The sequence below is a fragment of the Triticum aestivum genome, chromosome 5D, assembly GCF_018294505.1.
Source record: "Triticum aestivum cultivar Chinese Spring chromosome 5D, IWGSC CS RefSeq v2.1, whole genome shotgun sequence".
Lineage (NCBI taxonomy): Eukaryota > Viridiplantae > Streptophyta > Magnoliopsida > Poales > Poaceae > Triticum > Triticum aestivum.
The window spans coordinates 483,308,497-483,380,585 of record NC_057808.1 but is presented as its reverse complement, the minus strand read 5'-3'; the positions used below and the strand labels follow the sequence as shown (position 1 = coordinate 483,380,585).

The 72,089-nt window shown below is 45.9% G+C and overlaps 2 protein-coding genes and 1 pseudogene across 3 annotated transcripts; 1 reads left to right on the top strand and 2 right to left on the bottom strand.

Moving 5' to 3' along the window:
- Positions 1–9,121: 9,121 nt before the first annotated feature.
- Positions 9,122–10,547, bottom strand: LOC123125621 (serpin-Z2A). The gene is made up of 2 exons (XM_044546093.1): positions 10,119–10,547; positions 9,122–10,006 (listed from the first exon to the last, which is right to left on the bottom strand). The coding sequence occupies exons 1-2, from the start codon at positions 10,545–10,547 to the stop codon at positions 9,197–9,199; spliced, it is 1,239 nt and encodes a 412-aa protein (XP_044402028.1). The 3' UTR covers positions 9,122–9,196.
- Positions 10,548–57,136: 46,589 nt separating this feature from the next.
- Positions 57,137–58,435, bottom strand: LOC123125620 (serpin-Z2A-like; annotated as a pseudogene).
- A 3,229-nt stretch (positions 58,436–61,664) lies between these two features.
- On the top strand, positions 61,665–66,994 carry LOC123123004 (DNA-directed RNA polymerase III subunit RPC8). 2 transcript variants are annotated; one of them, XM_044543400.1, is made up of 8 exons: positions 61,665–62,019; positions 63,129–63,287; positions 63,409–63,504; positions 64,164–64,251; positions 64,831–64,894; positions 66,212–66,281; positions 66,383–66,472; positions 66,618–66,994. In XM_044543400.1, the coding sequence occupies exons 2-8, from the start codon at positions 63,177–63,179 to the stop codon at positions 66,723–66,725; spliced, it is 627 nt and encodes a 208-aa protein (XP_044399335.1). In that variant the 5' UTR covers positions 61,665–62,019; positions 63,129–63,176; the 3' UTR covers positions 66,726–66,994. The 2 variants fall into 2 exon arrangements, with proteins under 2 accessions (XP_044399335.1, XP_044399336.1); XM_044543401.1 differs by having other exon boundaries at positions 63,096–63,287.
- Positions 66,995–72,089: the final 5,095 nt, after the last annotated feature.

Here is a 72,089-nt window from a genome sequence, read left to right as displayed (position 1 = left end):
CGAGACTCCTCGTCATGTCCCCGATCTCATCCGGGACTCCGAACTCCTTCGGTACATCAACATACATAAACTCATAATAAAACTGTCATCGTAGCTTTAAGCGTGCGGACCCTACGGGTTCGAGAACTATGTAGACATGACCGAGACACGTCTCCGGTCAATAACCAATAGCGGGACCTGGATGCCCATATTGGCTCCCCCATATTCTACGAAGATCTTTATCGGTCAGACCGCATAACAACATACGTTGTTCCCTTTGTCATCAGTATGTTACTTGCCCGAGATTCGATCGTCGGTATCTCGATACCTAGTTCAATCTCGTTACCGGCAAGTCTCTTTACTCGTTCCGTAACACATCATCCCGCAACTAACTTATTAGTCACAATGCTTGCAAGGCTTATAGTGATGTGCATTACCGAGTGGGCCCAGAGATACCTCTCCGACAATCGGAGTGACAAATCCTAATCTCAAAATACGCCAACCCAACAAGTACCTTTGGAGACACCTGTAGAGCACCTTTATAATCACCCATTTACGTTGTGACGTTTGGTAGCACACAAAGTGTTCCTCTGTTAAACGGGAGTTGCATAATCTCATAGTCAGAGGAACATGTATAAGTCATGAAGAAAGCAATAGCAACATACTAAACGATCGGGTGCTAAGCTAACGGAATGGGTCAAGTCAATCACGTCATTCTCCTAATGAGGTGAGCTCGTTAATCAAATGACAACTTATGTCTATGGCTAGGAAACATAACCATCTTTGATTAACGAGCTAGTCAAGTAGAGGCATACTAGTGACACTCTGTTTGTCTATGTATTCACACATGTATTATGTTTCCGGTTAATACAATTCTAGCATGAATAATAAACATTTATCATGATATAAGGAAATAAATAATAACTTTATTATTGCCTCTAGGGCATATTTCCTTTAAAAAGGGGTGGCATTACACCGCGGAGGCATGTTCGGTTGTGCTGCGCAGCTTCACGGACACGCGTATCGCGGTCCGGCTTACATCAACGCGCCGGCCGACTTGCCCGTTCACCACCTTACAACGCCACGGACGACTCGCCCGTACGCCCTCGCCGCCGGTTCATGCGTCCGCGCCAGTTTACAAACGCGGAGGACAACTTGCTCTTTCGCACCGGCTTACAACGCCGCGGCCGGCTCATCAGTCTGCTCCCGCGGCCGGCTCATCAGTCTGCTCCCGCGGCCGGCTCGGCCGTGATTGGTTTCAGCTTCACCGTGATGATCATCAACTCCGCGGTGGATAATTTCTGGCCTGACATATCAGGTGAAATCAATTCCGTAAATTTTTATATATTATGTATTGTTTTCTTTAAAAAGAGCAATTACTCTGGCTTGCGAGGTTTTTGATACAGGACAATTGTTCACTACATCAACACAACGTGGTTGACTCGCCCATCCGCACGGCTTACCGCGCCGGCGATCAATTCGCCCGTCCGGACCGGCTTACAACACCACGGCCGGCTCATCTGTTTGTGCCGCCTCTGATGCAACGGTCATCTTTACCATCCGTCCCTCGCGGGTTGGTCTATATAAACATACCAGGACGCACTTGTCTGGATGAGTTGTTTATTGATTATGAGCAAGTCACTACTTGGGAAGCCCGGTTTTCTTCCAACAAACTAGCGGCAAATTATCATATATTATCAGCCGTCGTCTGCACTGGATGGTTCAATGGGTAGGCGCACGAGTCGCCGCCACTACAGTTTGGTTAACTTCGAACAACCAGTTGGAAGGAGCCATTGGCCGAGTTGTTGACACGGCTCATATGGGATCATTTATAACCCGCCGCAGTCACTTCAACCTTCTGTGGGTTCACATCGCGCTATCAATGCGCTGATGATATACACCTTCTGCTCTGGTAAAATATGGAGAATCTCAAGCCAACTCCTCGAATCGTCTTGAGACTCGGGGGCTACAATGACATGACGCGGCGAAATTGGCCGGTGTTAGTAAATTCAAGAACTCCGGGTCATTGAAGGGAAGGTAACCCGGTTTCGGAGGCTACCGCTATATTGGTAAAAAATTTAAAAGGCCGGCAGAAAATTTCCGGTTTAAAAAGAAGGATTCCGGTTTAAAATCCGGTTCAAGAGACATCTCTCTCCAACAAAACACTGAAGCTCATAATATCCGGTTTAAAAACCGGTTCAAGGGAAATTTGTTTACCACAAGGCTTTGAAGCTCTCAAATCCGGTTCAAATCCGGCTCAAGGTAAATTTATTTCTCACAAAGTTTTGAAGCTTTCACATCCGGTGTAAACTTCCGGTTCAAAAAGAATTAATCTCTCGCAAGATCGAGTTCTCGAAAAAATTAAAGGTTGCCAAAGAACTTGCTGCCATGATGCGCGGTTCAAACTTGGGTATCCTGCTTTACGGCTTATCTTATTATGATCACTTGGGGGCTTCCTGCTCATCGAGTATAGCTATCAGTACCCTTTTGATCGGCGCAATGCCAAAACTTATATGGTCACTTGGGGGCTTCCAGTTCAAACATAGGTCGTATTCGAACCAAAGAGAACATAGTTGTCGATACCCTTTTGATCGGCACACTGCCGAGCTCATTGGGGAGTTTCTTGGTCATATTTGAACCATAGCTCAACCCCCTTTGGGAACCGACGTGGATCGTATTCGAATCAGCGTCGTTAAACAACTCTCAAGGTCATTTGGGGGCTTCCTGTTCAAACATAGGTCGTATTCGAACCAAAGAGAACAAAGCTGTCGGTACCCTCTTGATCGGCAACGCCAAAGCCACTGGGGGCTATATGATCGTATTCAAATCTTAGCTTAACCCCTGTGGGACGGTTTTCTGATCGTATTCGAATCAGAAGCCTCAAAATTTTTGAAGTCTCTTTTTGCAAACAATTTTTGGATTTTATTTGAAGATTTTTGCTCATATCTGAAGTGTATATGAGTGGTTTCTATTTAAACCCGTCTTGATTTTCGATGATAAGTCGCCGGCTTATGACAATCATCATCTATTTGGAAGCGTTGGCTTCTAAAGATTGGGTTATCACCCTTACTGCACAGGTCATGTAAACCGGCAGTACAAATTCAATATCACAGTGGTTATATGTGAGATATTATGACCCACCCTGCGGTAAACCGCCAAGGGTTCTTGTGATCTACTTGTGTGCAGGGTAAGACTACATTTGAGTGGTTACCCGCCCTGGCTCTTGACGTTAAGTCGCCAGGGCATATGTTGTTTAAACTCTGCAGAATTTACAGAGCTATGACTTACATAAATGATTAAATTCAAGCCCATCATCATAGATTGAAATTGGTGTCTCAAAAGGGTTATCAATTCTTGATTTTCTCAAAGGCTATAAGCCGCCGGGTTGTACAAATTCCGGCTTACAATGGAGGCGTATTAAATCGCCATCGGCCAAGAGCCGCCGGGTATTTGAACTCCGGATTGACTTATCAACAGATGAGGTATTCAAAGTCGCTTTGGCGCAATGGCTATTATTTCATCAATGGATATGATTTATTCTACAATGGAAGGAATAGTCCTGAGTCGCTGCAGGCTTACGACCCGGCACTTGGGGGCTACATTATTCAATTTGATATTACATCGAATATGCAAGTCCCATGTCACTGCCAGCATGTACCATGGCACTTGGGGGCTAATGCAAAGTCATTTTTTGCTCAACTTATTGAAGACCCAACTCATCACATTCTAAATGAGCCGGCCCTTGGGGGCTACCAATTGGTCCTGTCAAAAGTTCAAGACAATTCTAGGATGACCTGGCTACACTACTATGACTATAGCCGACTCATGGGGGCTACACAACTGGATTTTATTTAAGGCCATGATGATAAGTCCCGGCTTATTCATGCTGGTTAAACCGGCCCTTGGGGGCTACAGGTAATATGGATATAAGGGAGAAATATCTTCAAATTCTCAGTTTTGAGTAAATTAGATTGACCTGGTGTCTGCAAAAATTATAAACCGGCGTCGGCGACAATTATGACTTGGCATCATCTATTTATAACCCGGAAATTTTGGTACTCATAAACCGGCAAGTTTTATATCTTTAAGCCGGCTGAATATAAGTTGAATATTTGAAGACCAATATTTTTGTCAAGTCAGAGCATTGAAAGCCGACTCAAGTGGATTATCTCTTACAATATTTCTCAACAAGAGACCAAAGTCAGCAAATTGACTCTAAAGCTGGCCTGTTGACCCAGATTTTTCAAAGGAAGTATCTGGATTTTTTGCATTGGCAAAATTTGAACATATCTGCTAAAGATATTTGCTATGAGATTATGGATACATATCAAGAAGGAAGATGACAAGGACTTAAGGATGATCAAGTGCCGGCTTACAAAGAATATTTAACCCGGAACACAACCTGTTAAAATTGTTCTTGTGTTTATATTGCAGATTAGTTTAACATGGATAAATCCAAATTAAACTGGGGGCTAATGTCGGGGATATACCCCGCGGGATGACCCGGCCGGAAGTATGACCCGGCCGGACTTGGCGCTTCACCGTGACCCGCCGGAGGACTGGCGACTCACGGGTCTGGCGGCTCACTGTCAGACGACTCACGAGCCTGACGACTCACGGATGACCCCGACGGCGGGTCAGATAGAAGACTAGGCCCAAGGCCCAGAAGGCCGGCTCATGTGATGGTGGGCCGGCTTAAAAGGAAAGGGATGACGAATATTTCCTTTACGCGGAAGCAAGACCCGGACTTGTATTCAACTTGTAAGAAAAGATAGACTAGTCCTAGTCCTAGTAGGACTCCACATGTAACCCACCCCTTTAAATTTATATAAGGAGGGGCAGGGCACCCCAAAGAGGGACAAGAAATAAGAAATAATCTCTAGGGCTAACACCGAGAGCCGGAGCCGGCGACTCTTCCGTGATCATAATGAGACCTAGCCTCAAACAACACGTAGGGTTGTTACCGGATGATGTTTCCCGGGGCCCGAAGCTGTCTAAACCCTTGTCTTGTGTGTTGATCCGCCTTGCGTCTCTTATCCCAACTAACCCCTTCAAGCTACCGCATAGATGCGTTGGCCTCACGACTAAGTCCTCACACTAGGACATCTGCCGTGACAATTCCACGACAGGCGGTGAGGATGATCGAGCTGCCGTGGGACTTGATCGACGAGGTGGAGCCACCTGCCACTAGAATGACGCCTATGCTGGCCGCCTCGGGCGCCGGGGAGCTGGGCGTGGTCGTGTCGGAGGCGCAGGCGATATCGATGTGGGCGTTGTCGTCGGAGGGGACGTGGCGCCGGCGGGTGCTGGTGGACATGGTTGACTGGGGTGTTGGGCACAGCCCGATTCGCTTCCATGGATTCGGGGAGAGGAGCGGCACGCTGGTCTTGTCCGTGAGCGCAGTTGGGCTCGTCCAGCTCAACGTGGTGACTGGACAGGCCCGCGTCCTGCGCCACGGGAGACATACATCCCCGCATGTGTGCGTGCACGACATTAATCTGGACTCCATGCTCCAGGCTATGAAGCCATTGTTAAGCTGACTAGCTGCTTCTTAGGCCAACTGCAATGCATGGAGGGATCAATCCCAAGCGCACATTTTGTACGCTCAGCTCATCAGAGGCACCAAAGAATATGTTCCCCTACACTTAAGTGCGTGGAATTAGTGTTATTAATTAGCTTTTCCATATACAAACTTACATATTACATATTTTAGATCATTTGGAAGATATGCAATAATTTGGCAAAACATATATCGAACATGCATCCATGTGTGTGCGCGCGCGTGTGTGTTTTTGGTAAATTCTCAATGACCATGTCTCTTTCTGCCGGCGACGCACCGCCTCCAGCTATGCCTATTTATGGTTTACGTGATCGCCCGCAGATTGTTGATTCCAAATGGCAGCATGCGGTGATAGAGGAGATTGCTGCTCTTGAGCGTACCGACATGCGGGTCTCGTTTCTATTCCTTTCCGTGTTCGTCTCATCACTTGTAAGTGGGTCTATGAGGTTAACACTCGCTTATTTGGTTCTTTTGAGTGCTACAAAGCTTATCTCATTGGCCGTTGCTTTCAGTAGGAGCATGGTTGTGACTATGATGAGACATTTGCTCTTCGTACCAACTAACACGTGATGAATGTTTCAATACGGTGATCTTTGCCTCAGACTATCTGTCTTAGGTGCAACGACTAAACTCTTTTGTTCGTGATAGCTCGTCCTTGGGATTTGTGGTGGTGCACATCAAGCAATGTTGCTTCGGGCTTTTCTTCTGTGATCTTTGAGCATGTGCATCGGCAATTTAATGTTTCGGCTCATGTTCTAACCAAGTCATTTATGAACTTTAGTCGTCTTTCTGTTTTTCATTCAACTTTGGAGTGTTTCCGTGGGATTCTTTGTAATGTTGCTGCTTCATAAATAAAGTGCTGATGTTCTCTAGAAAAAAGTAAGGCTTAGAATTTAGCTAATTGTAACTCTTAGTTACTTGAGTTGGAAAAATTATCAAGCCTAATGGCAACGGGGGGGACTACAATAGAAACACAACTCTTATGGTTCAGAAGTACCCCCCCCCCCCCTCCTAAATATATGACGTTTTGGTAGTTAAAATTAAACTACCAAAATGTCATATATTTGGGAACGGAGGGAGTAGAAAACTTAGCGCGTGGGAGATGCCCCCCCCCCCAACGCACCCCCGCGTGCGCAGTTCTTCAACATTTTCACAGTGTTTGTTCTCCCTTATCAACCTTGACAACGGGTTCTGTTTTTATATGAACATTTATGATGAAAAAGGTATGATTATAACAGAATAAGTTGGACTAATATCTGGATTGTCTAAAGTGAACGAAAAAAAAAACTTCGTAGTAGCTAGATCCATGGTGCCAATTTGAGAGTGCTTTTTTTTGCGGGTAAAGAGTGCTGAAACAAATAGGGCCTATGTCATGTGAGATTTCTGTCTAAGCTGTTAGAGTTGTGTCGAATATTGTGTACAAGGTAGGTTACAGTTGGACTTGTAGTTGTACTGTGTTTAGATAGGATACAGAGACGTGTCCAAGTAGGACACTTGTTTCCTAGGCCTCTTATATATAGCGGGGGTAGACACACGATGTAACCTATGCCAACATAATAGCACCGGAATGCAGGGGAAGCCGGTGGCATGTGCTGGCGTCCAGGGCGACCGGATGCGGTATTGTAACGGTGTCATGGGGAGGAGCGCCCATAGTCAGGCCCCGGGGATGTAGCCATATCAGTGAACCTCGTTAACAAATCTCGGTGTCGTGCTCATGTGATTGCTTGGTCCTCGGATGACCAACGGAATTAACAAATCTCGGTGTCGTGCTCATGTGATTGCTTGGTCCTCGGATGATCAACGGTATGCCTCAGGTTTATTCTAACAAGTGGTATCAGAGCAAGGTTCGAAGGAGGTTGCTGATTGTTGATCTAGAGGAAGTATCAAGTTTGAGATGCAGCCAGTTGCGGCATGGTTCTCGACGAGATTGGAAAAACAGTAATCACAAAAGGCAGCAGATCAATCGGCATAGAGGAATTATCATGTGATGGATGGAAATTCGCGGAAGATGATCTGGGAGCTGGGTCGGACTAGACAGTCTGATGGATCGATGCAAGTCGGTTGGAACAGAAGACGGTGGTGGGATCGGCGACAGCGACATATGAGTGTGATGCTGATGGTGACGACTTCTGGGCGTGGAAACACGTGGCGTAGGCCTGAGGGCTTGTGTGGCTTCGACAAGACTATGGCGCGAGGCTGATTCAAGGTGATGTACACACGGAGCTTGAAGTCGACGAGGCGTGGGGGTGGACTGGTCATCTACCATGAAGTCATGTTGAAGGTGGAGCTGGATTGAGGGGCTACGGTGTAAGGATCCAGGGAATCAAAGCCTATTCAGCAAGGGGGAAAAGCGAGTGACACGTAATTCGGACTGGAGCCCAGTGGTCTGATGGAAGCATGAAACTCGTCATCGGTCGGTGATGATCGGTGGTACTCTGCAGTGGGGGTTGAGTGGTGTGGGTTCGCGACCCTTGAGACTCGACCGGGACAGCGGAGGCTCGACGCGGTCATAGCGGCGAGGCGTGCGGTTAGCACGGGACATGGAGACGGGCCAGGGCTCTGGTGGTCATACATGTGGTGAGGCAACTGCGAATTTGACTCGGGATGACTATAAGCAATGGTGAAATTCCTTCAAATTTCAGACAGACGGTCAAGAAAGAAGCGGTGATGTTAAGTTCAGGTAACTCTTACGTGTGACGCCCAATATGTGAGTTGTTTATTTTCACGCAGGTCAGTGATCAGTATGTGATGGCGTTGGACTGATACTCTGAAAGTTGGGAGCACAAACTAGAGTAACAAGGAACTTAATTTTGCTTGAGTGTTGACTATGGTCAAGAAAAGAAGGGACTACAAGTTGCAGGTGGAGTCACATGAAGTCTTTGGAGTAGCAGCGGTACTCACGGGATAAGCTCAAGTCCAATGTACATGGAAGTTTGATGCATTGACGAATTCAAGGTGGTAGAGAATATTCGCCAAGGTGGAGTTTGTTAGAGTTGTGTCGAATATTGTGTACAAGGTAGGTTACAGTTGGACTTGTAGTTGTATTGTGTTTAGATATGATACGGAGACGTGTCCAAGTAGGACACTTGTATCCTAGACCTCTCATATATAGCGGGGGTAGACACACGATGTAACCTATGCCAACATAATAGCACCGGAACGCAGGGGAAGCCGGCGGCATGTACCGGCGTCCAGGGCGACCGGGTGCGGTATTGTAACAGTGTCACGGGGAGGAGCGCCCATAGTCAGGCCCCGGAGATGTAGCCATATCAGTGAACCTTGTTAACAAATCTCGGTGTCGTGCTCATGTGATTGCTTGGTCCTCGGATGACCAACGGTATGCCTAAGGTTTATTCTAACATAAGCATGAAACCAGACAACTAACTACAATGACCTTTTTCCATCAGAAAATTCCATATCAGCAAACACATACTAGTATTCGATAAAGAATGCTAGAAGATATCCCTGTTTTTCGTAAGAACATTTATTTTGCAAATATTATGATCAAAATAGTATGATCATATATCTGAATATTTATGTTGAAAATCTTGTTGAAAAAAGTTGTCTTGTCTAAAATGAACGGAAAAAAACTGCGTAGTAGATCTATGGTGCCAATTCAAAAGTGCTCATGTATCTATCTTCAACACATGATAGCTTTTACTCGGTTTCAGAAGGGTCGAGGACGTGGCCGGCGAAGACCACCGAACGGGAAACCTCCTCCACTATATAGAAGGCAAATGGATGGTCGGCGACGAAATCAACGGGCTCGGAGGCGCATAAAAATACCAAGGTCATGGCGGTGGATGCAGCCGCCTCGGTGCCTTCCTCGTTCACTTCCACAACCGCCCTGTGGAACACATCGTCTACCCGCAGCCGCACAGTGTTTCCACTTGAGTCCTCCTCCACCATGTCAGACAGATCGGCCCCCTCGCTGAACGCCGCCCGGAGCCCCAAGCCCTTGAGAACTTTCTTCATGCTGCAGAAGAAGGACAGCTTGAACTTGGGTAGCCGGAGCTTCACCTCACTTGACCAATTGGGCAGGTTGTCGAACAGGAACCCTGGCGTGCCAGACGCCATCTTGTCTGCAAGGCTACGCAGCCCGTCTCGTGCCGTCGGGAGGAAGATGCACATCGAGTACCGCGCACCGCCGCCGCTCTTGGCCGCCTTCTTGTACGGGAGCTTGAGCACCTTGAACCCGTCACGGTCGGCCACGAAGTACTTGTCGCGGCTGCTTCCCTCCATGAATGGCACCTGGACGGTGCTGCCGTCGAGGCGGTGGAACGTGTGGTCTCTGGTGCGGCTCTTGCTGAAGGCGTTGTCCCACTTGCCCTTGAAGTAGATGGCATTGGTGAGCACGAGCCTGGTGTCGCGGTGCACTGAGCCCCGTGGTAGGACGGAGGTAATTATAATGAGCTTCTTCGTGGCCTTGGCGACCCACCTGTTGATCTCCTTCCTCGCATCCTCCGGCTGCATGCATCAGGAGACAGATCGACCAGGGTTGAAAGTTGAAACATGAAATTTGGAAGCCACAAACATATGATACAGATCGATGGCATCGCCGAAGAAGTATTGTCCTGACCTTCCTCACAAAGTCGACGGCGCGTGCGTCCGCCTTGTAGTACTTGACGGCGGCCTTCCGGTAGGCCGGCTTCAGCGGCAGATCTTTGTGGCACCACACGCTGCACGCGGATGTAATGACCAGCGGACCGGACGGATCATCGGCGGCGAGGGCGTGCTTGGACACTAGTCGCATGACCCCCGCGACCTCGTCCCGCGACGTCGCGCCGAGCACGGCGAGGATCTCGTCCAGGGTGTCGCCCCGAGCGCCGGCCGCCAGGAGGCCCAAGGCGGTGTAGATGGACAGCGGCGAGAACATGATGTTCTGGTCCTCGTGCTCCTTGCTGTCCGAGAACTTGTTGGAGAGGCGGAGGGCGAGCGCCGCTAGGCCGCCGGAGTCGGCAGATGTCCTGCGAGCCTTCTTGCTTGGGCGCCCCGCCGCCTTCTCCATGGTGCCCTAGCGATAGCTTGCCTAGGGCTGGGCGTTCGGTTCCCCCGAACCGTTCGGGTCGGTGCTTCGGTCTTTCAAAAATTTCGGTTGTCCAAAATCGCTGACCGATCGGTCAATGGAAAGAGCACAAACCGATGAATGACCGCACTAAGATTTCGGTCCGGTCATCGGTTCTGACCGAACATTTAATAATGGCAGGAATCGTTGCACACTTGCACTTGCACATCGATCAGCCCTGAACATTTAATAATGGCAGGAATCGCTGCACACCGAACAACCTTGATTATTTAATAAGTGCAGGAAACGCTACACGATTCTCCAGTTCCTTCTTGCCAAAACTAAATCCATTTCCCATCTTTGCTTAACAATCAGGAAGAGCAAACAAGTGACCAAATATAACAGCACGCTGCAGACGTAGCACAGATATGACATGATCATATAATTACCATCCAATAGTAGTTTAGCAAACACACGAATTGAGTCTCAAAACAGGACACAACTGGTAAATTTTGACTGGCACACACACTTAGTTCTCAAGACTTAAATTTAGAACCTAAATTAAACGCAACAGGCAGCGTACAGTAGCAGTATAGCTACAATTTTCGAACTTCTAAACTTCAAGCTTTATTTCGTCTGCTCCAGCGGCTAGCAGTAGTTTATTCAGAACCGCAACCAACCAAAAAGAATATCGGGAATATGAACAATAATTCAGTTGAGTAGTCCATAGATAGAAACATAAATATATTACGATATCGATCTGAATTGAAGCAGCAACACGAATTCTTATAGCTCAGAAGTGGAAGCTCACCAATCCTTAAGTAGGCTTTGCGGTGGTGGGAGGCTTGGCATTGCTTTGGAGCTTCACTTTCTCCTTATATTCCGCAATTAACTCTGAAAACAACAATGGTGGAAGCAAGCATTATATAACAGCAAATGAACACATATTACATAATGCAAGATTAATTAAATCAGGTTACCTTGTTCAAGCTTGGTCAATTCTTCAGTGTTCTCTACTATGCTGACATGAGTACCATATCGAAGCCAATCCTGAGTGCACACAAGGGCTTCAACCATGAATGGAGTCAGAGAAGATCTGAATTCATCGAGAATACGCCCACCAGTAGAGAACGCAGACTCGGATGCAACAGTCGAGATGGGGACTGCCAAAACATCCCGTGCCAAGCATGCCAATATAGGAAACCTAGATGAGTTAACCTTCCACCAATCTAATATGTCAAATTTTGGGCCATCATCTTCAGGCTCCTCAGCAAGAAACTTGTCCAGCTCAGACTTGCTGCTGCTGCTACCACCACTGTTCAGCCTCATTTTTTTGGCAATCACGGATCTCATCATGCTTGCACGCCCTCCAGTTGATTCAACTTCCTGAGAAGCACTACTTAGAGGTGATGCAACATTTGGAGCATACATCATCCTATATTCCTCGAACAAATCTCGAAGACACGTACTGACTGCAGCCCACACCTTAGGCCCTTTCTCCTCTCCATACACTTCTAAAATGGCAAATTGTGTGTATTCTGTAAGCTTGTACCTGCGATACAACAAGAAAGTTAAACTTTAATTTGTGTTGTGGCGACATAAGAAAGCATTGCCTAATGAAGAATGGTAGATTATAATACTTGTAATTTTTTTACCTTGGATCAAGTGCCGTTGCAATGAAAATCAGCAAGTTGAAGTTCTCCTTTTCCTTCCCCTTTTTGCTGGTATCGAGCTCATGCCAATTTCCCCAATATTTATCAGACTTATCCTTCATCCTCTCTGCCATTGCAATTTGCAAACCATCCCCACTTTCCATCCAACTTTTCACTAACATATTCACCTCACCAATCTCATGGAAAAAGCTATTAGCAGTCACATACAATGAGGCAGAAACACGAGTTGTTAGATCCGCAAAATGAGCAAGAAATTCTGCCATCTTCTTGACATTCTCCCAGTCCTGCTCATCTGGAACTCCAACACCCTTCTCCTTACCTTTATCAGTAAGTAGATCAATTGCAAAGTAAGGATCTTCATCTGCATACCTTGCAAAAACTTTCTCATAGCTAACAGCAGCCTTCAACATATAGTACGTCGAGTTCCACCTAGTGCTCACATCAAGAATCAAGAAGGCCTTGGTGTTAACCTTCTCAAGGTCTGCACATTCTTTGAACTTAGTCAACCTACTTGGGCTATTTCTGACATATCTAACAGCTGCACGCACACGCTTGATTGAAGTATCAACTTCTTTTAGACCATCTGTAACTATTAAGTTGACAATGTGGGCAGCACACCTCATGTGGAGAAACTTGCCTCCAGCTATGCAAGTCTTAGCTTTATTCAGTTCCTTTTTCATGTAACCAATACCACCATCATTGTTACTAGCATTATCAATAGTAATGGTCATGACCTTCTCTATCCCCCAATCGATCAAAGTTTTCTGCAAGTGTTTCCCAATATCATCTCCTTTATGACCCTTAACCTTGAAAAAGCTAATGACTTTCTTGTGGAGTTTCCATTCCTTACAAATGAAGTGGGCAGTAACAGTCATGTAGCTATCTTTTTGTTGAGAAGTCCAACCATCAGTTGTGAGACACACTCTTTCACATTGTTCTTTAAAGAAAATTTTCAGTTTAGCCTTTTGTTCAAAATATGCGCGAACAACATCCCTAGTGCATGTTCTCCTAGATGGAACTGAGAAACGTGGGCAAGCTTTAGACATGAACTTTTTAAACCCAGATTTTTCACCAAATGCAAATGGGAGCTCATCTTCAATTATCATTTCAGCAAAAGCGGCCCTAATAGCATCAGGATCAAATTTCCAAGAATGTACACTATCACCCTGATTAACTTGCAGCACAGCTTGCTTATCATCACCAATATTCCTATGAGGATTACGCTTGCAAATATTAAAATGTTTGCGCAAAGCTGATGTACCATTGATGACGGGATGAGCGTTGATGTCAATCTTGCAGTAGTTGCATTTTCCCTTCTGCAATACACCATTAATAATGACCTTTTCAAAGTGGTTCCACATCTCTGATCTCGAAGCCATCTGCCTTCGCCCATCTTTCTTTTCAACCTCAACAACTTCAGCTTTCCCATCATCCCTCTTCTCTGTTTGTGCTGCTTGCACCTCACCATCGATACCACTGCCACTAGCCTTCGCCTTGTCCAGAGATACTGTACAACCAACTGTCATAGTGGAAGTGGGCGCAGAAGCGTCTGCCATAATGATCTCATGAGGCTCGGAGGACATCTACAATCAAACAAAGTTGCATCAATCAACAACGATTCCCTCATGAAAATATTGAAGCGGGTGGCAGTAAGCAGTAATGGTCACAAGAATTTTGTGTTCTTTAATTAATAAAATAAAATCTACATGTGATTTGTACTCCGTATTTATTACATGAATCACAACAGCAAGGTCCTATTAATACAGTGAATACAAATTCATGGCATGCTAGTTCTGTAGTTGATATATAACTAAGAAATCTCTCATCAGTTTACCAAGATGGAAATAATTATTACATGAATCACAACAGCAAGGTCCTATTAATACAGTGAATACAAATACATGGCATGCTAGTTCTGTAGTTGATATCTAACTAAGAAATCTCTCATCAGTTTACCAAGATGGAAATAATAACCGTTGAAGATCTTAACAGATGAGTGAAACCAGACTGTGTGCACTCCTCTGCTTTTTCTGAACCGTTGCTCTGTTTTTCTCCCTTGACCAACCAGTTCATGTGTGTGTGTGTGTGTGTCACCATCGGCAAGTTAGTGATTGGAAGGGACAAAGGCAACACAACCAACTTGATAAACAACAACTAGTTCTTGCTGTCAGTATCAAAGACAACTAGGAATGTGAACTACGTACATAAGATCCCTGTAGTTTTAGTTTTGGCTGCAAGGCTTTCACACTCGTACAAAATTCCGAAGATCAGATACAGAAAAGTTCAGCCAAATATGCAACAAAATGACCTGACGTGAATGGTATCAGCTATGTATTGTTTTCTAAGAGAACTACGCAATCAGATTGATGAAGCTTGAATCAATTAAATCAGGAAACAGATATTACAGTGGGTAATAGGGTCGTTGTTGTTCAGGTGCGGTGAATCAGGAGGACGGCCGCGCAGCAAACTCTGCTGCCGGCGGTGTTCCTATGGATCCCTCGCCGGCGAACCTACTAGGGTTCGGAGATCCTCTTCTCCGGTGAGTAAATCACTAACGGGGCGGCCGCCACATCCTTTATATACCACGACGGGAACGATGGGAAGGGCCGGAAATTTGGGGATGCGATGCGATGGGAATTGGGATGGGGATTGGGAAGCGAGGAGGCGAAGAATCAAACAGCAAAGCTCACGGCGGCGGCAACGGGATAGATTGAGCAGACTTGCCTACTTGAGGAAATTAGGAGGTAAGAGACTAAGAGTAGACCGTAGGACTTAGGATAGGAATTAGGTGTAGGGCGTCGGTGCTTTGGTCTGTTCAGTGGACCGAGGGTACAGACTGAATTCACCAAACTTAATTCGGTTTTCTAGAATTGCTAACCGAGCTTTGTACCGAAGGTTTCGGTTTCGGTCAGTTCGGCTTCGGTCCAAGTTAAATCGGTTCGGTAAATCGGTTTTCGGGTTATATGCCCACCCCTAAGCTTGCCTAGTCAAAAGAGGCGGCGCAAGGTGTTCACCTCTTTTTATAGAGAGTTTGTTAGTTTTAATTCGCCAGGAAACATAAATAAAGGCAGTGCTTATGTATGCGTGGCATGTGCATGCAAATACTCCATTACTAACATTTTATTTTAGGTACGTATCTTCTATCGTATTAAGATTGGACATTTTTATTCGAGAGACGGGAAATAATGGACTAATAATCGTGAAAATTCTACACGCACGGATCTTTACGGGGTTGCAACGGACCCCTTCCATCTTATTATTAAATCCCCCCCCCCCCCGGATTTTCATGGCTTCACCTCTCCTTTCCAATCACATTTCCACATGTAACATGCCATGTAAACGTCGGTGAAATATTTCCGTGTGTGTAGCAAAGCTCCAATAATCGCATAGTATATCTTTCTATATATAGTAGTTTGAGTTTCTCTTTTTTTGCAGTTTTGGTAAATCTCACATAGATCATTTTAGTCATTGCTAAAGCACAACACGAGTCAAAAATCCAGTCTTTTGTGCACATCTAAAGCACTACATAATCAAAAGACTGATTTTTTCGTGCAAACTCATTAATCAACTAGTAATATTGTAATTTCACTACCAACATGGATACTTTTATTTCGTTGTAACACAATAGCATGTTCATCCACGACACACAACTTGTCCCACTTGATCCAGTTGCATGCCCATCTTTGATACACAACTTATCTTTGACCATGACCATCCTTGACACGCAACTTATCCCCGGTCCGATCTAGTTTTATGTCAACCCTCGAAATGCAACTTATCCTGACCCGACGCAGTTGCATGTCCATCGTCGACACACAAATTATTCCAGACCCGACCTAGTTGTATGTTCACTCTCGTCACGAAACTTGCCCGACTTCCTACCCACTAGGCCGACCCAGTTGCATCTCCACCTTCGAAATGTGACTCGTCCTGAACCAGTTGCATGCTCACTCTCGATTCAAAAATTCAAACGACCAAGTTACATATCCACCGTCGATACGCAAGTCACCTGGACCCAACCACGTGGCCACTCTTGACTCAATAACTCAAATGACACGGTTGCATGTCCATCGTCGACACACAACTCACCCTGGCCTGGTTGGATGTCCATCCTTGACCTGAAACTTAATCGATCCTGTTGCATCTCCACCCTCAAAACACAACTCGCGCCCGACCCAGTTGCATGTCCACTCTCGGCTCCAAAACTCAAATGACCTAGTCGCATGTCCACCCTCGATACTCAACTTGCCCCAACTCAGTTGCATGTTCACCATTGACCCGAAACTCAACCGACCCAGTTGCATGTCCACCACCGAGACGCGACTCGCCCCGACCTAGTTGCATGTCCGCCCTTAACCTAAACTTAAACGACCCACTTGCATGTTTACCTTCGAGAACTCGCCCCAACCCAGTTACGTGTCCATCCTCAACCCACAACTCACCTCTCAACCCAGTGGTATGTCCACTCGTGACACACAACTTTTTGTTACCCGGCCTACTTTCATGTCCACCCTGCACACATAACCCGTCCATCCCAGTTGCATGTCCACCCTTGCCACGCAAATTTACGCCCGACGTTAGCAACATGATAAGTTGTAGATTGGAAAAATATGGTTTCGGAAATTTCTTGTGGCCCTATCGGAATTGCACCTATGGTTGGTTCTTTCTTTTATGCGGTAGGACCATTTGCAATAGAATCCTCAAGCACGCCGTTTGTTCGCGGTGTGATTCGTGCACCTCAAATCAAATCTCAGCAGACAACCTTTAGCAAAAGAAAAAGAGGTATTGGAGATTATGAACCAACATGTGATTGGATGGCTAGAGGGACAGTGGTATCCCCAGCCCATCAGTGTTCAAGTCCTGGTGTCGCATTATTCCTGGATTTATTTCAGGATTTCCGGTGATGTGCTTTCGATGGGAGGAGACGTTCCCATCAACGACGAGGCGCCTACGGTGGCTTCGTAAATCTCAAGATGATATGCCAGCTCAGTCTCTCGAAGGTGCTCATAGGGGTACGTTGTGCGTGTGTGCGTTCATAGGGGTGAGTGTATGCGCGTTTGTATGAGCGCTTGTGTGTGTACTATGTTAAAAAACACATGTATAGCTGGTTTCTCTAAAAAAACATGTATAGCTGGTTGCATCATGAACCATAAACAAATACTAGTTGCAACTACATGTTTCCATCCCATTGAATTCATCTGAATCATCGAAACGGGAGGAATGAGAAAGGGAGGTTGTGCATGTAGCGCTTTACGAAATAGAGATGGTACCGAGTTAGGGTGACAAGAGAACACTGCTAAATTAGTAGTACTACTCTATAGTGGAACGAACCTCCAATGGTACATGGTTTTGTCTTTTTTCCCCGAAACCTAAAACACCCACAGGCGTCGGTGGGGCGAGTGGAAGTTGGCAGAGCTCGTCAAGCGGATCGGCGGGACACTTCCATTCGAGGGAAAGATGGCTTTGTTCGACCAAGGAAAAACAATGGCGGATCCTGACTCGCTCGAAAACGCTAGGGCTCATCTGGAGGAGGCCCTTGGGAAGCTCGGCATAACGGATTAGGAGGCTACGCCGTTGGTCATTTGACAGGAAGGCGTGCCGGCGAAGTGGCTGTTGGTAGGAAAGGTATTGTACTGTACCGCAAGTTGTTTCACATTCAGACCATCGCCAACGCTCTACGGCAGGCATGGGGAATCCCAGAGGGCTTCAATTCCGATGCAAGTGGGAAAACATGTTCATGGCTGAATTTGAATCGAAGTGACTATGATCGGATCTGTATATGATCCCCATGGCACGTGAGTAAGCACGCGGTGATCTTAGCCTAATTTGAGGACCACGTGCGGCCAGACAAGGTGAAATTTACAGGCTACAGTTGTGGGCTAGGGTGCTGAACTTGCCATACAACCTGCGTGACGACGCATGAGATAAGGTGATTGAAGAACAAACACTAATAGAAAAAGGGCCATTTGTCCCGGTTCATAAGGCCCATCTATCCCGGTTGGGGAATCAGGACTAAAGGATCGTTACTAATGCCTAGGCCTTTAGTCCCGGTTCTTATACTAACCGGGACAGATGGGCCTCCACGTGGCCGGTGCTGCGAGCTCAGGCAGGAGGCCTTTTAGTCCCGGTTGGTGGCACCAACCGGGACCAATAGGAATCCACGCGTCAGCTATTCAGGAGCTAGGGTTTTTGTTTTTTTCTGAAAGGGGGGTTGGATTTGGGGGTTTTGTATGGTTAATTAAGGTGTTTCATATATTGTGTTAGGTAGCTAATTAATTAATAGAGAGAAGTGTCCTCTCTTATCTCCGTGCTTGGTCGATGCTACGTACTATACATAGAGAGGCCCTCGACACGCTAGCTAGTAAGAAAATGAAGGAAACCATTAAGTACAGAAGTTTGTCATGCATATTGAGAGAAGTGATCGACCTCTCCTTCTCCGAGAGATTGGTCGAACAACAAGTTTTCGTATTATCTATCCGACGCTACTGGCTACATACATATACAATATGTAAGATCTCTTACAATCCCCTAGCATTTGAACTCAACTTCCACATGGTATTCTCCGGCTTTATTGATGACGTGGTCAAGAAAGAATCCCGCCAATTCCTCTTGAATTGCTTTCATGCGATCTTGTGGTAGGAGTTCATTCCGCATCTGCCACGTCTAATTTGAAGAAGGGGGGTTAATACATATATATGAATGAAACTCAACAGAAATGATGGTGTAATAAAATGAAATTGTGAATATTATTGCTTACGCACTTCATATTGTCTTTTAGAGTAGCCCCGCTTATTTTTCAAAGTCGCGTTGTAGATGAACTCGCACACGTAGTATCCATAGTAATCAATCCCTTGTTCCTGCCACAAGCACTTTACGAGAAATAGAGGTCAATCAAACTGATAATAAAGCATTATAAATGGCATTGATGAAAGTAGCTAGAATCAACGGGAGATGCGCGCAACTAGCTAGCTAGTAGTACTTACTTTCGGGTATGTATATCGCAGCTCCTTCGCCAGTCCCGGAGCTTCTGCGGTGAACTGTTTCCAAACCCTGCAAGACAAAGAAAATAATTATTACTTGAGATATCAGGAAATGAACAAAAAGTTGCCGATATGGTGCGATAATGATCGATTGAACTTACTTGTTGAGAATTTTAGTCATGTCCGCATAGGTCTCGGGATCTTTTCGTCTCGAGTCTAAGACGGTTACTAGTCCCCGCTCAAGCTTAATCTCCAGGAGAATATAGTGGAAGCTGCGCACGCATGCATAACTCATCAATTACATTACTATAACCTCGCTCGAGTAATAAGGGAAACCGAATATGCACACGACAGTAACACTCACTTGAAGTTGTAAGGAAAGAGTATTAAATCTTTGTTTTGATTTATTAACAATGATTTGAGCAAGTTGGCCTCGGCCTCTTCGGCGCTCTTTTTAACCTGAAATTCATCTATGAGATTTGTGTTAATGAACCCAATATCATACATTTCTGCTTTTCTGCACTCGACGATCTTCAGTCTGCATAATATAGTGAGGATAATTATAAATACATGCAATGAAAGAGCTGAGCTATAAATAGAGACTTAATGACAGAAGTAGTAGTTACAGACAGTAGCAAGTGACCGTTAGTTTATCGAGGGCCTTTTGATTGAAGAACTGGAAGAACTCCTCAAATGGAACATGCAACAGATCAATTCCAAGGAGGTCGTGCTCCTCTTTAACTCTCAGATACAAAGTATTCATCCCCCCAGACTCTCTGCAGGTTTTCATGTACCAATTATGGAATCTTTGCATCATCGTTGTTAGAGATTTTTCATCTTTGACGAGAGGCTTCCCGTACTCGTATCTGTGTTCGTCCACCTCCAAGAAATCATAATGTACATTGTCGGGTAGGTAATCTCCAAGATTGCTATAACCGGGCACCATCCCCGAAGCATTAGCGACGATGTCGCTAGACACATTGAGCGGGGGGCACGATTGGTTCGCTTGTTCGTCGAGTTGGGCAATTTTTTTCCCAGCTGCTCGTCGTTCTTTTAACCTTTGTTCACTTACAGTACTTCCCGACCGCTCCGCTTCGAGATATGCCTTTTCAGTAATGCACTCATAGTTGGTTTTCGGCGGAGACTTTGGTGGTTTCCTCAGGGCATCGATAGTGCGCTTTGCTTTCACCGGATCTACCTTCTCCTCCGGAGGTGGATGTCTCTCTGCTTTCGCCCCTTCAAAGAAGTCCTTCACTTCTTTTTGCACGATCTTCTTGTTTTCTTCCACGGTCATCTCGTACGGTAACTTCTCTAGAGGCTTGAGAGGTGGACCATATCTGTATTGCCTTCCGCCTCTGGCTGTACTGCTAGACGCCGGAGCAGACGGAGCGGCTGCGGCTGTCTTCTTTCGTGCTTGCTTACGAGGCGGAGGAGAAGGACTACAACGCGCCGGAGCAGGCGGGGCGGCGGCGGGTCTCTTCCGCCCTTGCTGGCGAGGCGGAGAAGGAGGAGGCTGGTGTTCGAAATATGCCTTAGAGGCAATAATAAATTGGTTATTATTATATTTCCTTGTTCATGATAATCGTTTATTATCCATGCTAGAATTGTATTGATAGGAAACTCAGATACATGTGTGGATACATAATACCATGTCCCTAGTAAGCCTCTAGTTGACTAGCTCGTTGATCAATAGATGGTTACGGTTTCCTGACCATGGACATTGGATGTCGTTGATAACGGGATCACATCATTAGGAGAATGATGTGATGGACAAGACCCAATCCTAAGCCTAGCACAAGATCGTGTAGTTCGTTTGCTAAGAGCTTTTCTAATGTCAAGTATCATTTCCTTAGACCATGAGATTGTGCAACTCCCGGATACCGTAGGAATGCTTTGGGTGTACAAAACGTCACAACGTAACTGGGTGACTATAAAGGTGCACTACAGGTATCTCCGAAAGTGTCTGTTGGGTTGGCACGAATCGAGACTGGGATTTGTCACTCCGTGTAAACGGAGAGGTATCTCTGGGCCCACTCGGTAGGACATCATCATAATGTGCACAATGTGACCAAGGAGTTGATCACGGGATGATGTGAGTTACGGAACGAGTAAAGAGACTTGCCGGTAACGAGATTGAACAAGGTATCGGGATACCGACGATCGAATCTCGGGCAAGTAACATACCGATAGACAAAGGGAATTGTATACGGGATTGATTGAATCCCCGACATCGTGGTTCATCCGATGAGATCATCGTGGAACATGTGGGAGCCAACATGGGTATCCAGACCCCGCTGTTGGTTATTGACCGGAGAACGTCTCGGTCATGTCTGCATGGTTCCCGAACCCGTAGGGTCTACACACTTAAGGTTCGATGACGCTAGGGTTATAGGGAATAGATATACGCGGTTACCGAATGTTGTTCGGAGTCCCGGATGAGATCCCGGACATCACGAGGAGTTCTGGAATGGTCCGGAGGTAAAGATTTATATATGGGAAGTCCTGTTTTGGTCACCGGAAAAGTTTCGGGTGATATCGGTAATGTACCGGGACCACCGGGAGGGTCCCGAGGGTCCACCAAGTGGGGCCACCAGCCCCAGAAGGCTGCGTGGGCCAAGTGTGGGAGGGGACCAGCCCCAGGTGGGCTGGTGCGCCCCCCCCCCACCAAGGCCCAAGGTGCATGGGAGAGTGGGAGGGGGCAAACCCTAGGTCCAGATGGGCCTTAAGGCCCACCCTAGTGGCGCCCCCCCTCTCCTCCCCTTGGCCGCACCCTAGATGGGTTTGGGGGCTGTCGCCACCCCTGGGGAGGGAACCCTAGATGGGGGCGCAGCCCCTCCCCTTCCCCTATATATACTTGAGGTATTTGGGGCTGCCATACACACGAGATGGTCTCTCTCTTGGCGCAGCCCTACCTCTCTCCCTCCTCCTCTCCCGCGGTGCTTGGCGAAGCCCTGCAGGATTGCCACGCTCCTCCACCACCACCACACCGTCGTGCTGCTGCTGGACGGAGTCTTCCCCAACCTCTCCCTCTCTCCTTGCTGGATCAAGGCGTGGGAGACGTCATCGGGCTGCACGTGTGTTGAACGCGGAGGCGCCGTGGTTCGGCGCTTAGATCGGATTCGGCCGTGATCTGAATCGCAACGAGTACGACTACCTCATCCGCGTTCTTGCAACGCTTCTGCATCGCGATCTACAATGGTATGTAGATGCACTCCCCTTCCCCTCGTTGCTAGATTACTCCATAGATTGATCTTGGTGATGCGTAGAAAATTTTGTATTTCCGCTACGTTCCCCAACAGTGGCATCATGAGCTAGGTCTATGCGTAGTTTCTATGCACGAGTAGAACACAAAGCAGTTGTGGGCGTTGATGTTGCCAATTCTTCTTGCCGCTACTAGTCTTATCTTGTTTCGGCGGCATTGTGGGATGAAGCGGCCCGGACCGACCTTACACGTACGCTTACGTGAGACAGGTTCCACCGACTGACATGCATTAGTTGCATAAGGTGGCTAGCGGGTGTCTGTCTCTCCCACTTTAGTCGGAACGGATTCGATGAAAAGGGTCCTTATGAAGGGTAAATAGAAATTGGCATATCACGTTGTGGTTTTACGTAGGTAAGAAACGTTCTTGCTAGAAACCTATACAAGCCACGTAAAAACTTGCAACAACAATTAGAGGACGTCTAACTTGTTTTTGCAGCATGTGCTATGTGATGTGATATGGCCAGAAGATGTGATGAATGATATATGTGATCTATGAGATTGATCATATTCTTGTAATAGGAATCACGACTTGCATGTCGATGAGTATGACAACCGGCAGGAGCCATAGGAGTTGTCTTTATTTTTGTATGACCTGCGTGTCATTGAATAACGCCATGTAAATTACTTTACTTTATTGCTAAACGCGTTAGCCATAGAAGTAGAAGTAATCGTTGGCATGACAACTTAATGAAGACACAATGATGGAGATCATGATGATGGAGATCATGGTGTCATGCCGGTGACGAAGATGATCATGGTGCCCCGAAGATGGAGATCAAAGGAGCAAAATGATATTGGCCATATCATGTCACTATTTGATTGCATGTGATGTTTATCATGTTTTGCATCTTATTTGCTTAGAACGACGGTAGCATAAATAAGATGATCCCTCACTAAAATTTCAAGAGACGTGTTCCCCCTAACTGTGCACCGTTGCGAAGGTTCGTTGTTTCGAAGCACCACGTGATGATCGGGTGTGATAGATTCTAACGTTCGAATACAACGGGTGTTGACGAGCCTAGCATGTACAGACATGGCCTCGGAACACATGCGAAACACTTAGGTTGACTTGACGAGCCTAGCATGTACAGACATGGCCTCGGAACACAAGAGACCGAAAGGTCGAACATGAGTCGTATAGTAGATACGATCAACATGGAGATGTTCACCGATGATGACTAGTCCGTCTCACGTGATGATCGGACACGGCCTAGTTTGACTCGGATCATGTATCACTTAGATGACTAGAGGGATGTCTATCTGAGTGGGAGTTCATTAATCAGATGAACTTAATTATCATGAACATAGTCAAAAGGTCTTTGCAAATTATGTCATACGCTTTAGTTCTACTGTTTAAGATATGTTCCTAGAGAAAATTTAGTTGAAAGTTGGTAGTAGCAATTATGCGGACTGGGTCCGTAAACTGAGGACTGTCCTCATTGCTGCACAGAAGGCTTATGTCCTTAATGCACCGCTCGGTGTGCTGAACCTCAGCGTCGTCTGTAGATGTTGCGAAACATCTGACATACACGTTTTGATGACTACGTGATAGTTCAGTGCGTAATGCTAACGGTTTAGAATTGTGGCACCAAAGACGGTTTTGAAACGTCGCAGAACATATGAGATGTCCCGAAGACTGAAATTGGGATTTCAGACTAGTGCCCACGTCAAGAGGTATGAGACCTCTGACAAGTTTCTTAAGCCTGCAAACTAAGGGAGAAAAGCTCAATCGTTGAGCATGTGCTCAGATTGTCTTTGTACAACAATCGCTTGAATCGAGTGGGAGTTAGACTTCTAGATGAGATAGTGATGGTTCTCCATAGTCACTGCCACCAAGCTATTAGAGCTTCGTGATGAACTATAACATATCAGGGATAGATATGATGATCCTTGAGCAACTCGCGATGTTTGACACCGCGAAAGTAGAAATCAAGAAGGAGCATCAATTGTTGATGGTTAGTAAAACCACTAGTTTCTAGAAGGGCAAGGGCAAAAGGGATACTTCATGAAACAGCAAGTCATTTGCTGCTCTAGTGAAGAATCCCAAGGTTGAACCCAAACCCGAGACTAAGTGCTTCTGTAATGAGGGGAACGGTCACTGAAGCAGTACTACCCTAGATACTTGGTAGATGAGAAGGCAGGCAAGGTCGACAGAAGTATATTGGATATATGTTATATGAATGTGTACTTTACTAGTACTCCTAGCAGCACCAGGGTATTAGATACCGGTTCGGTTGCTAAGTGTTAGTAACTCGAAATAAAAGCTGCGGAATAAACGGAGACTAGCTAAAGGTGAGATGACGATATGTGTTGGAAGTGTTTCCAAGGTTGATGTGATCAAGCATCGCATGCTCCCTCTACCATCGAGATTTGGTGTTTGCGTTGAGCATGATAGGATTATGTTTATCGCAATACGGTTATTCATTTAAGGAGAATAATGGTTACTCTGTTTATTTGAATAATACCTTCAATGGTCTTGCACCTAAAATGAATCTCGATCGCAGTGATACACATGTTTGTGCCAAAAGATATAAAATAGTAATGATAGTACCACATACTTGTGGCACTGCCATTTGAGTCATATTGGTATAGAACGCATGAAGAAGCTCCATGTAGATGGATCTTTCGAATCACTCGTTTTTGAAAAGATTGAGACATGCGAACCATGTCTATTGGTATATATGCATGAAGAAACTCCATGCAGATGGATCGTTTGGACTCACTTGATTATTGAATCACTTGAGACATGCAAAGCATACCACATGGGCAAGATGACTGAAAGGCCTCGTTTTCAATAAGATGGAACAAGAGAGCAACTTGTTGGAAGTAATACATTTTGATGTATGCAGTCCAATGAGTGCTGAGGCATGCAGTGGATATCGTTATGTTCTTACTTCACAGATGATTTGAGTAGATGCTGAGTGTATTTACTTGATGAAACACAAGTCTGAATTATTGAAAGGTTCAAGTAATTTCAGAGTGAAGTTGAAGATCGTCGTGACAAGAGGATAAAATGTCTGTGATATGATCATAGAGATGAGTATCTGAGTTACGAGTTTGGCACACAATTAAGACATTGTGGAAAGTGTTTCACAATTAATACCGCCTGGAACACCATAGTGTGATGGTGTGTCCGAACATCATAACTGCACCCTATTGGATATGGTGCATACCATGATGTCTCTTATCGAATTACCACTATCGTTTATGGGTTAGGCATTAGAGACAACCGCATTCACTTTAAAAGGGGCACCACGCAATTCCGTTGAGACGACACCGTTTAGAGAAACCTAAGTTGTCGTTTCTTAAAAGTTTGGGGCTGCGATGCTTATGTGAAAAAGTTTCAGGCTGATAAGCTCGAACCCAAAGCGGATAAATGCGTCTTCATAGAATACCCAAAAAAGTTGGGTATACCTCCTATTTCAGATCTGGAAGCAAAAGTAATTGCTTCTAGAAACAGTTCCTTTCTCGAGGAAAAGTTTCTCTCGAAAGAATTGAGTGGGAGGATGGTGGAGACTTGATAAGGTTATTGAACCGACACTTCAACTAGTGTGTAGCAGGGCACAGGAAGTTGTTCCTGTGGCACCTACACCAATTGAAGTGGAAGCTCATGATAGTGATCATGAAACTTCGGATCAAGTCACTACCAAACCTCGTAGGACGACGAGGATGCGTACTACTTCAGAGTGGTACGTGATCCTGTCTTGGAAGTCATGTTGCTAGACAACAATGAACCTACGAGCTATGGAGAAGCGATGGTGGGCCCATATTCCGACGAATGGCTCGAGGCCATAAAATCCGAGAGAGGATCCATGTACTTGATGGTCGTAAGGCTGTTGGGTGCAGATGGATTTTAAAAGGAAGACAGACAATAATGGTAAGTGTCACCATTAAGAAAGCTCGGCTTGTCGTTAAGACGTTTTCCGACAAGTTCAAGAAGTTGACTATGATGAGACTTTCTCACTCGTAGCGATGCTAAGAGACTGTTGGAATTGTATTAGCAGTCTTGCAGATAGGATGTCAAAACATTGTTTCCTCGAAGATTTTCTTGAGGAAAGGTTGTATGTGATACAACCAGAAGGTTTTTGTCAATCCTGAAAGATGCTAACAAGTGTGCAAAGCTCCAGCAATCCTTCTAAGGACTGGAGTTAGCATCTCGGAGTTGGAATGTACGCTTTGATGAGATGATCAAAGATTTTGGGTTTATACAAAGTTTATGAGAAACTTGTATTTCAAAAGAAGTGAGTGGGAGCACTACAACATTTCTGATAAGTATATGTGAATGACATATTGTTGATCCCAAATGATGTAAAAATTTCTGGAAAGCATAAAGGGTTGTTTGAAAGGAGTTTTTCAAAGGAAGACCTGGATAAAGCTGCTTACATATTGGGCATCAAGATCTATAGAGATAGATCAAGACGCCTGATGATACTTTCAAAGAACGCACACCTTGACATGATTTTGAAAGAGTTCAAAATAGATCAGCAAAGAAGGAGTTCTTGGCTGTGTTACAAGGTGTGAGTATTGAGTAAGACTCAAGACCTGACCACAGCAGAAGAGAGAGAAAGGACGAAGGTCGTCCACTATGCTTTAGACGTAGGCTCTACAGTATGCTATGCTGCGTACCGCACATGAAGTGTGCCTTGCCATGAGTTGGTCAAGGGGTACAATAGTGATCCGGGAATGGATCACATGACAGCGGTCGAACTTATCCTTAGTATCTAGTGGACTAAGGAATTTTCTCGATTATGGAGGTGAAAAGGAGTTCGTCGTAAAGGGTTACGTCGATGCGAACTTTGACACTAATCCGGATGACTCTGAGTAGTAAACCGGATTCGTATAGTAGAGCAGTTATTTGAAATGGCTCCAAATAGCGCGTGGTAGCATCCACAAGATGACATAGATATTCGTAAAGCACACGGTTCTGAAAGGTTCAGACCCGTTGACTAATAACCTCTCTCACAAGCATAACATGATCAAACCAGAACTCATTGAGTGTTAATCACATAGTGATGTGAACTAGATTGTTGACTCTAGTAAACTCTTTGGATGTTGGTCACATGGTGATGTGACCTATGAGTGTTAATCACATGGTGATGTGGACTAGATTATTGACTCTAGTGCAAGTGGGAGACTGTTGGAAATGTGCCCTAGCGGCAATAATAAATTGGTTATTATTATATTTCCTTGTTCATGATAATCGTTTATTATCCATGCTAGAATTGTATTGATAGGAAACTCAGATACATGTGTGGATACATAATACCATGTCCCTAGTAAGCCTCTAGTTGACTAGCTCGTTGATCAATAGATGGTTACGGTTTCCTGACCATGGACATTGGATGTCGTTGATAACGGGATCACATCATTAGGAGAATGATGTGATGGACAAGACCCAATCCTAAGCCTAGCACAAGATCGTGTAGTTCGTTTGCTAAGAGCTTTTCTAATGTCAAGTATCATTTCCTTAGACCATGAGATTGTGCAACTCCCAGATACCGTAGGAATGCTTTGGGTGTACCAAACGTCACAACGTAACTGGGTGACTATAATGGTGCACTACAGGTATCTCCGAAAGTGTCTGTTGGGTTGGCACGAATCGAGACTGGGATTTGTCACTCCGTGTAAACGGAGAGGTATCTCTGGGCCCACTCGGTAGGACATCATCATAATGTGCACAATGTGACCAAGGAGTTGATCACGGGATGATGTGAGTTACGGAACGAGTAAAGAGACTTGCCGGTAACGAGATTGAACAAGGTATCGGGATACCGACGATCGAATCTCGGGCAAGTAACATACCGATAGACAAAGGGAATTGTATACGGGATTGATTGAATCCCCGACATCGTGGTTCATCCGATGAGATCATCGTGGAACATGTGGGAGCCAACATGGGTATCCAGATCCCGCTGTTGGTTATTGACCGGAGAACGTCTCGGTCATGTCTGCATGGTTCCCGAACCCGTAGGGTCTACACACTTAAGGTTCGATGATGCTAGGGTTATAGGGAATAGATATACGTGGTTACCAAATGTTGTTCGGAGTCCCGGATGAGATCCCGGACGTCACGAGGAGTTCCAGAATGGTCCGGAGGTAAAGATTTATATATGGGAAGTCCTGTTTTGGTCACCGGAAAAGTTTCGGGTGATATCGGTAATGTACCGGGACCACCGGGAGGGTCCCGGGGGTCCACCAAGTGGGGCCACCAGCCCCAGAAGGCTGCGTGGGCCAAGTGTGGGAGGGGACCAGCCCCAGGTGGGCTGGTGCGCCCCCCACCAAGGCCCAAGGTGCATGGGAGAGTGGGAGGGGGCAAACCCTAGGTCCAGATGGGCCTTAAGGCCCACCCTAGTGGCGCCCCCCCCCCTCTCCTCCCCTTGGCCGCACCCTAGATGGGTTTGGGGGCTGCCGCCACCCCTGGGGAGGGAACCCTAGATGGGGGCGCTGTTGGGAATCGTAGCATAATTTAAAATTTTCCTACGCTCACCAAGATGCATCTATGGAGTCTACTAGCAACGAGGGGAAAGGAGTGGATCTACATACCCTTGTAGATCGCGAGCGGAAGCGTTCCAATGAACGTGGATGATGGAGTCGTACTCGCCGTGATCCAAATCACCGATGACCGAGTGCCGAACGGACGGCACCTCCGCGTTCAACACACGTACGGTGCAGCGACGTCTCCTCCTTCTTGATCCAGCAAGGGGGAAGGAGAGGTTGATGGAGATCCAACAGCACGACGGCGTGGTGGTGGATGTAGCGGGTCTCCGGCAGGGCTTCGCCGAGCTTCTGCGAGAGAGAGAGAGGTGTTGCAGGGGAGGAGGGAGGCGCCCAAGGCTTAGATGTTGCTGCCCTCCCTTCCCCCCACTATATATAGGGCCAAGGGAGAGGGGGGGGGGCGCAGCCTTGCCCCTTCCTTCAAGGAAGGGTGCGGCCAGGGGGGAGTCCTTCCCCCCCCCCAAGGCACCTCGGAGGTGCCTTCCCCCTTTAGGACTCTCCCTTCTTTCTTATCTCTTGAACATGGGCCTCTTGGGGCTGGTGCCCTTGGCCCATATAGGCCAAGGCGCACCCCTTACAGCCCATGTGGCCCCCCGGGGCTGGTGGACCCCCTTGGTGGACCCCCGGACCCCTTTCGGCACTCCCGGTACAATACCGATAAAGCGCGAAACTTTTCCGGCGACCAAAATAAGACTTCCCATATATAAATCTTTACCTCCGGACCATTCCGGAACCTCTCGTGACGTCCGGGATCTCATCCGGGACTCCGAACAACTTTCGGGTTTCCGCATACATATATCTCTACAACCCTAGCGTCACCGGACCTTAAGTGTGTAGACCCTACGGGTTCGGGAGACATGCAGACATGACCGAGACGCCTCTCCGGTCAATAACCAACAGCGGGATCTGGATACCCATGTTGGCTCCCACATGTTCCACGATGATATCATCGGATGAACCACGGTGTCGAGGATTCAATCAATCCGTATGCAATTCCCTTTGTCAATCGGTATGTTACTTGCCCGAGATTCGATCGTCGGTATCCCAATACCTTGTTCAATCTCGTTACCGGCAAGTCTCTTTACTCGTACCGCAATGCATGATCCCGTGACTAACGCCTTAGTCATATTGAGCTCATTATGATGATGCATTACCGAGTGGGCCCAGAGATACCTCTCCGTCACACGGAGTGACAAATCCCAGTCTCGATCCGTGCCAACCCAACAGACACTTTCGGAGATACCCGTAATGCACCTTTATAGTCACCCAGTTACGTTGTGACGTTTGGCACACCCAAAGCACTCCTACGGTATCCGGGAGTTGCACGATCTCATGGTCCAAGGAAAAGATACTTGACATTGGAAAAGCTCTAGCAAACGAAACTACACGATCTTTTATGCTATGCTTAGGATTGGGTCTTGTCCATCACATCATTCTCCTAATGATGTGATCCCGTTATCAATGACATCCAATGTCCATAGTCAGGAAACCATGACTATCTGTTGATCAACGAGCTAGTCAACTAGAGGCTTACTAGGGACAGGTTGTGGTCTATGTATTCACACATGTATCACGATTTCCGGACAATACAATTATAGCATGAATAATAGACAATTACCATGAACAAAGAAATATAATAATAACCATTTATTATTGCCTCTAGGGCATATTTCCAACAGTCTCCCACTTGCACTAGAGTCAATAATCTAGTTACATTGTGATGAATCGAACACCCATTGCGTCCTGGTGTTGATCATGTTTTGCCCTAGGGAGAGGTTTAGTCAACGGATCTGCTACATTCAGGTCCGTGTGCACTTTACAAATATCTATGTCTCCATTTTGAACACTTTCACGAATGGAGTTGAAGCGACGCTTGATATGTCTGGTCTTCCTGTGAAACCTGGGCTCCTTCGCAAGGGCAATAGCTCCAGTGTTGTCACAAAAGAGAGTCATTGGGCCCGACGCATTGGGAATCACCCCTAGGTCGGTAATGAACTCCTTCATCCAGACTGCTTCCTGTGCTGCCTCCGAGGCTGCCATGTACTCCGCTTCACATGTAGATCCCGCCACGACGCTTTGCTTGCAACTGCACCAGCTTACTGCTCCTCTATTCAATATATACACGTATCCGGTCTGTGACTTCGAGTCATCCAGATCTGTGTCGAAGCTAGCGTCGACGTAACCCTTTACGACGAGCTCTTCGTCACCTCCATAAACGAGAAACATATCCTTAGTCCTCTTCAGGTACTTCAGGATATTCTTGACCGCTGTCCAGTGTTCCTTGCCGGGATTACTTTGGTACCTTCCTACCAAACTTACGGCAAGGTTTACATCAGGTCTGGTACACAGCATGGCATACATAATAGACCCTATGGCCGAGGCATAGGGGATGACACTCATCTGTTCTATATCTTCTGCCGTGGTCGGGCATTGAGCCGTGCTCAATTGCACACCTTGCAATACAGGCAAGAACCCCTTCTTGGACTGATCCATACTGAACTTCTTCAATATCTTGTCAAGGTATGTACTCTGTGAAAGACCAATGAGGCGTCTTGATCTATCTCTATAGATTTTGATGCCTAATATATAAGCAGCTTCTCCAAGGTCCTTCATTGAAAAACACTTATTCAAATAGGCCTTTATACTTTCCAATAATTCTACATCATTTCCCATCAATAATATGTCATCCACATATAATATGAGAAATGCTACAGAGCTCCCACTCACTTTCTTGTAAACACAGGCTTCTCCATAAGTCTGTGTAAACCCAAACGCTTTGATCATCTCATCAAAGCGAATGTTCCAACTCCGAGATGCTTGCACCAGCCCATAGATTGAGCGTTGGAGCTTGCATACTTTGTTAGCATTCTTAGGATCGACAAAACCTTCCGGCTGCATCATATACAACTCTTCCTTAGAAGCCGTTAAGGAATGCCGTTTTGACGTCCATCTGCCATATCTCATAATCATAGTATGCGGCAATTGCTAACATGATTCGGACGGACTTCAGCTTCGCTACGGGTGAGAAAGTCTCATCGTAGTCAACCCCTTGAACTTGTCGATAACCCTTAGCGACAAGTCGAGCTTTGTAGATGGTCACATTACCATCTGCGTCCGTCTTCTTCTTAAAGATCCATTTGTTTTCTATGGCTCGCCGCTCATCGGGCAAGTCAGTCAAAGTCCATACTTTGTTTTCATACATGGATTCTATCTCGGATTTCATGGCTTCTAGCCATTTGTCGGAATCCGGGCCCGCCATCGCTTCTTCATAGTTCGAAGGTTCACCGTTGTCTAACAACATGATTTCAAGGACAGGGTTGCCGTACCACTCTGGTGCGGAACGTGTCCTTGTGGACCTACGAAGTTCAGTGGCAACTTGATCCGAAGCTTCATGATCATCATCATTAACTTCCTCCCCCGTCGGTGTAGGCACCACAGGAACATTTTCCCGCGCTGCGCTATTTTCCGACTCGGAAGGGGTGACTATCACCTCATCAAGTTCCACTTTCCTCCCACTCAATTCTTTCGAGAGAAACTCCTTCTCTAGAAAGGACCCGTTCTTGGCAACGAAGATCTTGCCTTCGGATCTGAGGTAGAAGGTGTACCCAATAGTTTCCTTAGGGTATCCTATGAAGACGCATTTTTCCGATTTGGGTTCGAGCTTTTCAGGTTGAAGTTTCTTGACATAAGCATCGCATCCCCAAACTTTTAGAAACGACAGCTTAGGTTTCTTCCCAAACCATAATTCATACGGTGTCGTCTCAACGGATTTAGACGGTGCCCTATTTAAAGTGAATGCGGCAGTCTCTAAAGCATAACCCCAAAATGAGAGCGGTAAATCGGTAAGAGACATCATAGATCGCACCATATCCAATAGAGTGCGATTACGACGTTCGGACACACCATTTCTCTGAGGTGTTCCAGGCGGCGTGAGTTGTGAAACTATTCCACATTTCCTTAAGTGTGTACCAAATTCGTGACTTAAATATTCTCCACCACGATCTGATCGTAAGAATTTTATTTTCCTGTCACGTTGATTCTCAACCTCACTCTGAAATTCCTTGAACTTTTCAAAGGTTTCAGACTTGTGTTTTATTAGGTAGACATACCCATATCTACTTAAATCATCAGTGAGAGTGAGAACATAACGATATCCTCCGCGAGCCTCAACACTCATTGGACCACACACATCGGTATGTATGATTTCCAATAAGTTGGTTGCTCGCTCCATTGTTCCGGAGAACGGAGTCTTGGTCATCTTACCCATGAGGCATGGTTCGCACGTGTCAAATGATTCGTAATCAAGAGACTCCAAAAGTCCATCTGCATGGAGCTTCTTCATGCGCTTGACACCAATGTGACCAAGGCGGCAGTGCCACAAGTATGTGGGACTATCGTTATCAACTTTACATCTTTTGGTATTCACACTATGAACATGTGTAACATCACGTTCGAGATTTATCAAAAATAAACCATTGACCAGCGGGGCATGACCATAAAACATATCTCTCAAATAAATAGAACAACCATTATTCTCAGATTTAAATGAGTAGCCATCTCGAATTAAACGAGATCCAGATACAATGTTCATGCTCAAAGCTGGCACTAAATAACAATTATTGAGGTTTAAAACTAATCCCGTGGGTAGATGCAGAGGTAGCGTGCCGACGGCGATCACATCGACCTTGGAACCATTCCCGACGCGCATCGTCACCTCGTCCTTTGCCAGTCTCCGTTTATTCCGTAGTTCCTGTTTTGAGTTACAAATATGAGCAACCGCACCGGTATCAAATACCCAGGAGCTACTACGAGTACTGGTAAGGTACACATCAATTACTTGTATATCACATATACCTTGGGTGTTGCCGGCCTTCTTCTTGTCCGCTAAATATTTGGGGCAGTTCCGCTTCCAGTGACCACTTCCCTTGCAGTAAAAGCACTCAGTCTCGGGCTTGGGTCCATTCTTTGACTTCTTCCCGGTAACTGGCTTACCGGGCGCGGCAACTCCCTTGCCGTCCTTCTTGAAGTTCTTCTTACCCTTGCCCTTCTTGAACTTAGTGGTTTTATTCACCATCAACACTTGATGTTCTTTTCTGATCTCTACCTCAGCTGATTTCAGCATTGAATATACCTCGGGAATGGTCTTTTCCATCCCCTGCATATTGTAGTTCATCACAAAGCTCTTGTAGCTTGGTGGAAGCGACTGGAGGATTCTGTCAATGACCGCGTCATCCGGGAGATTAACTCCCAGCTGAGACAAGCGGTTGTGCAACCCAGACATTCTGAGTATGTGCTCACTAACAGAACTGTTCTCCTCCATTTTACAGCTGAAGAACTTGTCGGAGACATCATATCTCTCGACCCGGGCATGAGCTTGAAAAACCAGTTTCAGCTCCTCGAACATCTCATATGCTCCATGTTTCTCAAAACGCTTTTGGAGACCCGGTTCTAAGCTGTAAAGCATGCCGCACTGAACGAGGGAGTAATCATCAGCACGCTGCTGCCAAGCGTTCATAACGTCTTGGTTCTCAGGGATTGGTGCTTCACCTAGCGGTGCTTCTAAGACATAATCTTTCTTGGCTGCTATGAGGATGATCCTCAGGTTCCGGACCCAGTCCGTATAGTTGCTGCCATCATCTTTCAGCTTGGTTTTCTCTAGGAACGCGTTGAAATTGAGGACAACGTGGGCCATTTGATCTACAATACATAGTGTAAAGATTTTAGACTAAGTTCATGATAATTAAGTTCATATAATCAAATTATTTAATGAACTCCCACTCAGATAGACATCCCTCTCGTCATCTAAGTGAAACATGATCCGAGTTCAACTAGGCCGTGTCCGATCATCACGTGAGACGGACTAGTCAAGATCGGTGAACATCTCCATGTTGATCGTATCTTCTATACGACTCATGCTCGACCTTTCGGTCCTCCGTGTTCCGAGGCCATGTCTGTACATGCTAGGCTCGTCAAGTCAACCTAAGTGTATTGCGTGTGTTCCGAGGCCATGTCTGTACATGCTAGGCTCGTCAACACCCGTTGTATTCGAACGTTAGGATCTATCACACCCGATCATCACGTGGTGCTTCGAAACAACGAACCTTCGCAACGGTGCACAGTTAGGGTGAACACTTTCTTGAAATTATTATAAGGGATCATCTTACTTACTACCGTCGTTCTAAGCAAATAAGATGCAAAAACATGATAAACATCACATGCAATCATATAGTGACATGATATGGCCAATATCATCATGCTCCTTTGATCTCCATCTTCGGGGCACCATGATCATCTTCTTCACCGGCATGACACCATGATCTCCATCATCATGATCTCCATCATTGTGTCTTCATGAAGTCGTCACGCCAATGATTACTTCTACTTGTATGGCTAACGCGTTTAGCAACAAAGTAAAGTAAATTACATGGCGTTATTCAATGACACGCAGGTCATGCAAAATAATAAAGACAACTCCTATGGCTCCTGCCGGTTGTCATACTCATCGACATGCAAGTCGTGATTCCTATTACAAGAATATGATCAATCTCATACATCACATATATCATTCATCACATCTTCTGGCCATATCATATCACATATATCACTTGCTGCAAAAACAAGTTAGACGTCCTCTAATTGTTGTTGCAAGTTTTACGTGGTTTGTAGGTTTCTAACAAGAACGTTTTCTTACCTACGTATGACCACAACGTGATTTGCCAATTTCTATTTACCCTTCATAAGGACCCTTTTCATCGAATCCGTTCCGACTAAAGTAGGAGAGACAGACACCCGCTAGCCACCTTATGCAACTAGTGCATGTCAATCGGTGGAACCTGTCTCACGTAAGCGTACGTGTAAGGTCGGTCCGGGCCGCTTCATCCTACAATGCCGCCGAAACAAGAAACGACTAGTAGCGGCAAGAAGAATTGGCAACATCAACGCCCACAACTTCTTTGTGTTCTACTCGTGCATAGTAACTACGCATAGGCCTGGCTCATGATGCCACTGTTGGGAATCGTAGCATAATTTAAAATTTTCCTACGCTCACCAAGATGCATCTATGGAGTCTACTAGCAACGAGGGGAAAGGAGTGGATCTACATACCCTTGTAGATCGCGAGCGGAAGCGTTCCAATGAACGTGGATGACGGAGTCGTACTCGCCGTGATCCAAATCACCGATGACCGAGTGCCGAACGGACGGCACCTCCGCGTTCAACACACGTACGGTGCAGCGACGTCTCCTCCTTCTTGATCCAGCAAGGGGGAAGGAGAGGTTGATGGAGATCCAACAGCACGACGGCGTGGTGGTGGATGTAGCGGGTCTCCGGCAGGGCTTCGCCGAGCTTCTGCGAGAGAGAGAGAGGTGTTGCAGGGGAGGAGGGAGGCGCCCAAGGCTTAGATGTTGCTGCCCTCCCTTCCCCCCACTATATATAGGGCCAAGGGAGAGGGGGGGCGCAGCCTTGCCCCTTCCTTCAAGGAAGGGTGCGGCCAGGGGGGAGTCCTTCCCCCCCAAGGCACCTCGGAGGTGCCTTCCCCCTTTAGGACTCTCCCTTCTTTCTTATCTCTTGCGCATGGGCCTCTTGGGGCTGGTGCCCTTGGCCCATATAGGCCAAGGCGCACCCCTTACAGCCCATGTGGCCCCCCGGGGCTGGTGGACCCCCTTGGTGGACCCCCGGACCCCTTTCGGCACTCCCGGTACAATACCGATAAAGCGCGAAACTTTTCCGGCGACCAAAATAAGACTTCCCATATATAAATCTTTACCTCCGGACCATTCCGGAACCTCTCGTGACGTCCGGGATCTCATCCGGGACTCCGAACAACTTTCGGGTTTCCGCATACATATATCTCTACAACCCTAGCGTCACCGGACCTTAAGTGTGTAGACCCTACGGGTTCGGGAGACATGCAGACATGACCGAGACGCCTCTCCGGTCAATAACCAACAGCGGGATCTGGATACCCATGTTGGCTCCCACATGTTCCACGATGATATCATCGGATGAACCACGGTGTCGAGGATTCAATCAATCCGTATGCAATTCCCTTTGTCAATCGGTATGTTACTTGCCCGAGATTCGATCGTCGGTATCCCAATACCTTGTTCAATCTCGTTACCGGCAAGTCTCTTTACTCGTACCGCAATGCATGATCCCGTGACTAACGCCTTAGTCATATTGAGCTCATTATGATGATGCATTACCGAGTGGGCCCAGAGATACCTCTCCGTCACACGGAGTGACAAATCCCAGTCTCGATCCGTGCCAACCCAACAGACACTTTCGGAGATACCCGTAATGCACCTTTATAGTCACCCAGTTACGTTGTGACGTTTGGCACACCCAAAGCACTCCTACGGTATCCGGGAGTTGCACGATCTCATGGTCCAAGGAAAAGATACTTGACATTGGAAAAGCTCTAGCAAACGAAACTACACGATCTTTTATGCTATGCTTAGGATTGGGTCTTGTCCATCACATCATTCTCCTAATGATGTGATCCCGTTATCAATGACATCCAATGTCCATAGTCAGGAAACCATGACTATCTGTTGATCAACGAGCTAGTCAACTAGAGGCTTACTAGGGACAGGTTGAGGTCTATGTATCCACACATGTATCACGATTTCCGGACAATACAATTATAGCATGAATAATAGACAATTACCATGAACAAAGAAATATAATAATAACCATTTATTATTGCCTCTAGGGCATATTTCCAACAGGCGCAGCCCCTCCCCTTCCCCTATATATACTTGAGGTATTTGGGGCTGCCATACACACGAGATGGTCACTCTCTTGGCGCAGCCCTACCTCTCTCCCTCCTCCTCTCCCGCGGTTCTTGGCGAAGCCCTGCAGGATTGCCACGCTCCTCCACCACCACCACGCCGTCGTGCTGCTGCTGGATGGAGTCTTCCCCAACCTCTCCCTCTCTCCTTGCTGGATCAAGGCGTGGGAGACGTCACCGGGCTGCACGTGTGTTGAACGCGGAGGCGCCGTGGTTCGGCGCTTAGATCGGATTCGGCCGCGATCTGAATCGCAACGAGTACGACTACCTCATCCGCGTTCTTGCAACGCTTCCGCATCGCGATCTACAATGGTATGTAGATGCACTCCCCTTCCCCTCGTTGCTAGATTACTCCATAGATTGATCTTGGTGATGCGTAGAAAATTTTGTATTTCCGCTACGTTCCCCAACAGCTGGTGGCTGCTCGGACGCGCCGACGCAGGCGAAGAAGGAGGCGGAGTGCCGCCACGCGCCGGAGAAGGAGGATGAGTGCCCTGATCGTCACTCGCCAGAGGAGGGGGCGGTGGAGGAGGCGGAGTGCCCTGACTCGCCGGAGGAGGAGGAGGAGGAGGCATCCAGTTCGGAAGGTTGATGAGCTCCTTCCGCCATAGGCATGGAGTCTTCAGACAAGAACCCAGCCGAGTCTCCCCTTCACCCGTAGGGTGGTCAAGCTGGAGGTCCTCAAATCCTTCTGTGATTTCATCCACCATCACCCTAGCATATCCTTCTGGAATCGGCCGGCAGTGAAAAGTTGCACCAGGTTCAGGAGGTGCAACAGAGCCAACAGCCGCCTTGACTTTCAATTCCATCCACTGCGTCATAAGGTGGCAATGCTGAGACTCCGTGATAGCATCTACGGGATAGCTAGCAGGAGCCATGAAGACAGGCTCCTAAAGCAGCTCCGTGGAAGCCACGCTGCTTCTCCGCTGAGATGGCGGGGTAGCATCGGGTGTAGGTTCGGCAGGTCGCGTGCTGCGAACTGCCTCTCGTTCCTCTAGCGCTTGTACCCTTGCGTGCAGCGCCTGTAGTTGGGTCAACTCCTTTTTCTTCTTCCTCTCCCGGCGTTTGTAACCGCCTGCGTTGGGAAATCCAGCCTTCCACGAAAGGGAGCCTGGCGTGCCTCGTGTCCGTCCGGGGTGCTCAAGATTCCCGAGGGCCTCTGTGAGCTCGTCGTTCTCTCTGTCCGGAACGAACGTCCCTTGCTGCGCCTTTTCGATATACTCCTGAAGCTTCTCGATGGGTGTGTTCAGCTGCTCGTTGGTCCAAACGCACTTCCCTGTTACAGGGTCCAATTTTCCCCCAACCCCGAAGAACCAAGTCCTGCAACGGTCTGGCCAGCGTCGCATCTCTGGTTTGATCCCTTTATCAATGAGGTCATTCTCAGCCTTGTCCCACAACGGCCGGGCTTTCAGGTAGCCACCTGACCCCGTGCGATGGTGATGCTTCTTCTTTGCAGCATTTTTCTTGTTTGTCGGTAACATCTTCGCTGCTCTCTCAGATTTCTTTTTGGTGACAAATTCGGGTCACTGATCTTTGATCTTCTCAAATCGGCCGATGAATTCTGGAGTCTTGTCTTGGTCAACAAACGATGATTTCAGCTCATTCTTCCACCTCCTAAATAGCTCAGCCATCTTCTTAAGAGCATAAGCCTTGATCATTGGCTTTTTAACTGGATTCTCCGGATCCTCCTCTGGCGGGAAGGTGAAATTTTCCTGCAGCGCGGTCCAAAGATCAGCTTTCTGCCTATCGCTGACATAAGACACCTGAGAGTCTTTGTCCTTAGGCTTCAACCATTGCTCGATGCTGATCGGGATCATGTCCCTCACTAGAACCCCGCACTGAGCATTAAATTTTTGCTTGGTCCGGAGGGGTTCAATCGGTTGGCCAGCGCGATCAATTTCGATGATCGTGTACCTTTCATCCGCGCGCAACTTTCTCTTTGGGCCTCGTCTCGTTACCGAAGTGTTGCTCGATCTGGAGGGCTAGAAAAGAAGAAAAAGAAGAGAGTTAATATGTGTACATACCAAAAACAGTTAATGCATCAATTAGCTATATTCAGCACATGCTTAATTAATTAATATATATACCTGGCCGGACTCCGTTCGGTCACCGGAGCCGTCATCATGGTGTCCTTCCCCCTCCATTCGCTCACCGGAGCCGTCATCACGGTGTCCTTCCCCCTCCATTCGGTCACCGGAGCCTGTTGGGGAACGTAGCAGAAATTCAAATTTTTTTACGCATCACCAAGATCAATCTATGGAGTAATCTAGCAACGAGGGGAAGGGCAGTGCATCTACATACCATTGTAGATCGCGATGCGGAAGCGTTGCAAGAACGCGGATGATGGAGTCGTACTCGTAGCGATTCAGATCGCGGTTGGTTCCGATCTAAGCGCCGAACCACGGCGCCTCCGCGTTCAACACACGTGCAGCCCGGTGACATCTCCCACGCCTTGATCCAGCAAGGAGAGAGGGAGAGGTTGGGGAAGACTCCATCCAGCAGCAGCACGATGGCGTGGTGGTGATGGAGGAGCGTGGCAATCCTGCAGGGCTTCGCCAAGCACCGCGGGAGAGGAGGAGGAAGGGAGGTAGGGCTGCGCCAAGAGAGAGAGGTTCTCGTATGTATGGCAGCCCCAAATACCTCAAGTATATATAGGGGAAGGGGAGGGGCCGCGCCCCCATCTAGGGTTCCCTCCCTAGGGGTGGCGGCAGCCCCCAAAACCCATCTAGGGTGCGGCCAAGGGGAGGAGAGGGGGGCGCCACTAGGGTGGGCCTTAAGGCCCATCTGGACCTAGGGTTTGCCCCCTCCCACTCTCCCATGCGCCTTGGGCCTTGGTGGGGGGGCGCACTAGCCCACCTGGAGCTTGTCCCCTCCCACACTTGGCCCACGCAGCCTTCTGGGGCTGGTGGCCCCACCTGGTGGACCCCCGGGACCCTCCCGGTGGTCCCGGTACGTTACCGATAGCTCCCGAAACTTTTCCGGTGACCAAAACAGGACTTCCCATATATAAATCTTTACCTCCGGACCATTCCGGAACTCCTCGTGACGTCCAGGATCTCATCCGGGACTCCGAACAACATTCGGTAACCACGTCTCTATTCCCTATAACCCTAGCGTCATCGAACCTTAAGTGTGTAGACCCTACGGGTTCGGGAACCATGCAGACATGACCGAGACGTTCTCCGGTCAATAACCAACAGCGGGATCTGGATACCCATGTTGGCTCCCACATGTTCCACGATGATCTCATCGGATGAACCACGATGTCGGGGATTCAATCAATCCCGTATACAATTCCCTTTGTCTATCGGTATGTTACTTGCCCGAGATTCGATCGTCGGTATCCCGATACCTTGTTCAATCTCGTTACCGGCAAGTCTCTTTACTCGTTCCGTAACTCACATCATCCCGTGATCAACTCCTTGGTTAGATTGTGCACATTATGATGATGTCCTACCGAGTGGGCCCAGAGATACCTCTCCGTTTACACGGAGTGACAAATCCCAGTCTCGATTCGTGCCAACCCAACAGACACTTTCGGAGATACCTGTAGTGCACCTTTATAGCCACCCAGTTATGTTGTGACGTTTGGTACACCCAAAGCATTCCTACGGTATCCGGGAGTTGCACAATCTCATGGTCTAAGGAAATGATACTTGACATTAGAAAAGCTCTGAGCAAACGAACTACACGATCTTGTGCTAGGCTTAGGATTGGGTCTTGTCCATCACATCATTCTCCTAATGATGTGATCCCGTTATCAACGACATTCAATGTCCATGGTCAGAAAATCGTAACCATCTATTGATCAACGAGCTAGTCAACTAGAGGCTTACTAGGGACTTGGTGTTGTCTATGTATCCACACATGTATCTGAGTTTCCTATCAATACAATTGTAGCATGGATAATAAACGATTATCATGAACAAGGAAATATAATAATAACTAATTTATTATTGCCTCTAAGGCATATTTCCAACAGTCTCCCACTTGCACTAGAGTCAATAATCTAGTTCACATCACCATGTGATTAACACTCACTGGTCACATCACCATGTGACCAACATCCAAAGAGTTTACTAGAGTCAATAATCTAGTTCACATCACTATGTGATTAACACTCAATGAGTTCTGGTTTGATCATGTTATGCTTGTGAGAGAGGTTATTAGTCAACGGGTCTAAACCTTTCAGAACCGTGTGCTTTACGAATATCTATGTCATCTTGTGGATGCTACCACGCGCTATTTGGAGCCATTTCAAATAACTGCTCTACTATACGAATCCGGTTTACTACTCAGAGTCATCCGGATTAGTGTCAAAGTTCGCATCAACGTAACCCTTTCCGACGAACTCCTTTTCATCTCCATAATCGAGAAAATTCCTTAGTCCACTAGATACTAAGGATAAGTTCGACCGCTGTCATGTGATCCATTCCCGGATCACTATTGTACCCCTTAACCAACTCATGGCAAGGCACACTTCATGTGCGGTACACAGCATAGCATATTGTAGAGCCTACGTCTAAAGCATAGGGGACGACCTTCGTCCTTTCTCTCTTCTGCTGTGGTCAGGTCTTGAGTCTTACTCAATACTCACACCTTGTAACACAGCCAAGAACTCCTTCTTTGCTGATCTATTTTGAACTCTTTCAAAATCATGTCAAGGTGTGCGTTCTTTGAAAGTATCATCGGGCGTCTTGATCTATCTCTATGGATCTTGATGCCCAATATGTAAGCAGCTTTATCCAGGTCTTCCTTTGAAAAACTCCTTTCAAACAACCCTTTATGCTTTCCAGAAATTTTTTACATCATTTCGGATCAACAATATGTCATTCACATATACTTATCAGAAATGTTGTAGTGCTCCCACTCACTTCTTTGGAAATACAAGTTTCTCATAAACTTTGTGTAAACCAAAAATCTTTGATCATCTCATCAAAGCGTACATTCCAACTCCGAGATGCTTACTCCAGTCCTTAGAAGGATTGCTGGAGCTTTGCACACTTGTTAGCATCTTTCAGGATTGACAAAAACCTTCTGGTTGTATCACATACAACCTTTCCTCAAGAAAATCTTCGAGGAAACAATGTTTTGACATCCTATCTGCAAGACTGCTAATACAATTCCAACAGACTCTTAGCATCGCTACGAGTGAGAAAGTCTCATCGTAGTCAACTCCTTGAACTTGTCGGAAAACATCTTAACGACAAGCCGAGCTTTCTTAATGGTGACACTTACCATTATTGTCTGTCTTCCTTTTAAAATCCATCTGCACCCAACAGCCTTACGACCATCAAGTACATGGATCCTCTCTCGGATTTTATGGCCTTGAGCCATTCGTCGGAATATGGGCCCACCATCGCTTCTCCATAGCTCGTAGGTTCATTGTTGTCTAGCAACATGACTTCCAAGACAGGATCACGTACCACTCTGAAGTAGTACGCATCCTTATCGACCTACGAGGTTTGGTAGTGACTTGATCCGAAGTTTCATGATCACTATCATGAGCTTCCACTTCAATTGGTGTAGGTGCCACAGGAACAACTTCCTGTGCCCTGCTACACACTAGTTGAAGTGACGGTTCAATAACCTTATCAAGTCTCCACCATCCTCCCACTCAATTCTTTCGAAAGAAACTTTTCCTCGAGAAAGGAACGTTTCTAGAAACAATCACTTTGCTTCTGGATCTGAAATAGGAGGTATACCCAACTGCTTTGGGTATTCTATGAAGATGCATTTATCCACTTTGGGTTCGAGCTTATCAGCCTGAAACTTTTCACATAAGCGTCGCAGCCCCAAACTTTTAAGAAACGACAACTTAGGTTTCTCTAAACGGTGTCGTCTCAACGGAATTGCGTGGTGCCCCTTTCAAAGTGAATGCGGTTGTCTCTAATGCCTAACCCATGAACGATAGTGGTAATTCGATAAGAGACATCATGGTATGCACCATATCCAATAGGGTGCAGTTATGATGTTCGGACACACCATCACACTGTGGTGTTCCAGGCGGTATCAATTGTGAAACACTTTCCACAATGTCTTAATTGTGTGCCAAACTCGTAACTCAGACATTCATCTCTATGATCATATCATAGACATTTTATCCTCTTGTCACGACGATCTTCAACTTCACTCTGAAATTACTTGAACCTTTCAATAATTCAGACTTGTGTTTCATCAAGTAAATATTCTCAGCATCTACTCAAATCATCTGTGAAGTAAGAACATATCGATATCCACTGCATGCCTCAGCACTCATTGGACTGCACACATCAAATGTATTACTTCCAACAAGTTGCCCTCTTGTTCCATCTTACTGAAAAACGAGGCTTTTCAGTCATCTTGCCCATCTGGTATGATTTGCATGTCTCAAGTGATTCAAAATCAAGTGAGTCCAAACGATCCATCTGCATGGAGTTTCTTCACGCACATATATACCAATAGACATGGTTCCCATGTCTCAATCCTTTCAAAAACGAGTGAGTCCAAAGATCCATCTACATGGAGCTTCTTCATGCGTTTTATCCCAATATGACTCAAATAGCAGTGCCACAAGTATGTGGTACTATCATTACTTTTGGCATGAACATGTGTATCACTACGATCGAGACTCAATAAACCATTTATTTTAGGTGCAAGACCATTGAAGGTATTATTCAAATAAAAAAAGAGTAACCATTATTCTTCTTAAATGAATAACCGTATTGCGATAAACATAATCCAATCATGTTTATGCTCAACACCAAACACCAAATAACAATTATTTAGGTTTAACACCAATCTCGATGGTAGAGGGAGCATGCGATGCTTGATCACATCAACCTTGGAAACACTTCCAACACATATCGTCATCTCACCTTTAGCTAGTCTCCGTTTATTCCGCAGCTTTTATTTCGAGCTACTAACACTTAGCAACTGAACCGGTATCTAATACCCTGGTGCTGCTAGGAGTACTAGTAAAGTACACATTCATATAATGTATATCCAATATACTTCTGTCGACCTTGCCTGCCTTCTCATCTACCAAGTATCTAGGGCAGTTCTGCTTCAGTGACCGTTTCCCTCATTACAGGAGCAGTTAGTCTCGGGTTTGGGTTCAACCTTGGGATTCTTCACTAGAGCAGCAAATGTTTTGCTGTTTCATGAACTATCCCTTTTGCCCTTGCCCTTCTAGAAACTAGTGGTATTACTAACCATCAACAATTGATGCTCCTTCTTGATTTCTACTTTCGCGGTGTCAAACATCGCGAGTTGCTCAAGGATCATCATATCTATCCCTGATATGTTATAGTTCATCACGAAGCTCTAATAGCTTGGTGGCAGTGACTATGGAGAACCATCACTATCTCATCTGGAACATTAACTCCCACTTGATTCAAGTGATTGTAGTACTTAGACAATCTGAGCACATGCTGAACGATTGAGCTTTTCTCCCTTAGTTTGCAGGCTTTAGAAACTTGTCAGAGGTCTCATACCTCTTGACGTGGGCATTAGCCTGAAATCTCAATTTCAGTCTTTCGGAACATCTCACATGTTCTGCGACGTTTCAAAAACGTCTTCGGTGCCTCAATTCTAAACCGTTCAACATTACGCACTGAACTATCACGTAGTCATCAAAACGTGTATGTCAGATGTTTCGCAACATCTACAGACGACGCTGAGGTTCAGCACACCGAGCGGTGCATTAAGGACATAAGCCTTCTGTGCAGCAATGAGGACAATCCTCAATTCACGGACCCAGTCCGCATAATTGCTACTATCAACTTTCAATTATATTTTCTCTAGGAACGTATCTTAAACAGTAGAACTAAAGCGTAAGCTATGACATAATTTGCAAAGACCTTTTGACTATGTTCATGATAATGAAGTTCATCTGATTATTCAATGAACTCCCACTCAGATAGACATCCCTCTAGTCATCTAAGTGATACATGATCCGAGTCAAACTAGGCCGTGTCCGATCATCACGTGAGACGGACTAGTCATCATCGGCGAACATCTCCATGTTGATTGTATCTACTATACGACTCATGTTCGACCTTTCGGTCTCTTGTGTTCCGAGGCCATGTCTGTACATGCTAGGCTCGTCAAGTCAACCTAAGTGTTTCGCATGTGTTCCGAGGCCATGTCTGTACATGCTAGGCTCGTCAACAACCGTTGTATTCGAACGTTAGAATCTATCACACCCGATCATCACGTGGTGCTTCGAAACAACGAACCTTCGCAACGGTGCACAGTTAGGGGGAACACGTCTCTTGAAATTTTAGTGAGGGATCATCTTATTTATGCTACCGTCGTTCTAGGCAAATAAGATGTAAACATGACAAACATCACATGCAAATCATAAAGTGACGTGATATGGCCAATATCATCCTGCGCCTTTGATCTCCATCTTCGAGGCGCGGCATGATCACCTTCGTCACCGGCATGACACCATGATCTCCATCATCATGATCTCCATCATCGTGTCTTCATGAAGTTGTCTCGCCAACTATTACTTCTACTACTATGGCTAACGGTTAGCAATAAAGTAAAGTAATTACATGGCGTTTTCATTGACACGCAGGTCATACAATAAATTAAGACAACTCCTATGGCTCCTGCCAGTTGTCATACTCATCGACATGCAAGTCGTGATTCCTATTACAAGAATATGATCAATCTCATAGATCACATATATCATTCATCACATCTTCTGGCCATATCACATCACAAGGCACATGCTGCAAAAACAAGTTAGACGTCCTCTAATTGTTGTTGCAAGTTTTTACGTTGCTTGTATAGGTTTCTAGCAAGAACGTTTCTTACCTACGTAAGACCACAACGTGATATGCCAATTTCTATTTACCCTTCATAAGGACCTTTTCATCGAATCCGTTCCGACTAAAGTGGGAGAGACAGACACCCGCTAGCCACCTTATGCAACTAGTGCATGTCAGTCGGTGGAACCTGTCTCACGTAAGCGTACGTGTAAGGTCGGTCCGGGCCGCTTCATCCCACAATACCGCCGAAACAAGATAAGACTAGTAGCGGCAAGAAGAATTGGCAACATCTACGCCCACAACTGCTTTGTGTTCTACTCGTGCATAGAAACTACGCATAGAACTAGCTCATGATGCCACTGTTGGGGAACGTAGCAGAAATTCAAAAAAATTTACGCATCACCAAGATCAATCTATGGAGTAATCTAGCAACGAGGGGAAGGGGAGTGCATCTACATACCATTGTAGATCGCGATGCGGAAGCGTTGCAAGAACGCGGATGATGGAGTCGTACTCGTAGCGATTCAGATCGCGGTTGGTTCCGATCTAAGCGCCGAATCACAGCGCCTCCGCGTTCAACACACGTGCAGCCCGGTGACGTCTCCCACGCCTTGATCTAGCAAGGAGAGAGGGAGAGGTTGGGGAAGACTCCATCCAGTAGCAGCACGACGGCGTGGTGGTGATGGAGGAGCGTGGCAATCCTGTAGGGCTTCGCCAAGCACCGCGGGAGAGGAGGAGGAAGGGAGGTAGGGCTGCGCCAAGAGAGAGAGGTTCTCGTATGTATGGCAGCCCCAAATACCTCAAGTATATATAGGGGAAGGGGAGGGGCTGCGCCCCCATCTAGGGTTCCCTCCCTAGGGGTGTCGGCAGCCCCCAAAACCCATCTAGGGTGCGGCCAAGGGGAGGAGAGGGGGGCGCCACTAGGGTGGGCCTTAAGGCCCATCTGGACCTAGGGTTTGCCCCCTCCCACTGTCCCATGCGCCTTGGGCCTTGGTGGGGGGGCGCACCAGCCCACCTGGAGCTGGTCCCCTCCCACACTTGGCCCACGCAGCCTTCTGGGGCTGGTGGCCCCACCTGGTGGACCCCCGGGACCCCCCCCCCCCCCGGTGGTCCCGGTACGTTACCGATAGCACCCGAAACTTTTCCGGTGACCAAAACAGGACTTCCCATATATAAATCTTTACCTCCGGACCATTCCGGAACTCCTCGTGACGTCCGGGATCTCATCCGGGACTCCGAACAACATTCGGTAACCACGTATCTCTATTCCCTATAACCCTAGCGTCATCGAACCTTAAGTGTGTAGATCCTACGGGTTCGGGAACCATGCAGACATGACCGAGACGTTCTCCGGTCAATAACCAACAGCGGGATCTGGATACCCATGTTGGCTCCCACATGTTCCATGATGATCTCATCGGATGAACCACGATGTCGGGGATTCAATCAATCCCGTATACAATTCCCTTTGTCTATCGTTATGTTACTTGCCCGAGATTCGATCATCGGTATCCCGATACCTTGTTCAATCTCGTTACCGGCAAGTCTCTTTACTCGTTCCGTAACTCACATCATCTCGTGATCAACTCCTTGGTCAGATTGTGCACATTATGATGATGTCCTACCGAGTGGGCCCAGAGATACCTCTCCGTTTACACGGAGTGACAAATCCCAGTCTCGATTCGTGCCAACCCAACAGACACTTTCGGAGATACCTGTAGTGCACCTTTATAGCCACCTAGTTACGTTGTGACGTTTGGTACACCCAAAGCATTCCTACGGTATCCGGGAGTTGCACAATCTCATGGTCTAAGGAAATGATACTTGACATTAGAAAAGCTCTGAGCAAACGAACTACACGATCTTGTGCTAGGCTTAGGATTGGGTCTTGTCTATCACATCATTCTCCTAATGATGTGATCCCGTTATCAACGACATCCAATGTCCATGGTCAGGAAACCGTAACCATCTATTGATCAACGAGCTAGTCAACTAGAGGCTTACTAGGGACTTGGTGTTGTCTATGTATCCACACATGTATCTGAGTTTCCTATCAATACAATTGTAGCATGGATAATAAACGATTATCATGAACAAGGAAATATAATAATAACTAATTTATTATTGCCTCTAGGGCATATTTCCAACAGAGCCGTCATCACGGTGTCCTTCCTCCTCCATTGTTTGATCATCGTCGTAGCCTGCTTCTTCATCCTGTCTTTCCAGACCATCGGTGCATGTGTCGTTGAGAAACGACAAGATGGCATCACTTCCGTGTGTGATTATCTCCCCCAACACCGCTTCTTTTGCTTCGTCTCGGGGGTGCGGATCCATAGTTTCTGCAAATATTTACAACATGGCAATTATTATTCAAACATGACAGATGGATATATTAGTGGCAAACGTTGAACTAGCTAGCTATGCACAATAAGGAATCATATTAGTGGCATGGCCTCGACGCTTCTCTAGGGTTTGGGGTGGCCTCGGCAACGCTTCAAGGGTTTGGGGTGGCCTCAACAACGCTTCAAGGGTTCGGGGTGGCCTCGACGACAACGCTCTTTTAACTTGGTAAATTGGAGTGGCCTCAAGAGAGTTTGTCGATCGGGTAGGGGCGCGGCGGGAGGGGGTAGGAGACCGACATCGGTTTTTTTCTAGCGTTTGGGTCTCCTCGAGAGTTTTGGTCGAGCGAGAGGGCCGGGGGGTGCTCCCGTGGTATAAGTTATCACGGTGGAGAGGGGGTATATATATCGACCGCCCCTCATGTCGAAGTTATCCGGGAGGGGGTTATATCGACAACGACGACATACATACATGGGAAAATAATGTTATGGGGGAGGGGGTATATCGACCCCCCCCCCTCGTGTTGAAGTTATCGGGATAGAAGAGAAGAAGAAAAATAGAATTTCTTATTTTTTCTTCAATGTAACTTTTGCATATATGAACATACATACATAAATTATACATACATGGAAAAAAATTGCTATGAACAAAAAAACATCATATATGAATATTTTGTATATACATCCATATCCATCCATCCATTCATACATACATACATGGACAAAAAAATGCTATGAACAAAAACATTAGTAGAATTTTCTTATTTTTTCTTAAATGTAACTTTTTGCACTAGAACTATTTCAAATAATTCCTTTCAAATGCCACAAAAATTTTGAGGTGTCCTCTGATGCCTATAGATCATTTTTATTCAAAAACCAACTTTGGTCATTTGAAAATTTTGAGCACAACTTCCATTTTTCAATTTTGGTCCAATCTTGGCATTGAACTACAACCCTATTTTTCCTTGCTAAAAAAATTCTGAATTTTTTACATCTTGTAGTCCTTCCTACTAAACCCTTAAGTCCAGAAGGGCAGCCCCAATTTCATCTAGCAAGTCCACCAAAAAAATTCATGTAGTTTCTGTCCAGCACTAAATTTTAATAAAACTTGCACTAACAAGTTTTTCCTTTTAACAAACCAACTTGACCATCTTCACCAACATCCAAGGAGACATCATCCTGCCAAGTTTCACATAAAACATGGCTGAAAACATGCAATTCTCTGAAACTTTGCACTGAACCAACTTCACCATCATCACATACATGAAGGAAGGACAGAGGAGAGGGGTGGGAGGGAGGAGGGAGTACCGGCCTGTCCGGCGGGCAGTGGTGCGGCGGCGTTGACGGCAGGGCAGGGGCGTGGCGCAGCGTCGGGGCAGGGCAGGGGCGCGGCGGCATTGGCGCACGGCGGCGGCGTCGGAGCAGGGTAGGGGCGTGACGGCATCGGGGCGAGGCAGGGGCGCACAGCATCGGTGTCGGGGCAGGGCAGGGGCGCACGACGTCGGCGTCGGGGCACGGCAGGGGCGTGGCGGCGTCGGGGCAGGCAGGGCGCGGCGACAGCGTCGGGGCACGGCAGGGGCGCGGCGGCGTCGGGGCGGGCAGGGCGCGGCGATGGCGTCGGCGTCGAGGTCCGGCAGCCTGGCGGCGTCGAGGTGTTCGTCGGTGTCGAGGCGTTCGGCGGCAGAGAGGCAGATCGAAGAACTGAATAAAAAATTTCACAAGTCCAGCTTATATACACAGAGCATTGGTCCCGGTTCGTGTCACCAACTGGTACCAATGCCCCCTTTTAGTACCGGTTGGTGCCACCAACCGGGACCAAAGGTCTCTTTTCAGCAGTCCAAAGGGCGGGAAGCGGCGGCCTTTGGTCCCGGTTGATGGAACCAACCGGTACTAAAAGGGGGAATTGGTTCCGGTTGGTGGGACAAACCGGTACCAATGCCCACCTTTAGTCCCGGTTGGTGCCACCAACCGGGACCAAAGGCCGCGCACAGTGGCATGGTGGTGGGAGTTTAGTCCAACCTCACTAGTTGAGAGGGGCGCGCAGTGGTTTATAAGCCCCACTGCCGCACCCCTCTCGAGCTCCTCTCTATTGCAGGCTTACGGGCCTAATTGTCACTGCTATGCCAGATGGGCCTACTGGGCCTTCTGCGGGCCTGAATCCTGGCCCATTGATGGGTTTGTAGTCGTATTCAGGCCGTAGTGGCCCAGTAGGTGGCAAATTTTTTTATTTTTTCCTAGTTTTTTTGTTTTATTTTTTGCTTTTTTTTGTTTTGTTTCTACTTACAACAAAATACTTATTTATTTTATTTTATTTTGTTTCTACTTATATATTTGCTATTAAAGTTTCTAACAAACAAAGTTCTTTATGAAAAATTCTTTTTGCTTTTAATGATTTTGAACCGAAAATACTTTGATAATTTTAGTTGCATCAATTTTATATGATTTTAGTTTCATAAATTTTAGAGGTTGCTTATAATGTTTTGAAGAGAAAATACTTTGATAATTTTAGTTTCATAAATTTTATTTATGTTATTAAAGTTTATTTTATTTTATTCTATTTTGTTTCTACTTATATATTTTATTAAAGTTTATATTATTTTGTTTCAAATTACTTATTTATTTTATTTTATGATAATTCTTTATGCTATTAAATTTTCATGCATTTACTGATTATTTTATTTTGTTTCTCTTTCAAAGTATCAGGGTTCATACGGAAACTCGTCTGTTACAAAAGGATTTCATTTTTTTGAACTTATTTGAACTCCATAGTTTTTCTATGTTCAAAATGCACCATTCAAAGCCACATCATCAATTTTCAACCCATTCTGACTTCATTTGTTATTTTTCATGCATTTACTGATTTTTTTCAGCTATAAGTCCCTGAAGTTGAAAAGCATTTCAAATGAACTCTGAAAAGGTTAAAAGTTGGCATGGTATCATCATTTCACCCACATAGCATGTGCAAGAAAGTAGAGAGGCTTACGGCAAAAACTGGATGCACTTCGTGTACAAAACGGACAATCTCTTTCGAAGAATCAGGGTTTCATACGGAAAATCGTCTGTTACAAAAGGATTTCATTTTTTTTGAATTTATTTGAACCCCATAGTTTTTCTATGTTCAAAATGCACCATTCAAAGCCACATCATCAATTTTCAACCCTTTCTGACTTCATTTGTTATTTTTCATGCATTTACTGATTTTTCAGCTATAAGACCCTGAAATTGAAAAGCATTTCAAATGAACTCTGAAAAGGTTAAAAGTTGGCATGGTATCATCATTTCACCCACATAGCATGTGCAAGAAAGTAGAGAGGCTTACGGCAAAAACTGGATGCACTTCGTGTACAAAACGGACAATCTCTTTCGAAGTATCAGGGTTTCATACGGAAACTCGTCTGTTACAAAAGGATTTCATTTTTTTGAACTTATTTGAACTCCATAGTTTTTCTATGTTCAAAATGCACCATTCAAAGCCACATCATCAATTTTCAACCCTTTCTGACTTCATTTGTTATTTTTCATGCATTTACTGATTTTTTTCAGCTATAAGACCCTGAAATTGAAAAGCACTTCAAATGAACATGGATAGATAAGTGACCAAATTAATAGTAGTTCATCATCACATTAAAACCAAAGTACATACATAGTTCAAATTGAACAACATATAGCTCTCCAGAGCATCTAGTTAAACCATACATTGAAACTATGTAAAACCTTTCAATGCAACAACAAATGCGATCATAATCACAACTAAGGTAACAATTGATCCAATGGCATAATGATACCAAGCCTCGATATGAATGGCATATTTTCTAATATTTCTAATCTTCAACCGCATTGCATCCATCTTGATCTTGTGATCATCGACGACATCCGCAACATGCAACTCCAATATCATCTTCTCCTCCTCAATTTTTTTTATTTTTTCCTTCAAGTAATTGTTTTCTTCTTCGACTAAATTTAACCTCTCGACAATAGGGTCGGTTGGAAGTTCCAGTTCAACCACCTCCTACATAAATAAAATCTATGTCACGTTGGTCGGCATAATTGTCATAAACAATAAATGAACCAAATAGTTATAAAAAGATAATATATACCACATCCGAATTATAGACAGGACGAGGGCCGACGGGGGCGGATACCATAACCATCGCACTATATAATAATAAGGAATAATAAAAGTAAGAAAATTAGACAAGTATCTATCTCAAGTAAGAATTTTTTTCTTTCAGAAAGAAGATAAGAACAAGAGGCTCACCACGGTGGTGCCGGCGACGAGATCAGCGCGGGCGATCGACGGCGGTTGTCGTGGTTTTGTCACGGCAGATGTCCTAGAGAAAGGACTTAGTCGTGGAGCCATCGCTACGGGTTAGCTTAAAGGGGTTAAAGCGGACAAGGGACGCAAGAGAGTTATATACTAGTTCGGCCCCTTACGATGAAGGTAAAAGCCTACGTCTAGTTGTGATGGAATTGATGGGGTTTCGATGACCAGGGAGCGAATACGCTTTGCCTGAGTCTCGAGTTGTTGTCTGTTGTCCCTGAACTGCCGTCGGGTCGTCCCCTTATATACATGGGTTGACGCCCACCGGTTTACAGAATCCCGAGGCTGACTCATAATCATGTCCGGCTCGGTCTCTGCTACTTCTGTCTTACAACACAAGTTTACATGTCAATGCCGGTTTATGTCTACAGGCCTTAAACCGGCTTTGGGCCCTGGGCCTTCATGAAGCTTCACCGTCTGTCTTCATGGACTTCAGATACAGATGAACTACTTATGGGGTTAACCCGGCCTCTCCTGGCCGGTTTACGCCCAGTGATAATATCCCCAACAGCGTTGAAGACGGAGACGGGACGTGACGGACCGCTAAACCTAGAAAAATCTCGGGGAAAATGGAGCTCGGAGGTCGAGTTTCGAGAGAATAAATATTAACTAGTGTGGCTCGGACATTTCATCGAACACCTCATGTGCATAGGAGGTGAGCTAGAGCACCCAAATGCCCTCCCCTCGCCGGCCAGCAAAAAACAGAGCAGGGTGGAGTGCTCTGCTCGCTGGCGATGGGCTATATATAGGCAAATCATTTGTCCCGGTTCGTGGCTGGAACCGGGACCAATGGTTATGGGCCAGGAGCGAGGCCCATTGGTCCCGGTTCGTTCCTAGAACCGGGACAAATGGGTCCAGACGAACCGGGTCCAAAGGCTCACGAACCGGGACGAATGCACCCGTTGGTCCCGGTTCGTATAAGAACCGGGACTAATGGGCTGGCCAGGCCCGAACGAAAGCCCCTTTTTCTACTAGTGAAATTGATAAAGAGACGACCTCGGTGCACTATGCTCCATATAGTTCATATAATCCATCATATATGCATATCATATTTCCATCTATACTATATAGATCATGGATCTGATTGCATCCACATGCATATGATCATGTCAATAAAAACATATATTAAAATTTATATCGATCATCGATCTAATTGCATCCACATGCGTATATCATATCCATATAAAAATATATATATCACAATTTATATCGATCATCAATCCAATTTTGCATCCATTCATATAGAAAAAATAATCATAATCTATATATTATCATCGATCCAAACTCTAAAATTAAACTTAGTATATAGATCCATATTATCCATATGTAATAATTATGAACATAGCTAGCTATTTGAATCCATGCATATTATTCATCAAAAATATAGAAAAAGGAAAGAAAAGAACCAGTAGAGCTTGATTGAACTCATCTCGGTGGGATGTGGGAGGTCGGACGGTGTTCACTTGGGTCGGGGTTGGTGGCCACGACTGACATGTTGAGTTGGCGGAGCCCATGACTGTGGCGGCTGCGGTGGCGGGCAATGGGAGATGGAGGAGAGCTGTCGGCAGCGTGGCTGCAGACATCAGACAGCGTAGAGATGGGGAGCTTAGGCCGCGGCGGCGCGCTCGTGTTGAGAGGAGTATGGCGGCGGTATGGCGTAGTTGTACGCTTTTGGCCGCCGTGCGTCTGCGTTACATATAAAAGGAAGACGTAGGAGGTGCGGCGGGTATTATCCAAACAGAAGTTGAGAAATACTCTGACTCTCTCTGATGTTTTTTACAACTAAAGTTGTCATCTGAAAAAAAAAACAAAAAAAACAAAAACTTACCATCCAAAAAAAAGTTCTTCAGGGTTGCCATCTGTTCCTGCCACACATGTGACAATTATCAGGATAAAAAGTACTCTATATAGTACTACGGAACTAATTCAAGAGTTCATCTATATACAGGCCGATGCTACGCATCATCCGGCTGATCCCCGCGCCGGATCAGCCGCCTCTCCAGCCACTCGATCGGTTCCTCTGAAATCGTCATCAGCCGTGGGATCCATGGAGTTAGCTTTCCTTTGCATGGCTCGAGCCGTGGCTGGTTTGCCGCTGAAGCAGCAGCCTTTTTTCTGCTTTGGCAATCGGGCCCATGGGACCTAGCTTCAGAACCTAGCTAGCTCTTAAAAAAAGGCTAACACGTTGTTGTGCGCAATTTTAGAACAACTTAACCTAGCTAGTTTGCTTTGCATGAATCATTTTCTCTCAGACTTACGGTGTATGGGTGCAGTAGCTTGGTAAAAAATAAAAGAAAATGCTATGCGCCAACCGGTTGGTCTTTTGAACAGCCAGCCGTCACATAGCCGTCTAATTTATTTTTATTTTTTGATAAAAGATACTTCCTCCGTTTCATAATATAAAACGTTTCTTGACACTAGTGTAATATCAAAAAATGTCTTACATTATGGGACGGAGGGAGTAGCTCTCTCTCCGATTTCCATTAAGAGAAATCACCAAGTCTTACAGAAAGAAAAAAGAAGACGCAAAAGCTACTACAACAATCTCCCCAGCGAGCACTGGCTGTTGAGAAAGAGGGGGAGCCATCCCCCCCCCATTTTTAGCCCCCAAAGCAGCACTACAAGTGCTTTGCAACATGAGTCATGTTACACTCAGTGGTTGCAACATGACTCATGTTGCGCTCGAGGATTTTGTTACAAAGATGTTGCGACTACAACTTGGGAGATGTTGCGACGGCCGCAATGTCGGCGATGTTCACTGCAACATGAGCGATGTTGTGCGAGGACGATCGTAACTTGGGAGATGTTGCAACGGCCGCAATGTTGGTGATATTCACTGCAACATGGGCGATGTTGTGCGACAACGACTGTAACTTGGGAGATGTTGCGACGGCCGCAATGTTGGCGATATTCACTGCAACATGGGCGATGTTGTGCGACGTCGACTGTAACTTGGGAGATGTTGCGACGGCCGCAAAGTTGGCGATTTTTTTGCGGTGGTGAGTGTTTGCAACGCCCGCCCAGTTCCAAACCTCCCCGAGCGCACCATCAGTTGCAAACGGTGAGTGCAACATGACTTGTGTTGCAAACGGTGATCGCAGCTAAATAACTAATGTCAACAACCAATTGAGTGGTTTTCGATCGCTTTGAAACGTCAAGTGTTTCCTTGCGCTATTCCGTGCGGCCGACTTTGCAGCACGACAGTCTGGGTTTTCCGTTGATTGCCTTGCAACGTCAAGCATCCGGCTTGCAGCATTCAACGTCGCGTGATCGACTTTGCAACACAGCAATCCTAGTTTGATGTCGATTGGTCTTGGACCGTCAATGTGTCCACCTTCAGCATGCAGCGCCATGAGGCGGGCTTTGCAACATGACCGTTCGGTTTTACAGGAAAAAAAACGGTGGACGAATGGAACATTTTGTATGCCTTCATCAGTACAAGTAGTCATCCAACTTTGCAACACCACACGTCTAGTTCGTAAATTAGGGGCACCTCTCGATGTTGTTTATGATCAACCGGGTGTACATAATTTGGCAACTAATACAAATATACAACTGCTCAATCTTTGTACAATAACAATAACCATGGTGTTAATTCTCTAAATGCTAGTGGTGTCTTGTGGTTACTCCAACTGGCTATGTGGCAGCATATTATATTAGCATGTGGAGCGGCGGTGGAGATCAAAAGAACACATGCATGCAAAAGGAATCTAGCTATGGCAGCAAAGGGGCACACTCGTGTAAAAAGGTCAGGGACCAGCACATTTAGTTCAAAATGAACACAGACAAAGGGAACCCAGGGGACCAGAGTGCACCCACGTCAAAATCGTGATTAGAGTAGACGATCTGACGGCCCAGCGCTGCGACGCGTCCGTCAAATCCGACGGCTCGGGAGGAGGCTTACGTAGATAGAAAATCAGTCGGTTGATTCTAAGAGTTTTCCATATATCTTTCTTACACTGATAGATTTTATTCAGTTTGAGAAGGGTCAACGACGTGGCCGCCTCCTCCACTATGAAAAACGCAAACGGATGGTTGGCGACGAAATCAACAGGCACGGGCTCAAAGTCACAGCAGAAAAATACATCGATGGCGGTGGACGCAGCCGCCTCGGTGCCTTCCTCGTTCACTTCCACAACCGCCCTGTGGAACACATCCTCTACGCACAGCCGAACGTTGTTTCGGCTCGAGTCCTCCTCCACCATGTCAGACAGATCGGCCTCCTCGCTGAACGCCGCCCGCAACCCCAAGCTCTCGAGAACTTTCTTCATGCTGCAGAAGAAGGACAGCTTCGAACTTGGGTAGCCGGAGCTTGGTTACCTCACGTGGCCTAGTGGGCAGGTGGTCGAACAGGAAGCCTGGCCCGCCGGACGCCATCTCGTCGGCAAGGCTGCGCAGCCCGTCTCGCGCCGTCGGGAGGAAGACGCACATCGAGTACCTGGCGCCATTGTTGGCCGCCTTCTTGTAAGGGAGCTTGAGCACCTTGAAACCGTCATAGGTGGCCACTAGGTACTCGTCATGGCTTCTTCCCTCCATGAAGGGCACATGGACGGTGCTGCCGTCGAGGCGGTGGAACATGTGGTCATTGGTGTAGCTCTTGCTGAAGGCGTTCTCCCACATACCCTTGAAGTAGACGGCATTGGTAAGCACGAGCTTGGTGCCGCCGTGCACTGATCCCGGCGGTAGGACGGAGGTGATGAGCTTCTTCGTGGCCTTCGCGACCCACCGGCCGGTTGATCTCCTTCCTTGCATCCTCCGCCTGCATGCAAAGGAGAGATTGATCAGGGCTGAAATTGAGAGGCACAAATATATCCTGCAGATCGATGGCATCGCCGACGAACTACAGTACTGACCTTTCTCACGAAGTCCACGGCGCGTGCGTCCGCCTTGTACGACTCGACGGCGGCCTGCCGGCTTCAGCGGCAGATCTTTCTGGCACCACACGCTGCACGCTGACGTCACGACCAGCGGGCCAGACGGGTCGGCGGCGGCGAGGGCGTGCTCAGCCACGGCTCGTACGATCCCCGCGACATCGTCGCGCCGAGCACGGCGAGGATCTCGTCCAGGGCGTCGCCCCGGGCACCGGCCGCAAGAAGGCCCAACGCGGTGTAGATTGACAGCGGCGAGAACATGATGTTCTGGCCCTCGTGCTCCTCGCAGTCGGAAAACTTGTTGGACAGGCGGAGCGCGAGCGCCGTCGGGCCGCCGGAGTCGGTGGACGTACCGCGAGCCTTCATGCTTGGGTGCGTCGCCTCCTTCTCCATGGTGCCCTAGCTAGTCCGTAGGGTCAAACAAGTCGGCGCACTGGTTGAACCCTTTTTATAACGTTAGTTCGACGAGAAACAAAAAAAAGAAAAAAGAAAAAACGAGAACGGAAGGGGAATTAGAAGCCGGAGACATCGAACCCTGGCCGGAGAAAACTCCGGAGCAGGACGTCGAACCCTGGCCGGAGACATCAAACATAGCGTTGTCTACCATTGAGCCAGGGCTTGCTTCACTCTTGCCGATCTTGTTTTGCAATGCATCACTAATATTTTAGGTACGTATATCGATTTAATATGGAAAAAGCTAAAAAAAAACTACATCAGATGTCTTAGAGGTCCAGCGCCCGATGGCGCTCGCGCTCCGCCTATGGCAAGTAGTGTCTATGCATCATGCAATTTTTTGTACAAAAAATTGCCGTAATTTTATTTTTGCTTTTGCTTTTGACTTCCTATCTTTGTGTTTTTGCCTTTTCAACTATGTTTTATACCATGTCAATTCTAAGTTGCTTTTCCTTCAGCTATAAACTATACATAGCAAAAATATGTTGTTGCCACGTTTGCTTTTTCTAAGTTCTTGTACTATTCACATGACATGTTTATTGCATTTTCCATGGCAAATTTATTGTATTGACCATGGAAAATTCATAAATGGTCACATGGCAAATTGATAACTCGCTATTTCCGCAAACACCAAATTGTATAAGTATTATTTAGGACAGGAAACTTTTTGATCTACATTTAAAGGAAAATCTACACAAACTAGTGTGTCACCATGCTGTGTTTTTTTTCAAACAACATGTCAAAGTTGTGGTCTATGCATCATAACATTTTTTTATGTTTTATACACAAACTTGCCATCATTTATTTTTTGACTTGAACTTATGTTGTGTTCAATTAGTACAGATTTTTAGCTATTTTTATGCCATGGCAATTCAAAGTAGTTTTCATGTTAGCTATAAGCAATTCACGGCAATTTTTTCATGACTAATTTGTAATGGTCTTTTTTTGAACATCACTACAGACACAAGCATTCATACATACGCGCATACAATCATACCTATAAACGCACACACAGACACCCTACCCCTATGAGCACCCCCGAGAGACTGGGCCGGCATATCATTTGGAAATTTTATGAAGTCACCATAGGCGCCTCCTAGTCGACGGGAACGTCTTCTTCCACTAAACGCACATCACCGGAAATCCTAGCTACCTACTGGATCGATTCTTACGGTGGCCAGCAAGCCAAATCTGATGATTTTGTATTCCCGCGGAACCCATTTTATATTGGACAATTCCATCTTAGATGAAAAGAAAACATGTACAACAATTGAACACATGCAACAGTAGTCCGTGTCGTGCCCTTGCCCGAGGCCGCCCAGGTGACGCAAGGCGAATGTGCGCGTGTGGTATTCTCTTTCTCTTCTCACACCTATGAATTAGTGGAGTTGAAAGACTCATTCCACTATTTAAGTTGGTCTCACACCTCCTCCATTTTCGAGGTGAGACTAAAGATAACACATCCACTTACCATTTATTCATAAGCCTTTAAGATTAGCTTTAGGAATTTTAGAAAAATGTACATGGCCAAGCCCATTAATCCTAACAGCCATCACAGGATCTCGAATGTTCATTTAGAGATTTGCCTAATTTTACTACTTATTTAATGTACTATTGTGTCCACAGAGACTGTTAAGTTGAATTTCTGCCTAGAGCCTTAAGCTACAACATTCACGACTTTACAATGAACTATGCCTTGAATTGCAAGATTTGTGCGAACATATTTCACTCAATATCATAACCAGTACTTGGCTGCCAGTAGCCTACCCCGCGGGTGAAGCATATACGTTGTACTCACTGGTCTCACCTTACTAAGGAACACCCAAGTTGCATACACTATGACGTTCAATCGCTGGGGGTTATGTACGAGTGTTCTTCCAAGAACTAGACGACCCTCACCGTTGCACCCTTGGCACAAAGACCAATTGCATCTAAGAAGTTAGGTGAACTATCAAAAGATTATTTTTTTACCGAACCATACGCAAAATACGACGAACCGTTGTGCCGTTGGTGCAAAAATCAAATGCAATTGAGGAACTAGACGAATGGTTTATTGTTTCTTTGTTGCCCATAAACAGGATTGACTTGAATACGATCGTATGTCAAAATGATCTTCCTACCCGGTTTCTTGGAGCACACTCGACCGCGTTCAAGAGATACTCCAGGTTTGGCAACTTGGCCTGCACCGAAAATAAAATATATATCTGTAACTACTAATAAAGGAAATATTTTGCTTCCGCGAGAGGCACGACCGTGCCTCTCAGAAACGGCTCCCGGAAAGGAAATGTGCTCCCAGTTCGCTTTTTTTTGTTCGCTTTTTTTGTGAAAAACAGTTTGTCAAAACCTATCAACATGGGATCTAGTTTTTGAAGATCTTGACGCGAGGAATCCAATGATAAAAATGGTTCAAGATTTGGACGCACAGTTTAAGAGATAAAACGTTTTGAATAAACTGATCAACGAAAAAAGGGAACTCCCAGGTTGCGACAAGTGGCGCACATGCAGCATGCCACTTGTCACAAGTTGGGGAGGGGGGAGTGATCTTTGGAAGGAGTACTCCTCAATTAGTGATTTCGGTCTTAGAACCTTCTCATAATCGGATTTTGCTTTTTCTCGGTGTGTCTCGTTAGTTTTCTTCCATTCTTTAATTTTTCTTATTAATTTGGTGAATATTATTTGAAATCTAGAAATACTTTTGAAATTTCTGACATTTATTAGAAATGAGGAACATTTTTTAAAATGAATAACATTTTCAATTAATGAATATTTTTAAATTTTTGGACAATGTTTTGAATCCGTGAACAGTTTCTAAAATGGAGAACGTTTTTGGAAATTTTCTACCTTTTTTCATATCCATGAATTTTTTAATACACGAATGTTTTCAAATTCATAATATTGTTGATTTTATGTTTTTTAATTCGCGAATATTTTTGAATCCACGAACATTTTATGAAATTCAAATAAATTCTTTGAAATTGACGATCATTTTTAACATTCAATTATTTGAGGAGGATGGACTGATGAACATAAAAAACACGGCTGAAGAACCCGATCAAAAAACGAACAAAAAATGTATCACATTGTACTCCGTGATATAATGGGCCGGCCCACGGGAGCGTCGCGAGGCTGCAGGGTGCGTGTTTGCGCGACACATGCGCGGAGTTGGGGCCTCCCTAACGCACGCTTCCCCCAAAAAAGAAAAAACCTAACGCTCGCAGGCTGCGCGCACGCCGCCGCCCAGTGCTCTGCTGTCGTCCGCCGGCGCTGTCCCCCCCGTTTCCGGCCTTCCCCAGCCCGGTGGCCGTGCCCCGTGCAACCTGGTCGTGCTTCATTGCTTCTGCGTTTGCGCCGTGCGCCCCTGGTGGCCCCGGCCAGCCAGCCGGCCTTCCCCCGCGGCGGCGACGAGCAGAGCAGCCGACGAGGCGACGAAGGACTCTTCCGCTGCGCCCCGGGCCCGTGCTTCTGCAGTCGCCGGCTGTGTGTGGCCTGCCGCTGACAACTGCAGCCGCGGCGCCCTTACTCTCGCTGGTAATTTGGTGCTGTGTATGAACTCTCTGATTGTCACGATGAATAGATGATTTAAATGTTGGACTGAAATTGGAATGGAATGGAGTGTTCATGTGAGTATGTGTAATGTGTTGATGGAACTCGAATTGATTCATTTTGCAGAAATAGAAATTGGTGTATGCATTGTCTGATTGTCACTATAGATGATTTGTAGCTCTGTCATGTTTTATCTCTTTTGTTAGAATTGTTAAGCATTGAGGTTACATTCTAGATTTATTGAGCAGCTGGGCTTTATTTCGTATGTTTTTTGCATGGGGTATTTTTGGGGTGCCATAAGTGCCAAGGTTTTTCAATGTTGACAAAAAATAAATTTGGCCCGGGGTTTGCTTCAATCCTGACTCCGCCACAGGCCGTTCCTACAGTGCCGGCGACGAGCGGCAGAGCGGGGGGAGGCGTTCACGACTCGGATAAGATGAACTGCACTGAAAATTTTCAGTCCCATACTGCTAACTGACCAGGGAAATGACTGGTTTATGAACTTCGGCTCAGCCAGGGCTGTCACCAAGTAGAGTCACTAGAGAGTAGAGAGTGTATACTGTACAGTAGAGGACTAGTTATAGCTGTGTGTGTTTGTAGAGTTTATGATTCAAAATATTACACAAGTACGAAGTACTATCTAGCCTGCCCCAGATTGTTTCTTTCTGACCAGATATCACAGAAATAGTTTTAAGTGATTTCATTTCATTAAAACTAACTTCAGGAAACCATCAGAGAAGAGTGGACAAACATTTTTAGAAAAGAGAGCAAATGCGTAGAACATAAGGGAATATGCATCTCCTTTTGGGGAAAGCTTCAATTCTCCCAGTAGTCTCTTAATCAGTTCAGATGCTGAAAATTCAGTCAAAATAGGCAATTAGTCGATGTACTCATCTATTCAGTCAGTTTGGTTTATCTGTATGAAAATTTACTTGGTTATTTACCTGTTCTACTTGGAAAGTATTGTGGATATGTGGCTGTCAGCTTTGGAGATTATATCTATTTCAAATATCCAAGGCTTGTGCCTCTCAATTTTAAATTATGCATTTATGGCTTGTTAGGTACATCATATGGTTAGACATTTCTGCTTGCAGCTTGTCCAGGGTTTAATATTTTCCTCGCTCCACTGCTGGACGTGAAAGATGTTCGTTTTGAGCCAGATTGAGCACAACCTGCCGATGCCTCCGCACTTGCTGAATCGCCCTCTTGTCGACGCCATCAAGGCCGAGCTTGAGAGGCTCTTGCTGGATAAGGTAGTGTGAACTTGGTCACATAATCATCAGTACATGCCAAGATTTTGTTCACAGTACCAGAATTCTTGTACACCCAATGATTCTTACATGTATTTCTCAATCTGTGTTTGGAGCACTGCAGGTGGTTGCAAATCTCGGGCTCTGTGTGTCCGTCTATGACATCCTTTCCGTCGAAGGTGGATTCATCTTTCCAGGAGAGGGCTGCTCGACGTATAAAGTAATTTGTGCTATCATTTTTGCCATCCATTTATGTTTCCTAAAGAGTGTGAGATGTTACTACTTATTAATCCTGTATGTTCTTTAGTATATGCTCTGTAAGCTCTGAACAAGTAAATGCGTAAAAGGGTCACTACATTTCTTTTCAATGCCCTTCAGTTTGTGCAGTTGAGTTGGCTACCTGAATTTCCAGTATGTTAGTTATTTCCTGTGCAGTTTCTCACTGGTGTTCATGTAATTACCCTGGAGCCTTTCTTAGCAGTGCCTTACATTTGATTGCTGTGCTTACATAGAACTGGAACTTTTCGGATTGATACGATAAGTTTGCCACTTAGGTAGTTTGTCTCTTTAGACACTATAAACTGTTTAATAGCAGTTTTAAACAGCTAAAGTTTTGAATAGCAGTAGTTCCCCTCAACTTGTACTTATTTAATTTACTGTTTTGGTGTCAATATCCAATACCTCAAGTGGGTATCTAGTTTTTTTCTAGCCGGTGTGCTACTTGTTGTGAATGACTCACTATGAATAGTATGTCAAACTTGTACCATGGACGCCCTTTCTTCTGATATTGCTGTTAGTACAAAATGTGTGTCCTCGTTGAGGTTTTATACATTTTACAAATCATGCTTAGATTTCCTACATTTTCCCCATCTTGGACAGGTTTCCTTTCGGTTATTGATGTTCAGGCCCTTTATTGGGGAGGTTCTTGTTGGGAAGATCAGTGGATATGATGAGAAGGGTTTACAAGGTAACCTAGTTATTTTCTTTTTGACTTATTGTTTGCTAATCGGTTTGCAAGTTGTAACCCCTTGCTTGAATCTGCCTATATCTAGTAATTGTGTCTTTAATTTTCGTAACATCTTGCACTGCAGGAAACTTTTCATAATTTCATCATGATTTATCCATTCTAATGTCTAAGCAAAAGATGAAAAATTGGGTTAGCTCCTTGGCAGGAGTTCAGGTTGTTCAACCTGCCCACCCGTGTTCGAATCCTCACGGGGACTCTGCTGGGGTGTTATCTGCGTTTATTCGCAGAGAGGTCTCACTTCTAACTAACAGCGGACAGTTAAGGGAGAGATCCTTCCCCCTTTAACTCCGTTTTTTGGGGGTGCATTTAACTGGTTACTGCTGACCTGTTTCTTCCTCTTTCCAACTATGTTGGAGTATTAGTACTTTGTATGCCAACAAGATTTAAACGATCCATGCTCCCATCCTTTTCTGGGATCTAGTGACAATCATAATGTTATCACTTTGTAATTCGTTACATTTGACAAGCTTTACATGCAAAATGATGAGTTTTAACTGGTACACTGTTTCCCTTCTTCAGTTTCACTTGATTTTTTCAGCGATATATGCATTCCGGGACACTTGATGCAATTTGGCACAGTGAGGTAACACATTGCTCTGATTATAATTTTATTTGCAGCATATCAGTTGTTATGGATGCAACATATCTCTATTGCATAGCCCAAAGGGACATAGTCTAATAGGAAGCATCAGTCACTAGTATTATTTGCAAATTGAAGTGTGTTCTGCTCCATACTATATTAAGCACTAGATGTTTATTCTTAGGCAATGTTTTTAAGGCGGTAAGGTGAGGCAAGGTGCTGGGGGGGCGGTTGGGGGGGGGGGGGGGGGGGGGGGGCTCACTGCCTAAGCGCTAAGGCACAAGGCAAGGCGACGCCTTAGAGAGTTCTAAGAAGTAGAATTGAGCAGAATTTGGTAGGCAACTGCAGGAGAGGTGCTAGTTGCTAGCTGCTGCTTGCTGTCCTGGAGACGAGAAGCTGCAGGAGAGGAGGGGGAGGAGGATCTGCCAGAGAGGAGGCGGGGAAGCTGCCGGAGAGGAGGGGGAGAAGCTGCTGGAGAGGAGGGGGAGAAGCTCAGATCCAGCCGCCAGAAGTGGGGGAGGGGTAAAACTGAAACTGGTTAGAGCTCTCTCTCCCCACTGCTAGTAACTGTTGGTGCCCAGACTCTGTTTCCCGCCCAGAGCTCTGTTTCCTGCCTGAACTCCCAGCCCTGTCGAAGGCATCTTCATTTGCCTAAGGCGGAAAGAATGGCGCCTAGGCGGACGCCTTGAACGCCCTATGGACTAAGGCGGACGCCTTAGGCATGTATGTAAGGCAAGGCCGATGCCTTGTGACCTGAGGGCGCCCTAACGCCTAGGCGTCGCCTAAGCGACGCCTTAGGGACGCCTTAAAAACAATGTTCTTAGGTCAATATTTCAGTTATTTTACTTCTTCTACATCAGTTTAGTATGTACTGCGACGCCTTAGGGACGCCTTAAAAACAATGTTCTTAGGTCAACATTTCAGTTATTTTACTTCTTCTACATCAGTTTAGTATGTACTCAGAGCTAGGTTGTTATGAAGAAGTGCCCTCTCTGTACTCTGATTGCATCAGGAACTAAACAAAACAGAGGTGTAGGAAAAAAAGGAATGGTGTTTGCAGGAAGTTGGAAGCATATACACTTCTGTTTAGTTACAGAGACATACTCCCTCTGTCCCAAAATATAAGAACGTTTTTGGCACTACACTAGTGTTAAAAACGTTCTTATATTATGGGACGGAGGGAGTAGTTGTTAGCTAGAGTAAGATACAAAGTGATTTATTTTCTTTTTCCTAAATCATGATTGACTAGGAACATATTTTGTGTCTGACATTCTGTTTTCTATTTTCTGTATGTCTCATTTCTTGTTCATATATTTCCAGGGGGGAGGACGGTAGGTGGGCGTTGAAGACTGAAGATGGTGACGAACTTCATCTTGACACTGATGATGAGGTTTCTAAAGCTATTTATTTGTTTAACCGAAAGCAATTACTACTATTTCATATAATCACTAACCACAAAAAAGGCTTATGATCGTTGCAATCTCTGTGCAGATACGATTCCTGGTGTCTAGCATAAAGTACCCACCTATACCAGTTGAGCAAAAGGAGGACGACAAGCCATTTGCTCCGATGCAGATCAATGTATGTCTTCTTCCTTGTGCGTGTATTATCATATAGACATACGGTGATGGCACGGCGTGCGCCGCTCAGGCGGCACACCAAACCTGGATGCATCTGCCGACGGATTTCGTGAGTAATTGATTGGAGTAAATAAATCGTTTTACAGGGAAGTATCAAAGGAGATGGTCTTGGCCTTCTTGCCTGGTGGGCGGCAGGTGAAGAGGAGGGCGAGGAAGAGGAAGAGGGCGAAGAAGAGGAAGAGGAAGAGCAATAGCAGCAAGTTGTTTGCGGAAACTTTTTTGTGCAACTTTTTAGTATCGCAGTTTCACTAGCACTCGAAGAAGAAAAATGGTCAGACTCGAAGTGGGAAATACTACTACATGGCACTTCGAGACATCCTAGTTGAGGTTGCAACTATCGGTGGGTGGTGTTTCCTGTTGAATTGGGTCATGTGATTTTGGCTGAGTCAACAATTTCTCAAGGAGCATTCCCATTCAATTATTTTAATCCACTATGCTCCTTAATTTTGGAGCTTTTCCATTTCGACTGAGGTATTCAACTTTGGATTTGGTTCATGATTTTGATCGGGTCAAAAAAATTTCAAACCAACCAAGACCAATTGGCCTATAAAAACATATCAATTCCGCGCACCCTCTCTTTTCACCGAAAAAGCGTCATAGTGCATGTAGACACCAACGTGAAAAATTTCTCCACATAATTATGGGTTGGGAGGTAGATAGCACAGAATCATATTGCGAAAGGCCCGCCAACATAAGTATGAGCTAGCCCATGCGTAGGAGGTACCAGAGAAGTAGGCCATCATCAAGTCCATCCAGTGGCGGAGGTGGCGGCGAATGGCTGCTTCATCCACGAGACGAACATGAAGATCGAGTAGCTCTTCGTGGCCGAGGAGGACAGCGAGGAGGCGCCAACGTTTCGCTCGGCTGCCAATGACCACAAGGTCGGCTGCTCTGGCAAGGAGGTCATCGAGATATCCGATCATGAGTAGTTTAGCTAGTTTGCTATTTTATATCTTTATGTATATACGATATATCAAATGAATGTTGCATGTGGAGAGTCGAAAATTAAAAATGTGGTCACAATGTGTGAAAAATATGGGGTGACCGAATGGTCCGCAGGCGTCTGGAGCTCAATTTTATGTTTGCCAGGTCCCGCCATGGATCTATGTCAACTGGTGTAAATATAGATTTTTGCGAGTGTCTATTGCAATCTTGAAAGTCTGGTATGGCAAAGTCGTGTGTAGGTTATTTTTCTTTGCTGTTGGTTCAGTGCGGATGGTGTATAATTGAAGGAAGAAGAAGAATACTAGTATGCTTTTTAATCCAATTTTGTTTTGTATTGATTGTTCTACGTCTATCCATTTGTTTCTCTCAGTATTAATCACATCTAAGATGTTATTTATTTATTTATTATTTCTTTTACTTGGCCCATAGATTCGGAGGATCAAGACATCTCATCCTACCTGATATAGAGGGTGTTTGGATCCAAGGGACTTATTTTAGTCTGACTAAAAATAGTCTCTTTAAGAGATTAAAGTACCAAGCACCCCTGACTAAAGAGGGGCTAAAACTAGTCTTGAGACTAAATTTTTTTAGTTAGGGGTACCCTACTAAAATATGGATTAGTCCTCTCTCTCCTTATTTAACTCCTCTCCTTTAACACAGGCCAGTTCTGGATTGGAGGGTTTGGAGGATAATAAATGCTCATTAACTTGATTTTAGTCTCTTTAGTACTACCTCCGTTTCAGTTTACAAATCTTACGCGTATAACTAGGTTGCCAATTTTATCACCCTAATATAAACTATATAACACAAAAATTATACTTTTTGAAAGTAGAAACTTCATAGTTTATGTTGGTATATTTTTTGTAATATATGACTTGTATTAGGTGATGGATTATGGATGGGCTTAGGCCCATATAAGACAATAATCCCTAGTTAATCTCTAAGGCCCATGCATGTGTACGGCAAGTGGTGGGAAGTGTGGGAAGTTTAGTCTCATACTGCTACAGTAAGAAGAGTGAGACCTCTTTATAAGGGCTGCTCTACCACTTGCTATTGGAAGCTTGGGAATAGGAGTTGTACACGCGCGCTCCTCCTCCTCCGCCGCCCGCCTCGCCTCGTCACGACGCGCGTGCGCGCCGCGGGTTGCGGGAATGAGCCGAGCCGAAGCTTATTTTTGCCGCTCAGGAATGGTTAATTAATTGTTAATTAATTAACGAGTCGTGTACGGAAGCGCCACTGTCCGAGACGTTGGACTGTGGGCTGTTCGCGAACTCGGTCGTGGGCCTGGCCTAGGCCCATCTACCTGACGGCCTATATAAAAAGGCACTGGCCAGTGGAGTGAACCCTAACTCAGTTCACTCACTCCCTCTCGTACAACCCTAGCCGTCATCTACTGTTCCTCTCCTTGTGCTGCTTCCGGCGATCCCATCCCGACGACCGCGTGCATGGTTGGTCGGGAGAGCAGGTGCCTCCGGAACCCTGTCGTTCGAGATCCTGCCCGGGAGAACGGCAATAAGGTTTTTGGGGAGCGTCTCGACGCGACTGCTCCCGATCCGTCCCCGTCTCCGTCCGCCTCTGCTTCCACTACTTCCCCTGCATCGACCCCATGGCTGACGAGGCCGCCGCTGCCGCCGCCGCTTTGGCCTGGCCAACCGGAGGGTATGACTCGTTCATCCCCTATTTGCTCGTTCATGCGCTAGCCGTATATATGTTGTTCATAGATGTTTCGGTTCTATGTACTGTACGTGCTCACATGCTTAGATATCGGTATGAGATGCATACCGTATTTGCCATGATTACTGTTTACTCGTGGATTAGATTAGTCGGAAAAGTGCTAATATTTCCAACAATCCAAAAACCTTATTTTAGGCACTTTTCGACTCATGGCTTCGCCGCTACTCTGAAACCGGAAAAGTTTACTGGAACGCATTTTAAGCGTTGGCAGACGAGGACTACCTTGTGGCTCACAGCAATGAACGTGTTCTGGGTTGGTGGTGTGTCTCCCACGGTAACGATTGCTCCTGAACAGGAGAATGCGTTTAGGGAGGCAACCACCATCTTTGTTGGAGCCGTTCTTACTGTGATCGGAGACAAGCTAGTCGACGCATATCTCCATATGCGCGTTGCCAAGAATTTGTGGGATGCGCTCGAAGCTAAGTTCGGCGCAACCGATGCTGGCAGTGAGTTGTATGCCATGGAGCAGTTCCATGATTACAGGATGGTTGATAACCGTCCTGTATTGGACCAGGCTCATGAAATACAATGCATTGCCAAGGAGCTGGAGCTCCTGAAGTGTGAGTTACCGGACAAGTTTGTCGCGGGTTGCATTATTGCAAAACTCCCTCCTGGATGGAGGAACTTTGCTACTTCACTCAAGCACTTGAGACGTGAATTCTCTGTTGAGGATGTCATCGGTCATCTAAGTGTTGAGCAGAACTCGAGAGCAAAGGACTCACACGTGAAAGGGGCAGAGGGTTCTTCTAGCACCAATGTGGTGCAGAAGAACTCCCACAAGTTCAAGGGAAAGAAATCTGTCCAGCAGAATACTACCTTCAAGAAGAAGGGTAAGAAGAAAGATAAGAAGAGAGATGGCTGCTTCACTTGTGGTTCAGATGAACATTGGGCAAACAAGTGCCAAAACAATTATAAGAAGCCAGGACAGGACGCAAAGTCTGTCAATGTGACTCTGAGCAACAATGAAGCGGCATCAGGGTATGGTAATCTGTTTACCATACTCTCAGTTTGTCAGTCCACCGATTGGTGGGTTGACACTGGGGCCAATATTCATGTGTGTGCTGATGTGTCTTTGTTTTCTTCTTACCAGGTCACACGAGATTGTTCCGTCCTGATGGGGAACGGCTCGCATGCTTCTGTTCATGGTGTTGGCACGGTAGATCTGAAGTTTACTTCGGGAAAGATCGTGCAACTGAAGAACGTGCAGCATGTCCCCGCTATCAAGAAGAATCTCGTTAGTGACTCCCTTCTATGTAAAGAAGGGTTTAAGTTAGTATTTGAGTCTAACAAAGTAGTCGTATCTCGGTATGGACTATTTGTTGGAAAAGGATATGATTGTGGTGGTTTGTTCCGCCTTTCCCTGGAGGATTTCTGTAATAAAGTTGTGAACCAAATTCATTCTAATGTGAACGAATGTGAGGTTTGGCATTCACGTCTTTGTCACATAAATTTCGGTTGTATGACGCGGCTAGCTAAGATGAATCTAATCCCGAGTTTCACTTTAGCCAAAGGCTCTAAGTGCCATGCGTGTGTGCAAGCAAAGCAACCTCGTAAGCCTCACAAGCCTGCGAAGGAGAGACACCTGGCACCACTAGAGCTCATACATTCAGATCTCTGTGAGATGAATGGTGTGTTGACTAAAGGTGGAAAGAAATACTTCATGACTTTGATTGATGATTCCACTAGATTCTGTTATGTGTATTTGTTAAATACAAAGGATGAGGCTCTACACTACTTTAAAATCTATAAGGCTGAAGTTGAGAACCAACTTGAGAAGAAAATAAAACGAGTCCGGTCTGATCATGGTGGAGAGTACTTTTCTAGTGAGTTTGATTTATTCTGTGCGGAACATGGTATTATTCATGAGAGGACGCCTCCCTATTCACCCCAGTCAAACGGGGTTGCCGAACGGAAAAACCGTACTCTAACAGATTTGGCTAACGCCATGTTAGATACATCGGGTTTATCCAAGGCATGGTGGGGGGAGGCTGTATTGACATCATGTCATGTCTTGAATAAAGTTCCCGCGAAGGATAATGAGACTACTCCCTATGAGCAATGGGAGAAGAAAAGAACTACACTCTCTTACTTGCGCAGTTGGGGCTGTTTGGCGAAAGTCAATGTGCCGATCCCCAAAAAGCGTAAGCTTGGACCAAAGACCGTGGACTGCGTTAATTTGGGTTACGCTAAGAATAGCGTTGGCTATAGATTTCTAGTGGTGAAATCTGAGGTACCTGACCAGAAGGTCGGTACAATTATAGAGTCTAAGGATGCTACATTCTTTGAGGATATATTCCCCATGAGAGATATGCAAAGCACTTCTAGACTGGAATCTGATGAGACTCCTGAACCTTCCATTCCGATGGAATATTATTTACACAAAAGTGATGAAAGTTCATCAGAGGATGAGGAGGAAGCTCCTGTTGGGAGCAAGAGACAAAGGACTGCAAAGTCTTTTGGTGATGATTTCCTCGTGTACCTCATGGATGATGACACTCCCAGTTCCATTTCAGAAGCTTATGCATCTCCGGATGCTGACTACTGGAAGGATGCTGTCCGTAGGGAGATGGATTCCATCATGGCTAACGGGACATGGGAGATCACTGATCGTCCTTATGGTTGCCAACCGTTGGGATGTAAGTGGGTGTTCAAGAGGAAGCTTAGGCCCGATGGTACTGTTGAGAAGTACAAGGCTAGGCTTGTGGCCAAGGGTTATACCCAAAAGGAAAAAGAGGATTTCTTCGATACTTAATCACCTGTGGCTAGACTGGCAAACATTCGAGTGTTACTCGCTTTGGCTGCCTCGCATGGTCTTCTCGTTCATCAGATGGACGTTAAGACGGCTTTCCTTAATGGAGAGCTAGACGAGGAAATTTACA

Excerpts from the sequence above, each read along its gene's own strand:
- LOC123123004 (XM_044543400.1), top strand. The coding sequence starts at position 63,177 with ATGTTCGTTTTGAGCCAGATTGAGCACAACCTGCCGATGCCTCCGCAC. Across the intron at positions 66,282-66,382 it reads ATCTTGACACTGATGATGAG|ATACGATTCCTGGTGTCTAG; the intron begins GTTTCTAAAGCT and ends ATCTCTGTGCAG. Across the intron at positions 66,473-66,617 it reads TTGCTCCGATGCAGATCAAT|GGAAGTATCAAAGGAGATGG; the intron begins GTATGTCTTCTT and ends ATCGTTTTACAG.
- LOC123125621 (XM_044546093.1), bottom strand. The coding sequence starts at position 10,547 with ATGGAGAAGGCGGCGGGGCGCCCAAGCAAGAAGGCTCGCAGGACATCT. Across the intron at positions 10,007-10,118 it reads CCGTCGACTTTGTGAGGAAG|CCGGAGGATGCGAGGAAGGA; the intron begins GTCAGGACAATA and ends TGATGCATGCAG.